The sequence below is a fragment of the Lacerta agilis genome, chromosome 2, assembly GCF_009819535.1.
Source record: "Lacerta agilis isolate rLacAgi1 chromosome 2, rLacAgi1.pri, whole genome shotgun sequence".
NCBI classification, from domain to species: domain Eukaryota; kingdom Metazoa; phylum Chordata; class Lepidosauria; order Squamata; family Lacertidae; genus Lacerta; species Lacerta agilis.
The window spans coordinates 31,088,448-31,154,041 of NC_046313.1; the positions used below are offsets into that span (position 1 = coordinate 31,088,448).

Here is a 65,594-nt window from a genome sequence, read left to right on the forward strand (position 1 = left end):
GATACTGAGGGGGCCAAAGACCCCTCAGCCCCCTGCAGTTGGTGCGTCTGGTGTGTACGGTATGAGAATACCACTGGAAAAGGCAAAGAAGCAGCTTGCAAATTCCATGTAATTGAACAGGATGTGACCATACAAAGGAACTTCTCTGATTCCTTCAAATTGAGGCCATTGCTTTGAAGCAATTAACATTAAGTAACCCATCACAGACATCTGTCCAGTACAGCATTTTGGCAATGTTCCTTCTTCTCCATTATCTGCCACCCAGAAAGCCCCAGGGATCCATTTTCAATATGCATATGAAATGTGCAGTTGTGTTTCAATAACCGCAGCGTCAGAAGAGATCTTCAACTTTCCATTAAGGAGATGGGTCCTTGCCACTGCCTTCAGTTGTCAACTTTTTCCTAATCATCCCCCACCCCCAAGTTTAGTTTTATTGGAAAGTGAACCAATAAAAATAGGTGGAGCAGAAAGGGCGGAAGCTGCCCGCCTTACAGATCACTCTTCTTTCCCTGAAATGAAACTGTTGGTTGAGAATGAGGACAAAGAACTTAGGGTGCTTCCAGACTGTCGCTCTTTTTCTAATGGGGGTCAATCACATATGGGGAAATTCAGGTTGTGCACTTAAGAACACAGTAAGATCCTGAAAGATCAGGCCAATTGCCCATCTGATAGCATTCTGTTCTCACAGGGGCCAACCAGGCACCTGTAGAAAACCTGCAAGTACAATCTGAGCACAAGAGCACTCTCCCCTCCTGTGGTTTCAAACAACCTGGTATTCAGAAACATTAAAGCCTCCGGGGTGTATAGGGTGTTAGGGGAGGGGTAGTACCTCTGCTGGGGGACATGTTGTGCACCTTCTGGGGTAGTTTGGCCACCTTTGGTCCCCACCCCGAACTCAGCTCTCACCTGTGGCTCCTAGAAGCTGTCAGCATGTGACACCCCAAAAATGGCTTCAACTGGTTGGTTAAACCACGTGAGGGTAGCCAATGGGTCTCAAACCCATTGGTGAGTTAGGGACTTCCCCTGCATGTGAAGACAGACTCCGGTGAGCAGACAAGACCAAGAAGAAGAAGAAGAAGAAGAAGAAGAAGAAGAAGAAGAAGAAGAAGAAGAAGAAGAAGAAGAAGGAGTTTGGATTTGATATCCCGCTTTTCACTACCCGAAGGAGTCTCAAAGTGGCTAACATTCTCCTTTCCCTTCCTCCCCCACAACAAACACTCTGTGAGGTGAGTGGGGCTGAGAGACTTCAGAGAAGTGTGACTAGCCCAAGGTCACCCAGCAGCTGCATGTGGGGGAGTGGAGACGCGAACCCGGTTCCCCAGATTACGAGTCTACTGCCCTTAACCACTACACCACACTGGCTCTCAAGAGTGGTTCCATTGGTCAAGAAGGCGGTTTCTGCATGCGTTGTAGGGGGAAGTGGGGGGGGGCAGATGAGGCTCATCAACTTGGGAAGGCAGCCCATCCAGGAGTAGGAAAACTGATCCCAAACCTCCACTGCTTTGCTCATTAAAGAGAAAGGCTTCTAAAGTAAACCTTGAGGAAAAATCCATACCCACTGCCTTGAGGGACTATCTTTGGGAGAAGAGAAGGCTAAAGTGTAAACCCTACACAAATCTGGAGTGGAGTCCCTGAGGCGGTTGGATGGCACCTTGTAAACCCCCTTTCAGCAACTCCTGCAGCCAAGCTGGTGCCAAACATATTGCTCTGCTTTCCTTTGAACCACATCAGCGAGGCTGAGAGGGGGGTCTTGTCATCTGGGCATCCCAGGACTCCCATACACACTGCCCAGGTTTGTGCCCAGGGAGGCCACTTCCGTGCTGCTAATGCAGTAAAAACAACACAGGAGGCAGCAGTTATGAGTTACCAGTCTCTGCGGCCACAGCAGGCACTGTGGTTCTCAGGTGGTTTTACTTTACCCACAAATGTGCACTCCATTGCCTCTTGAGATAGACGGAGGCCAACAACCGTGGAGGCAGAGCTTTAGATTGGATTAGATGGCCTTGTACAACAGACCACACACCCCCTCTCCAAAAGGCCAGACTTGTTGCAATAAGGATAGGGAACAGGGAAACACACTGGGAAGTATGGGATAGCGGTCGCTTTGACACAACGTCATCTAACCTCCATGCCAACAGATCATAATGAACGCTCCTTAAACAGCCAGCGTTGTCTAACCTCCCAGAAAATAGATCAGGGTGAATGCTCAAAAAATAGTATGTTGAGGACCGCCCCCAATAATGGAAAACAAGTGGGACCAACAGCCTACTGTGAAATACTGCTCTTCAGAACTGGAGATACTCTGTTCCCCCATTATTACATCCAGTGTTCTCTGCTCACTGAACACACTCAGTCCTCCTTGGGCTCTTTTCTGTACTGCTGCAAAACTTGTGGTTTCCCTCCAAGTGTGCTGGTGCCTTCCTCTCGGGCATGGGGGGCACAGTTTTGGTTCCCTAAGCAATGGCCCTCATAAAAACTTTAGGGAAGTTTTTAATGTTTGATGTTTTATTGTGTTTTTAATATTCTGTTGGGAGCCGCCCAGAGTGGCTACCTTGGTGTGAGAAAAGTGCTCTTCCTGTTTACAGGAAATAAAGTATTAATAATTTCAAAGAAGCTCGCTCCCAAGAGGGCTTTCGTGAGAGACTTTGACCAAAGTTTATAGTGTGCGCTTCATCCCTGCAAGGTTTAAAATTCATTGATGCCTCCTCAGTCGGCTCCTTGCACAGCCTCCTCAGTCTGTTGCCATCTCTCAGGTGCAGAAGAAGAATGTGGAAGTTGTTTGTTTGTTGTGCCCTTTTTGCTGTGTTCCCAGGTAAGACTCGCTTTCCTATGATGATGGTCCAAGGGATGGGTTAGTGTCTGAATTAGGAACAGTGGTTTTGCTCTCATATGTTGCCATCCGTAATAGGCAGTTAGTGAGAAAGGCTGTTCCTGGCTTAAGTGGTGGTTAGGAATAAGAAAACTTTTCATTCCATTTCCTGTAGGAATAGCCTTCACATGGAACTGTTCACATCACAGTGTGGTTGAATATCTGAATATTTCTAACGACAACAAGCTCCTCCTGTATACCAGACCCAAGAAGGACTGGAGAAAACCTTTGACTGTCAAGTTGGATTTTACTCTCGTCTCTATCCTGACAGTGGTAAGACGCCAAAATCTCCGGAGAGCGTCATACTTCAAACAAGCAAGGAGAAGGGAATTTTATAATTGGGGGGTGATCCAGACAAAGTGAAGCATTTTTATGTCCCACTGATTTCAAGTTAAAGAGTTAAGCCCGTCAGTTTCGGAATGTGCATCACTGTGGATGGGTTGTGCCCCTTCTGTTTTTGTTTTTTTTACAGGTAGAGAAGTTGCAAGTGATTACAACTTACTTCTGGCTGTTTGTGGTAAGGCTCTCCTTTTTTATCATATTGTACTAGCCCTTGGTTTGTCCAGCTGAGCTTGAATCTTGGTAAGGAAAAGGAACTGGGGCTGAGTGCTTCCCATTTCCAAGAAATGGACCAGTTGCCTGACCTGGAAAGGGTCACACTCCTTCTGGAGGAGCAATCTTAGGGTGCTCCTGGATCCAATTTTGTTGTTGTGACTAGGATAACCTTTTGCCAACTTCAGGTGGTACAGCAGCTGTGGCCATTCCTGGACCAGGATAGCTTGACCCATAGCAGTCCAGACAATGACAACTTCACAACTGAATGACTGCAATGCACTCTTTGTGGGGCTCCCCTTATGGTTGGTTTGGAAACTGCAGTTAGTGCAGAATGGTGCAGCACGATTGCTAACAGGAGTTCTGCTTCAAGATCTGCAGCAGCAGCTGAATTGCTGAGTGGGCCAAATTCAGTATTTTACTACTAGTATATAAAGCCATTAAGGATTTGGAAACTGTTTACTTGAGAGAGCACCTTGACTCATACATACCTATTTGACCACTTTGATCTGCAGAACTTGCGCAGTTACAAATGCTATATCATGTTTGTTCCACATTTGTGAGAAGTCAGTATTTCAATGTGACAGCAAGCACCTTCATTATACTGATTTAGATGCCTGCTAAAACATTTTTATTTCTACAAGCCTATTTGCACATATCATTTACTTGGTTGTTGGGGTTTTTTTAATGCCGATCTTCTCTGGCTGCTATTAATAGTCATTGCTTTATACCCACTGCTCAGAGATTTTATCAATTCTCCTAAATAAGCAAACTGAGATGTTGTAGCTACACTAATCTTTTTGCTCACTCAACTCTGCAACATAGAAATGGAGAAATGACTTTGTGTCGTGGAATCCCTCTGACTTCTGTGGCATTACCCATCTCACTCTCCCAGCGGATAAATTCTGGATGCCGGAAATCTCTATAGAAGAACAGTAAGGATCATTTATTCCATTGGCAACTTCTTTGAAGCAATGCTTATGTTGATTTCTCCCCTTCCCTCCCAAAAAAAGCTATGGCAGCTCCAACCTTCTGAATACTAAATAAGTGTTGTTTGCAGATGAAATGATGGTTTAAGCTTTGCGAAACACCCACAAATAGTTAGATGAAGTTAGAAAATTGAAAATTCATGCTAGAGAGTAAACAAATGGCTATATTGGTGGTAGCAATGATGATAGATAATTAGACTTGTTAGTTACTAGTTACCCAAAGGTCTCCAAGTGACTTGCAACACATTTGAAAACTTTTAAATAAATACATTATATCAGAGGTTTTCAACCTTTTTGAGTCCACGGCTCCCTTAACCAACTACGTTCTTTCTGAAGCACCCCTGTGGGGCTCAGGAGCCCAGTTTCATCACCCCTTGCCTGCAGAGCCGGCAGCCTCTCACCCTTTTTCGAACACCCTCCCTTGTGAAGTGTTCCTTCAGCCTCTTCTCCCCTCTCCTTGGGAGTCCTCCAGCAGCTGGTCTCTGAGCTGCCCCCACCCCAAAGAGAGGTGCCTCCCAGAGGCACCATTCACCTGGGGAGCTTGTAGCTAGGGCTGCTGCAACAAACAGCCGTGCAAGCCTTTGGGAGGCAGGGATGCAAGAGAGCATCAGAGGAGGGAGGGAAGGAAAGAGGGACAGAGGCCAGTGTTGCCCGTGGCACCCCTGACCATCATTCAAGGCACCCCAGGGCGCCACGACACGCTGGTTAAGAATCACTGCATTATACCATAAAAGCAAAACAACCCCCACAGGAAAACTATAGCAACACACTTGTAATGGTGATGTCTTCCCTCTCCCAACTATTTGGGGCATTTGTGGTCTTCAGTCATTTTTGATCCCTGGAGTGTTTGCCTGCTTTGATACTTCACATGAGTTTGGTTTAGACAAAGGTAAACACAATTGATTTCAGCTGGACAGAGGTAAGGTTATTTTAATTCTCCTGCTGAAATCATCGATGGGGTATAAATGTATTTAATTCTGCCTGGTCAACTGCTTCCAGATCTTGAAAAGCTCAGATACTTTTAAGAGCTGTGGAGAATGGAAGATTCTGTGTGGCTTATCCCATCCACTAAAAATAATACCAGTCGTTTGGGTCGGATCTGTAGCTCTGTTGCATTAATTTGTGAGGCGGCATGCATTGTATTCTCTTGCTCTCTGTGCTTCTCCCACCCACCCACCGCCGCTGACCTGCTTGTGCTTTTATTGATGAAGAGAAAGGGAGTACATCGCAAATGAGAGCCTCCGCTGTCATCCTGCACAGTACAAGCGCTGCTCCCTGCACTGAGCCACCTTCATGGGTGACTTGAGCTTTTCAATTCTCGAGGGAGTAGCAGTGTTAAATCTGTTGCCCTTGGACTAATCCATAAGGAAACGGCAGGAGAGAGAGGGAGAGACAGTCAGGCTGTGATTGGCAGGGATGGAACTTAACCCATTCCCCTTGCGCAGTGTATTTTCAACATAAAAATAACCTCTCTTCAGATTTCAGCCTCAATGCATGACTGTTAGGGGTGCTGCTGACAGGGGGGGAAGATGTTGTAGGCAAGAGTTACATGTCCTAAATTTACTATAGAAGTATTTAACTGGAGGTTACTACAAAGACTAGCAGATAGGATGAGATGGGGTGAATAAGCCATATATATATATATATATATATATATATATATATATATACACACACACACACACACACACACACACACACACTGTATATATATAGTTCCAGAACTGCCTGCCTTAATTTCACATTTTCAGTTCCTTGTTAATACTGTTTATATTACAAGCATCTTATAAATTACTGTGCCACCTACTTGTAATATGCTTTAAATATTCCAGTCTGTAGGACTGAGGGCTCCACCAGACTGGTGTTTTTTTGCAGGTGTATTCTGTAACGTGTTATTAACATAATAATAGTGCCTCAGCGGTGGATTTCTACTCAACCATCCACACATCCCTCAGCGTTATTGGTTGTTCTGTGATTTGCCCCCAATGTTATTGCCATCTGGAGGGCTACTCTTTTGCTGTAGCGCAACAAAAACAAGGTGAAAGATACTCGGAGTCGAGTGTGAATTTCATGCTCTTTATTCAGCTCATAGTAGTGAGGAATGTAGTTCCCCCAAAACGTTTGCTTTATATACACTATTTACACAATGGGCCCCACGTGATTGGCTAATTCAGGGATACTCCTGTATGCCAATCAGAGTGCAGATTCACTTCCACCTGGAGCTGGATTGGGTGGCTCCTGCGGACCAATCAGACTGCTGCAATCTCAATCCTATTGTTCTGGGACCAATCAGACTGCTGCAATCTCAATCCTATTGTTCTGGGACCAGTCAGACTGCTGCAATCTCAATCCTATTGTTCTAGGACCAATTTTGGATCCTATTCAACTCAGTACATAACACAAGACGAAACAAAAATGGAAATCTAACGGTGCAAAAAGTCGCAGGATTTCAGCGGGCAGCCACAGGACATGCACTGATTAGAAATAAAAGCAGCCCAGGAACTTTTGCATGTGCAAATAGTATTAAAAACACTATCACATATAACCAACCCGACACCAAATAATCAAAAATGCACAGAGAGAGGAAAAGACATTGGGATGGCAGTGGGCAGGGAAAGCAAACTTCAGCTGCGAAAGGGTTACCTGAACTAAAACAAGTGATTCCAAGCCTGTTGCTTAATCTCTTGGGCCTTAATGGCAATGTTTCAGGGCCAATGAAGAGAAGTCCAGAACCAGCCCATTCCTTCACGTTTCTTCCAATGGAGACATGATGCAGCACCAGGCTTTTCACCTGACATCGTCTTGCAGTCTGCACATCTTCACATTTCCTTTCGATAAGCAGGCTTGCAACATAACCGTGCTCTCCCCCATGCATTCAGGTAAGCCGTAAACAGCACATTTCCTCTCGAGTACACTTGCTGTTTGACACTGGCGCCAACTTGAACAAAATATTGGGGGGGGGGGCTCGCACCACCACCAGCAAAGCCTCCCAAACAAATGTTGCTCCCCCTCGACTCCACCTGTTTTGACGACAGGTACAAAAGAAAAGGGGTTGGGGAAGTAAGACACCACACCGTGGTTGAGAGCAGGGGTTTTGTTGCACAGTAGCACCTAATCTGCTTTAACTGCACAACCAGAATTTGCTGGTATGCAATTGGCCCCACCCACAAAATGGCAGCAGTCTGGAAGTGGCCATAGTAGGAGGGCGTTTTAGCCTGTAAGGGCATAAGAGGAGTCCTGATGGGTTAGGCCAAAGGCCTAACTGGCCCAGAATCCCGTTTCCCACAGCATCCAATCAGATGCTGAAGGGAAGCCTGTGAGCGGGACATGAGGCAACAGCACTAAGCAACCAGCATGGCTTTTCCTGTCCTCATTGCAGTTCCATTATACAACACACACACACACACACACACACACACACACACTGCTGTTAGCAACCAAGGAAAGCATGTAAGTCATTGGGGTTTTTTAGGCACCTGCAGCAACTCCTGCCAAAAAAGAGGGAAATGTAATTCACCACATATAATACCAGAAAATAGGAACTGTCCCTGATAAATATGAAGAGTTGGCGAATATGAGTTAGCGTTGCCCAATTATTACTATATCGCACAAAGCATTTTAAGAGTTTAGGTCTCCTTTGTTTGGATGGTGGAGCGGGGAGGTTATGTGGAGGCTACAAGGAAAAGAGAATCCCATCTTAAGCTCCTGTCCCTTTGTGTGTTTTTTTCCTCGCTCCAGATAAGGAAGTGAAAATGTTGGACAAAACGTTTTCCACTAAATTGGATGCCAAAGATCGCAACCTGTACTTAACCAATGGGGAGTGGAAGTTCAACAACATCAGTGTTTTCCGTGATACCATGACTGGTCTTGAGATGAACTATAGTACGGTGACTTACCAGGTATGTTAAGACTGATGAGTTGCTGTTTAATAGGAAACATTCTGCAGATTGCATTGTTTCAATGAAATTTCGTTGTCGCTACGGAGATTCTTCTTCAAGAAATACCGTTAAGTCACTGGTGGTCACAACATGTGGCATAAGAGCCCAGCAACAGAATACTGATTGCCCCTGGGACTCGCTATCCCCAATTATGTATTACCCATTTCATTTTAGATCCTATGGAAGAGGCAGATTGCTAAGTAAAATAATACCCTCCAATTTTCCAAAGGCGGTCCCAGAATTACGAAAGCCATCCCAACTTCTGATTTGATTCCGGAATGTCTATATTCCCTTGCCAGTACTGTCACCACCGAGCTTGGGGGGGGGGGACAGAATGAGCCGGCGTTGTTCTGAGTGATAATGGTGGATGGTGGCAGTGGCGGCTGTGAGGGAGCCACCCATTGCCTCTCTATGGCCGCTGCTGGCCTCCTCCTTTGGGCAGCTCATAGCAGCTGCTGGAGAGCAGGTGAGGAGTAGAGGCTGCCACCACCGAGGCTCAGCCCCACATGGCATGTCGGCTGTGAGGGGCAGGCAGAGGACAGGGCTGCCGTGGGTGAGAAGAAAGGCAGGGCAGAACACAAAGAATCTTGATTTTTCTGTCTATGCCCCTTTCTAAAATTTATTTATTGCTGTGTTTTTCGTTTTGTAAATCTACCAAGGAATAAAATAAAATAGGGGTTGAAAGATTTTCTCAGCATGGTGGAGGATGTGTGTGCTGTGTCCCTTTTGTGTAGTGGTGGTGGCACTCGCCCTTCTTCTGACAGGAAATGCTGTGCGGGGGGACACCATAAAATGGGGGGTTGAGAAATGACCCTATTTTCATCTGAGGAATGTTGGAGGGTATGAGTAAAATGCCGATCAGATTCCTGGACCACAGTCTGGGGAAGGGAATGGTCTTCATTCCAAGAAAGCATGAGATTTCTTGGGTGTTCCTTAATAAGAAGAGGGAGTTGTTATGCAGAGGTGTTCTTTGTTCAGGAAGTGGGGAGGTTGGCTGAGCACACAACCTGAAACATGACTTGGCATATTCTGCAATGCACAGTGGATCCTTGACAGGAAAGTAAATGCAGAAAGGATTGTCTGAAGGAGAAAGTTCAAGAGCCTCAATGACCTATTGTCACATCTGTTTCAGTTCAATGAAAAAACAACAACAACAACTATAGCTGTCAAGTTTCGAAAATTAGGGGATGACTCCTTGCTGCAATCAAATCCCACTTGTGTTTGTTGTTTGTCTTCAAGCAGTTTGATGTGCTTTTAATCTCTCCACAGATTTTTATGCAGAGGCGTCCTATTCTATATGTGCTGAATCTGATCATTCCAACTGCTGTTCTCTTCTTCCTGGATATGGCTGTTTCCTTCACTTCTGCCAGTGATTCTGAAAAGATCAACGTCAAGATCACATTGATCCTAGAAGTCTCTTTTTTGTCGCTGATTCTAAATAGTATCCTGCCAGCATCCTCAGATGACCCCCCTATAATAGGTAAGCAATAGTAATTTCAAGTGGACGTATAATAAACTCGCACTGTCAGGAAACGATGCATATTATATATGAGCTATATTAAAGAATACTCTCTTGTCCTGAGGAACCTTCACAGCGCAATCCTATGCGTGTCTACTCAAAAGCAACTACTAAGTTCAGTGGGCTTACTCCCAGATAAATAGGTATAGGATTACAACCTCAGATATCCTTCTGACAAAACTTTGCACGAGCCAAATCTAGCTAGAAGACATGGGCTGATTTTAGGCAATCAGTACTGTGGCTGTGTACACACCAGGGGCACCAGATCCTGGGAGCCGAGCCCTTTTGGGGCCCCTGAATATTTTTGTGGAGGGTGGACTCTCCCCCCCCCCCAATGTTCAAAAAGTGTGGAGGCAAAGCATGGAGCAAAATGCAGCATGGCACCAGTTGCTGGCTCCTTCTCCTCCTACTGATGCTTTGGAGGAGAAGGAGGGTCAAAGCAGCCTTCCATTGGTGGTGGCACCAGTGGAAGGCAGAGGAGGAGCCACCGGCCATTGAAGCTGTTCGGCCACCATATTTGGCTCTACCCCAGCTCCTCCCAACATCCCATGCGTGAAACATTGGCTCCCCAATTGCCCTCGCAAGCTGGCACCTCTGGTATACACCATGCTTTTAAAGCACGTTCAAAACACATGCTTTTCCTCAAAGAATTTTAGGCACTGTAGTTTAGCCCTCACCAAGTTACCATTCCCAGCAGCCTTTAGCAAACTACAATACCCAGAATTTTTTGAAGGAAAGTATGTGCTTTAAATATATAGTATTTGTGTAAATTAAACAACAGCTTTTCTTTGCCTAGGTTAGGGTTGCCATATTTCAAGAAGTGAAAATCTGGTTTTTAAGCTTTTTGGGGGGGTATTATTTTTCAGAAATTCACCAAAAAAAACCAACACTTCTGACACTTGGGTTATCCCAGACATTTTAACTGGCTTGCAAAAAATTCCGCCCGGACGCCATTTTTGACAGACAAATTCTGGACGTATGGCAGCCCTAACCTAAGTGTATTCTTGATTTAAAAGCGTCCTAATAAGAAGGTTCCAACATAAATTAACTTCCTGCTTCTTATTGCTTCTTTGGGTTGTACCCAGCTAAATCACTCTGTGCAATGGAGCAGCTTCCGTGAGCGCAATGGAACTTGTGCTCCCTCTCCTCTGCCCCAAATCTGCTAATGGGGTTCCCCCTACCCTTGTGCCTTGTAGAAATTTCAAATAACCAGATGAAATCATTTTGAGACTGAGACATAAAGGTCTTATTGGAGTGGATCTAGTTACTGGCATGTCTCGGCTGGGAATGCAAGGTTACAGAATGCTACTGCTAAGCCACCATGTATTTTTGGGCGCTTCCACACTAGGCATTTAGTCTGTGTTCATTCGCTTTTTACAGGGCCTGCACATGATGCCATTGTCCAATCACAGTCGCCCTGTATTTCCCCATCTATTCCCCAGCAGCTACATCATGCCCAGTGTGATGTGAACAGAACTTAGGAGGTACAAACAGAAAAAGCGAAATGCTCCTAACACTGTTGGGAAAAGTCAAGAGTCGTTCTACTTGCAGCTTATCATGGAAAAGTGATTATTTGATAGCGCTAGGAAAGATCCATCTAACATCCTTTCGTTTTGCAGCAAAATTTTTCATGGGAGTTTTCCTGCTGATGGTTGTCAGCCTCCTTGAGAATTATGTGACAAGGTCTCTGAAGGAGATGAAACCTCCCCGTTGGTTCCTCAAATGCGAGAGACTCATTTCCTCTAGGAGAAAGAAGAAAACATCTGAAAAATACGTTCCTTATCCTGGTCAGTATTCGTAAGAAATGAATACTTTTATTGAACAGCCCCAAACCCATAAATTGCTGCACAGCAGGTCAGTGTTTCATGGCATCAAAGATCAGATCAACCTGTGAATGGTCTGTTTCCTTTGCATTTGTGAGCACAAAAGGCTTACAACATTTTACACACACACACACACACACTTAAAATTGTACAAGTTGAGAGAGAATAATAGTGAACAGCAACCAGCACAGAGAGAGGGAGGGAGGGAAGGTGCAGATCATATATGCCAAAATATGCAGAAGGGGCTCCTGTGTTAGGTCTCAAAGATTTACAAAGATCACTGTGAAGACTGAAGACCCCTGCGACAGACAGCCCATAATTTATTTTTCAAAAAATAAATGCAAAAGGAGGAGGGGAAGGGAGGACACATTATGGAAAATGGTTTACTATGGGTTTTGAATGTGAGCCCACTATACCCCAGTATCGTTTGCATGTGAAAGTGCTTGGTGTGTTTCCTGACAGCGTGTGCTGTTTGTCTAAAGCTATCTGTTGGACCTCAGGCTCGGGTGTCAGCCTAGCATTTATAAATTTGTGATTTACCTGTATTTATTTAGGTGCACCTCTAAATAAAAACCCAGGCATATGACACCTGGGATGTGTGTTTCCAAGGCCCGCCCTATCACTGTGCTTGTAATCTGTTTCGGCTGTTTTTAATTTGGATTTTTAAACTGTTGTAACGTGCACTGGGACCTGCAGGTGAAGGGTAATACAGGTGATGCTGATGATAGGTTTATGTAAGATTTGGTTGAATGATCCTCAAGGCACCTTACAACAGATTACTGCAAAACACACACTGGACAAATGTCCACAGTGTGCTGCCCTCCAGCTCCACTGTCTGAAATAAAATGTTATTACTTTTAATATTATAATTAATTAATTAAATTTATATACTGCCCTTCATTGCAAGATCTCAGGGCGCTTCACAGAATAAAATACAAGATAAAAACACAAGTAAATAATTAAAACAACAAAACAACAAAACAATAACCCACAGACACATTTAAAAGGCTAAAATTAATAGGGGGTGCTTTTGGCCCCTTTCTGATACAAACTGCCCTCTCCTGGGGGTACTTTGCAAGGGGCAGGGAACTTATTAGAATTATATTCTGTGCAGGTTCAGTGCAGTGTGTGCTCTTTGTCCCAGCCCAGCCCAAGCTCAATGAGCTCAGAGAGAGGAGGAGTTTATAGTGTGCAAAAAAAACCTTTCAAAAACTCACTTTAGAACTTCTAAAAATGACTGATGGAAGGCCAGGGCAACCCTCATTATTACAAGTGATACACAAACCAGGTTTGAGTGGTGGGGAAGTGCCAGAGGTCCCCAGAGCAGTTTATTATTATTATTATTATTATTATTATTATTATTATTATTATCATCATCATCATCATCATTATCAACAACAACAAAAACAACATATGTCTGCTACGCAGAGTTTAAGAAATGACTGGAATAAAGAATTGGAATGTTCACTATTACCTAGACAGTGGGGAAATGTCGTGGCTTCGGTATTAGACGTATCAGTGGAACTTAGACTTATACAACAGAAAATACTATTTAGAATCAGTATTGGGCTCCCTTACATTTGTATAAGAAAGGACTATCTAATACGGGCAATATGTCTTTGAAACATATGCTTTTACTGTAGAATCCATTTTCGCTGTCCTGTTGTCAATTTTGATACAACGGGTATATAGTTTAACAGCATATTCATCTTGACTTTTTCCCCCTTAGTGTCTTAGTCCAGCACTTTCTCCCAAAACTTAGTAAGTTCGGTGCACAGTAAAATATTCCACAGCTGATTCTATACGACACTGGATGTCACCTGTGCAGTGTTTAGTCCTCAAATAGCATGGAAAGCCTAAGCTGCCATCTGTTGCTGAGCCATAATGTCATCATCGCCTCTGGCCCAGGACTTCCAGTGATAGAGCTCCAACTTAGCTAAGGATTTGCTATGTGTGCTTCTTTAAATTTCAGATGAGCAGAAAGAGCCCTGTGATCACGCCCTGGCAGGCAAAGAAGATGCAGAAGCAGAGGCTTACATCTTCCTCAGAAGCATCTATTCAGAGGTGAAACAGATGAGGGAACAGCTATTTCCCGAGAAGAGCCAAGTGGCTACCAACGCAGAATGGAACAGGATCATGGCCATTACTGAGAGCCTGTTTTTCTATGCTCGGCTGATTTTCTCAACATTGTTCCTAGCATACATTATTCTGAAATGGAGGGGTGAAATGTGACCGCGTGGTTAGCTGCTACATAATACTGTAATTAAAGGAAATGTTATGCATTTATCCCATCTTCTATTCCAGAAAGTTCAATGTTGGCCTGTAGAGATCTTTCCCTCTCCTATTTCAGGCCCAAAGGAGGTACCATATATGCATCATACATTTAAAGCACATTCCTTATCCACAAGGAATGATGGAACTGTAACTTACCTCTCACAAGGTCCACCCTAAAAGCCCAGATATGAAATGATGCTCGAAGCACCTAATCGGCAACATCCTGCTTTCCAGAAGGCTTGTCCAATTATTCCCTTTATATATTCAGTCATTCTATCATTTATTAAAATATAAATATTGCACGTCTCCGGTTGCTTAAAACTTTTGAGGATGAGGATGATATGACACCTGACAAACCAAACATAAAGAAATCCCCAAAACCAAAACAGGCACAGAAGTCTAACCAAAAGCAAACTGTTAAAAATAAGTTCAGTTACAGGTAGGTAGCCGTGTTGGTCTGCCATAGTCAAAACAAAATAAAAAATAAAAAAAATCCTTCCAGAGTCTCAGGCCTTACAAGGCTTTAGAGAAAACAAAATAAAAAATCCTTCCAGTAGCACCTTAGAGACCACCTAAGTTTGTTCTTGGTATGAGCTTTCCTGTGCATGCACACTTCTTCAGATACCTTTAGAGGTTATTTATATTAACACAGTTTAAGAACTGCAGAAATCACCAGGCTTCTCTTGATATTCTCTGTATGTAATACACGCACAAACACTCAGACACGGTCTGCACTTTCCTTCTGTACTCCCCGCTGAGAAAGGGAAAAAAATCAGCAACTTTCTTCACAGATAACAAACGCCAACCACGAAGGGACTCGAACCCTCAATCTTCTGATCCGAAGTCAGACGCCTTATCCATTAGGCCACGTGGTCATCCATGAGGATGTCTTGCAAGAAATCGTCCTTAGCTGCTCATTTCCTGATTCGGGCATATGTATGAATGGCCCTGCTGAAAACTGCGGACAAAGTCCGCGGCTTATTTCTACCTAGTGATTAAACTCTCGAAGGCGCTTTTTAAAAAGCAGCAGCAACAAACATCCCATAGACGAAAGGCATACATGCATCGGAACATCAGCTTCCAAAATAAAATATAAAATAAAATAAAAGAGGAGCAGGGTGACAAGAGCCTGGCAAGAAACAAGAAAACCAACCGAAGTGAGTGGGCATGTTTGCATGATGCTCTTATTGAGCATTTGAGCTCCCCTCTTGGGTCATGCCCACTGGACACTCCCCTGGGGTGCTCAGTGCGCACCTTTACGCTGCAAAGCTTTCCCGCGTCTCCGTTACATCCTGCCCGCATCTCCCCATGCCTCCCAGAATTCAGACGCGCAGCAGCATCAGGAGCACGCATGCACACGACCAGGCAGCCTGGAAGCGGAGCTGGACTCGGCAGAATGAATATTCGCACGCGTGCGATTTTTATTCCAGGAACAGCAAACGGACATCTCGCTTGTTGTTTACCCACATATTTAGAGGCCCACTATTATGCGGATCGTGACGTATTAAGCCAGGGATGGACAAAAACTTCTCTCTTGGCCAAACACAGGGAGGGCAGCACGTGGCGGTGGGCGCGGCCAAGGCAGAAACTGGGTGGGCCCACCTTTCGTTCTCCCCTTTTTTGATCCATCCTCTCTTCACCCTCACTCATACAGACATCCATTTATACGCGTACTTACACTCTTTCCCTTTCGGTTTCCCCCCCCAAAATCATTTTTATTAACCAACAAACAAAACAAAAAACAAAAAACCCATCCCAATAAACACACACAAAACATTCACCCCCCCTCTTCCATTTATTTACCTGCCCCACCCCCCATTTTTCCATCTGGGGCAGGGTGGGTCAGTGCCTGAGCACAAGTTGCTCACTTGCACATTAAGTCGTGGGTAGATAAACTGATGGTGCAAAGAGGAATGTGTTAGCAGTGCCCTTTCGCTGCTGCTGCTGCTGCTGCTTACTACTACATCATTGTCATTGCTTAAAGCATGGGTAGGCAAACTAAGGCCCAGGAACAGGATCCTGCCCAATTGTCTTCTAAATCTGGCCCACGGACGGTCTGGGAATCAGCATGTTTTTACATTAGTAGAATGTGTCCTTTTATTTAAAATGCATCTCTGGGTTATTTATTTGTGGGGCATAGGAATTCGTTCACTCCCCCCCCCCCAAATAGTCGGACTCCGGCCTCCTACAAGATCTGAGGGACAGTGGACCAGTCCCCTGCTGAACAGGTGTGCTGACCCCTGGCTTAAACCATTTTGGAGTATCAATTTACATCCATGCATATGACTTGTGAAGCAAGTTCCCTTGAATTGTAATGTGTTTTCTGGCCATTATAGTCTTAGGTTATTTTTCCTGGTTTTAGCTTTAGAGCTACTATGTAATTCATATATCTTCCAAGCTCAGGCCATTTGTGGTTATTATATTAGAATATGCAGATTAGAGTGCAATCCTCTGTACAATTACCTGGGACTAAACTCAACTGTACTTGGTGGTAATTACTTCCAGGTAGATTACTTCCATGTATGTGATGGTACTGTCAATGGGATTTTTTCACATTGCTTGCCGGTGTATGTTCCACTGAGTATGGTAAGGAATATGGTGTTGAATCGTTTCCTCTGTGCCTTATTCGTGGCATTTAGCTTGTTTAATATTTTTAAACATGATTTCAGTCATTACAAGGCAATGCTTCCATTCCCCCTTGATGTAGAATTTGTTCTGAAAATGGTATCTTTGTGCCTCAAGCCAGACCATGACTGAAATGAATGTCATATATATGTGATATTAACAAGAAAAAATATAAATGGAGTATTAAATTATAAAACCAAATCTCTGGTATTTTAGGTTAGTATCTTCTTTTATCACTGATAACGTTTCTATGCCTTTCATAGATTCATGGGAATCAGTAATTCAACGATTGCTATCCTCCTTATCACCACCTCTCCATGCTGGGGGGAAACCTGGCATTGCTACCACTAGTGCATAAACACAGAACTGGAAGGGGGGGTTGCCAAGTCATTTCAGAACTTCCACTGAGAAGATGGCTTACGGTATTATTTCCTGTCTTTTATCAGGCAAATCCTATTCTCCACAATTTGTAATCCATCAAACTGAACCCCTGCCCACCATCTATGGACTATGCCCTGCTAAGTGCTCTTGAAGACCAGTAACATGGCCACCCAGCCTGTTTTTTGTAGGCAGCAAAATCAGGATTATCACGGGAATTGATCTGACTAGTATTTGGCTCCGTGACTCATGAGTTGCGTAGTCCTGGTCTGATCGCAGTTGCACTGATCAAAGCCACAATATCGCTCTATGGCATTGTTAAGGCTTACAAGACTTTTATAGTGGTAATTTCGCTTATAGGCCAATTTAAATATTTATACTTTTATAGCAAAAAGTTTTCAAACAGTTCTTATTGGCAAAGGCCACGAATCTCTCAAAGCTACTGCAGTGGTGGCTTGCCAGGTGAACAGTGTATGCAGAATGCCACTCCTGGAAAACTCTTGATACTTCCGTGTTTTAGCACTATGGTCAAAAATACACTCAAAGACAGGCTCAGATATATTAGTCTTTGCTACGATAATTAAAAAAAAAGCACCCCAGATAAACATTTTGAAGAACCATTCATAGAGTTTATCGAGACTACAGCATATATATTTTTTCAATAGCTCACTTTGTGCCTGGCTCAAGGAATGTGTGGCGGAGCCTCCTCTCCTTTGTGTTCTTTTAATGTACCAAGTTTGGAAAGCACCATGATGCAAAGTACTGGATGCAGGCTAGTGAAAATGAAATTAAGTCACAACAAAAGTTGTTCAAGGCTGATGATCCAGCACATCCTGGTGTTTGTGTTCAGACTCTTCTAGGTGGGGTTATGCTCACTTTTAAGGATCAAGTTATTAGTTCCAGTTCTGCTCCTGAATACTTAGGCAGGGCCTTTTTTTTTAGTATTAGCTGTGTGCTAGCTGCACCCTCTTGTGGGGGAAGGACGCTCATGCCAATGTACTGCAGGTGACAATGAACTTAATGTGGAACTGCCTTTCAAACACATTCAGAAACTGCAGCAGGTCCAGAACATTAAAGCCACATTATTAATCTGGACCAGCCACAAGAATTTGCTACAATGGTGCTTGAAGAGCTTCATTGGCTTCCTAGCACAATTAAAAAATGTTGGTGTTTACCTTTAAAACCATCCGTGGTCAGTGACCAGGGCACCTAAACAATTGCCCACTCTGGGGTGGGGAGGCCCAGGACTGGGGACCAAATGGGGGTCCCCAAAAAATTAAGTTGAAGTTAGAATCTGGGGCCAAGATTAGCAATTTTAGCTGAACCACTCAGGCTTTCAATCCTCCAAGAAGAAGAAGAAGAAGAAGAAGAAGAAGAAGAAGAAGAAGAAGAAGAAGAAGGAGAAGAAGGAGAAGAAGGAGAAGTTGTTTAAGGCAACAATTCTACATAGCCTTATTTGGGATCCATACTGAACTCTATGGCTCTTATTTCCAAGCAAATGTGCACAAATCAATAACAAAAGACAAGACAAAACAGGACTACTAAGATTCCTGTAGAATTACTTTATTTAACATACTCCCAGGGATTCTAGAGTTGATGGATATAGCAAAGTTCTTTTGGACAGACAGCTCTTACAATTCGGCAATAGGCTTGTGTGGCCAATATGGGTATTTTTCTTTGTCCAGCCTACTTTCAGGAAATGCATCTTGGAAATCATCCACTGTCATCTGTTCAAAAGGAATCATGCTTCTAATCTTCTGAAGCTTGAAAAGAAAAGACAATAGCCCATCATTAGTACATTATGAAGAAGACTACTTAAAATAAAAAGAACAAATCTTTATTAGGAGAGCACAACGTGGTGGAGCAGACTACTTTACACCATGAAAATCACCAACTTACCTCTTTCTCATGCTCAACAATACGTTGCTTAGAGGCTTGTATGAAAGCAGCAGCACTCTTGTCCTGCAACACAGCAAATTATTTGCTTTGCATATTAGTGACATTGGAGAAGGCTGGGGTTTTAGCCAAACTCTATGGGTTGTACCCAATACTGCTGTTCTATTCACACAACTGCACACTTGCACAATGGGACTTTTTGTTCTTTTCCTCACACACCCCTGCACCCTCTAAAAATCTGCTCCAGGGGATTTGGGGACCCTCCAGAGCAGAGTTTGGGGGTGTGCAGGGGGCAGGAGAGGAAGGAAAAGTCTCATTGCATGAGCATAACTGCTCGCCCAGCACTGGATCCAACCCTATAGTTGTGCAGTATCCCAATTCTGCTGTGAATTTTCACCAACAGTGAAAAATGTCCTAATAAAACTCCCCATTAAAGAACATACGTTTCCATATTTATTTAAAATCTGCATGCATTTATACATAGCTGTTTAAACAAACATATGGGGGAATATTCACGGATTGCGTTAAAACAAATGTATTTCCAAGGAAATCAGTGGCTTCTAAATTTATGGATATTTGTCCTCCTGTGCCTGGTACACGACAAGAGTGTGTTCCATATTCTCCTGTGTAAGAGCTATGTAGTCTTAACAGCATTTCACATAGCCAGAAATCCTGCTTGTGCAGTGAAGCATGAGCTTGCACACACATCTCACTGAAAGTAGACACAATCTGTACACAAAGCATACATGGGATATGTCCAACTGCTGTAATGCTTCCCCGTTTGGGGAGAGGTAGAAGGATCAGAGGGACCAAGCATATCATACGTATGTTGCTTGTTGCTTGCCACCCTGGGCTTCTTTGGAAGGAAGAGTGGGATACAAATTTAACAAATAAATAAATAAATACACTCTGCCTACATTTACTGTACCTCTCATGTGTGCATTGGCCCATTCCAGAGTCAAGTTGTTGACACTTGTGGCAAATGATTACCAGTATAATCACCTGTCATATGGCATGTAGAATCCACTACAACTTTATATATAAAGGAAAATGGCAACTCTGTCTGATTTTGCATCCATGTTCTAATATTCTATTCTGGTCCTCTCTCCCACCAAACTGCATTTTCTCTTGCCTATAATAATGCAATCACATTGAGGCTTGCAGCCTTTGCATTAGTCATGCCCCTACATTCCAGTTATCTTACCCCTTTCCAGTTTGGGTTCAGGCCTGACTTTGGGACAGAATTTAGTCTTAGGCGCTCCGATAGATGACCTCCTTGAGGTCAGAGACAGGGGGAGTACAACCCTATTAATTCTTCTGGGTCTCTCAGCTGCTTTTGAAATCTTTGGCTACAGTATCCTTCTGGACCATCTGTGAGTAGGGAGGTATTGCTTTATGGAGATTTCACTCCTACTTACAGGGTGAGTTCCAGAGAAAAGTATTGGGTGACTGTGTCTTAACACCCTGCCAGTTAATCTGTAGGATGCCCCAAATCACAATTTTGTCCCTAGTGCTATCTGCAGGAAGCCACTGTGGATGCTTATTAGGAGATCTGGGGCAAGGTGTCACCGGTATGTTGATGATATCCGGGTTTATCTCTCAGTAATATCTGAACCAGGAGTAGTGGACAAGCCCTAGACCACTACCAGGATGCAGCCATAGGCTAATAAACTGCAAATGAATCTTAGCAAGGCAGAGACCCTATGAGTAGGCAGTTCCCAAGTCTGGGAATTGGGTTGTTTGCCAGCTCTGGGTGTGGTTGCCCTCCCTCTGAAGGAGGTACAGTGGTACCTCGGGTTACATACGCTTTTGTACTGTATATAGCACGGGAGTGTTCTAGATCCACTGCTAGCAGTGGTAGCCCAAGTGACCTCGTTGGCTCGGAGTAACCATTAACAACTTTGGTTGGGGCATCAACTACAATAGTTTGCGGACAAGGATTGCCTTGCAAGTATTCCATGCATTGGTAGCCTCATGTTTAGACTGCTGTAGGCAACCCTCGCACCTGGTTCAGAAGCTTCTACTAGTGCAAATTGCAGCTGCTAGGGTGCTTAGTTGGACACCCAGCTTTGCATATATCACGCCTCTGTTGAAAGATCTGCACTGACTTCCCAATAGCTACTGAGCCAAATTCAAGGTTTTGTTGTTGGCATTTAAAGCCATAAATAATTGGGGACTAGGACACTCTGCAAACCACTTCCCAAGCACAGACCAGGCCAATCTTCAAGGTCTTCCGAAGAAACCCTGGTGGCCATTCCACCTGCTGGCTGTTATTTGGCAACAATATGGAAACTGGCCTTTTCAGTGATAGTACCCACTCTCTGAATCAATACCATTCCTTGGGTAATTTGTAATTTGGGGAGAAAAAATGGTCTGTAAATACTTCTTTAAAAACTACGTTTTACCCAAGCTTGACTGGACTCTGACCCTTAAAAAAAACTTACTTTTCATGTTATACACTGCCCAGTTCTATTTGTGATATAGTGCTGCATTTTTATCTTGTAGTTTAGATAATTTTATTGAATGTTTGCATGTTTATTGTTGTTATTGCATTTTTCATGTAAATTGCTTAGAGATTATTGCATTAAGCAATATAAAAACTGTATAAATAAATACCAGCAGAGGAAAATCAGAAGTATTGCTGATCACAAGCAGAATATGGTAAGTGGTGAGCAGGGAATGATGTCTAACACAATTTACCGAAATGGGATGCACAAAAGTGCCATATAACTGAACAAAGGCACACAAAAACCACACTTACAGCCTCTTTTTCTTGAGCATCTATCTTAGCTGACTGGGTATCCACAGGCTCAGGAATCTTGAGTGCTTTAAACTGTGAAATTTGAGGAAAAAGAATTTTAAATGTGTTGCGTCCAATTCTGTCAGTGACATATATACAATCAGAGATAACTTTTCCAAGTCCTGTCTGTTTCCCTTTAGTTGTTAGAGGTCCTTAACTCAGTGGCAGTGTATGATTTGCACTTTCTAGCCTTTTAGTTCAACCCTCTCCATCCGAGTGTGGTTCAAGACCAAGTGTCCGGTCTAAAGTAGTGGGCTACACTGGGAACAAGCCACCTGAAAGCCTAGCAAATTACTAACAGAAATTAGCTGATTTTACAGAGTTTGCTTGCCAGCACCCAAGCCATTTCACAGTGAATGACAATTCTCATACAGCTACTGCAAATGCACACAAACCAGGTTGATTCTTAAAGAGTCAACATGTTTCAATGTCCTCTAACTTCTCTGGATTGCATTTTCATACATTTATCACTGTCCCACATGAAGAAAGCCAGACATTCATTCATTCATTCATTTTATTGGATTTATATACCAAAGATCTCTGGAGCCATCTATATTGATACACATACTTGCCTAGTTCATATCCAACAATAAATAAAAATCAGCATGATTATTGCTTCAAGTTTAGGTTTTCTAGCCTATCCACAAGGCAGAAGTTAGTGGGAAATGTACTACAGTAATTGTCTAAAGACAAGAAAATGCTGCTGTTGTTGTTGTTTTATGAGCACAGCACCATGCAGCTGCAGCATTGGTGCCAAATTACCCAGAAGGAAATAATTACTATACCCAGGGTGATTTCTATAATAATAATAATAATAATAATAATAATAATAATAATAATAATAGAAATCAGCCTGGGTATAGTAATTATTTCCTTCTGGGTTTTATTATTATTATAATTATTATAATTATTATTAATTACCTGCCCTTCACTCTAAGGTCCCAGGGCAGGTTACAACACTAAAACACAGTATTAAAAGCAATTTAAAACAACTTGCAATCACAAAAGTAAGGTGGATCCTAAAAACACACACTAGACTGTGTGACATGCAGTGCCTCATTTAGATTCAGAAACATTTGAAGTAGCATAACACAACCTCACCTTTTTCTCAAATTCATCTACCATGCCCTTTTCAGCAATTGCAGTCTTGTAAAAAGCCCAATCTATAGTTGGGGGATTCTCTGGCAAAGAAGCAAGCCTGTTTAGATGAAGGAAAAGTACATTTAGTACAACCTCAACAAGTATTCATGCAATTCTTAGTTCTGTAGCCATCTCCCATTATTGTCACCCTCCTTAAGGATAGCTAACCATAGCTGCCAATGTTTTCAGCTATTCAACAGCAATAATGAACCTTGCAAGATTTATCATACACACTAACAATGACTGATGAGTTAAGTCCAAAATAGTAGACTGATACACTTTTGCTAGAAGCTGATAAAAGGGTTTTGCCAAGAACTAAACTTCAGTCGAGACACAGAAACAGCACGTGACAATTGTGACATCTCAAATCTTACTAATGTCAATCAGATAGATTTTAACCATATCAGTTACAGTGGGGGACGAGGGACCAGAGGCCTTGGGACTTTCTCCAGTCTGTGCCCTTCAGCAGGCCATACACCCCTCATTAGTCCAGCTCCGCATCTGAGTCCTTTTGCCTGGCTGGAATGCATCCTTGAACAACAATACTCTATGTCTCTTACTTACCTGGATGAAAGATAGTGAGACATATGTATAGAAACCCCTGGCTTTTTGCATGCCTGGAATGAAGCCTATTGTACAAAGATTAGAAATAAACCCAATATTCCACTTACTTTTGCATCTTACTCCACCCACCACTGGAATGGAGCCCCCAGGAGATGATGCCTAATATATTGCAGCCCTCCGGGGGGAGGAAGAGATTCCCCACCCCTGGACACATCTTCCTTTAACACTCTGCTTATCACAGATGTATACAGAATATAATCTGCAGCAGAAAGGACTGCCATAAAGTTGCCAAAATTTGTGTATCACTTTAATAGGCTGATCTCAGCAACAATGAATGGAGCAGAGAGCTGTGGAGCATATGGCAGGGGTGAAGAACCCTTTTGGCCTGATGGGCCAGGGATTAATCTTCCCACCCACACACCTGGGAGCCAACTTTGATAGGTGGGTCGGACTATCATGACACCAGGGAATTGGCACCTATCAAAGAGCCTGCTCAGCCCTACACACTGCACTTCTCAAATGCCCAACAAACAGGTGATTGACAAGTGATTGAGAAGTACTGTGTCCAGGCCTAAGCAAGCTTCACAAGCCCTGTGCTTGGCACTTAGAAAGTGCTGGGCAAAAGGTCTACAAAGTTCTTTGCACCCTGCTTCCCAAACACTTGACAATCAGCTGGGTGCCAGGTGCTTAAAAAGTGCTGCACATAGGGTATTGCAGGTGCTGGTAAATGTGGCCTGCCCAAAATGGCATCACAGATCAAATGGGAACTGCAGGCTGGAGGTTCCCCACACCTGGTATATAGCATAAAAATCCAGTGACTGGTTCAAAGTAATCTGTAAAGATATAACCAAACAAGGCATTCTATTAATTTATTACTGCTAGCACATAGCCAGAATGCATCAACCTTGCACAAATACCAATGCATTTGACACAAGAAAAAGTGAAATTAGCAAACAAAGCTCCACAGTGCCCTTTGCACACTGGGATGGGACATACTCACTTGGCTGCCAGAGTATCACTGCGTGTTTTCAGGGCATTAAACATGGGCTTCTGATTTGGAGGCACTCGCTCAGCAAATGCCATCCAGTCTACTGCTTTCAGAGTAAATCTGCGGGCAGCCATTGTTACTTTCTAGAAAATAATAAAGCAGGAAGAAGACTTAATAGGGAGAAAATAATCAGAACACTAACTGAGCAGCAAAGCTATATGGCTAGTGAAGGGTCAGATGAGAGACAAACAGAAGAATGGTTCAGTTTCATCAAAACAATAATCCAATTAGGAGTTCACACCAGCACACACTTACCTGGGAGTAAACCCTATGAATTCACTACTTTATTTTCAAGTAAGCATAATAGCGTTAGACTGTGGAACTCAAACTGACGCCATTCTTTTCATTCAATGGGGGGGGGGGGAGAGAAATAAAATTAACGCGGGTTCTCCTTTTATAAAGATGGCAGCGATGTAGCTTGTACAATTATATAGGCTTCTGCTTGCATGTTAAAGGCGCAGCCAGAGGCAAACCAACTTAAAGGAACATTAAAAGAACCCCTGCTAGGACACCAAGGAATCCCAGCGCCGGCACAAAAGGGCTGGCCATGGACAAAAGGTGGGGGGAGAAAGAACAGAAAGCACCGTTAACACCACAATATTAGAAAACAGCCAACAGGGTCCCCCAAAGGCCGGCCGTACTCCACTCACCTTCAGCAACCCTTCACCCCCACGATACAGAAGTCGCCGGAAACGTCCTCCCGGAAGGAGAGCCTGACCGTCATCGCCGTGACCAATCAGGACCAGCAATCCCGGAAATAGTCTGCGGCACACTCAGCACCATAGATAGCGGAAAAGTATAGACTAGTCGCACACGCCTACATTTTTGCGCAGTTAAGGGAGGCAAAAGCACAGCGTGCAAAGCAATGGAGGGCAAGGCGCGGTTATGTTTAACTGAACGCGGGCTTTGGAGCTGAAGGGGCGATGGAGGCCTGACCTTTGCCGTAATCTGAAGTGTATGCCTTCTGTTGCATTGTGTTATCCACATGTCAAAGTGGAGATCTTCTATCGCTATTAGCGAAGCGAGTCAGCTTGAAATATCTGCATACCCCATTGGCTGCATTCTTGCAACATAACTGCTTAAAATGACGGTGCGTGTGTGAACTTGTAGTATTTCAGGGGAAACCTGAATCAGCAGTTTTGAGATTCGCCAATAAAATCAAGTAGGTAACTATGTTCTTGAAGTCTTTATTAGAAATGTCTTATAAACCATCTCGGCTCCCACCTAAAATATGCAGATTATAATGCAAGGTGGTTGCAACGCTCACGTCTACATCTTATATAGCTATAACAATTGACTTATGATGCGACGTTGTAGTAAACCACTAAGCACCAATTGCCTTTCCACTCACAACACAAGGGTCATAACAGGCTCGGTTTTTTCAGTCGGGCAACTTTTAAATATATGTAAAGGGGAAGTCATTTTGACGGGAATCACTGGCTGGTGGACCCCCCCCCCCCCCATATTAACATTCACATTATTTACTCCACAGAGAGGATTAATTCTTTGCTTCTTTGGGCGGGTAAGGAAGTGGGAGAAGCACTCACAGCTGCCAAATCACAGTTTCAATTAAATCCTGTATCTTCTCCTCTCAGCAGCTGTCACTTTCATCACGTTGACAGAGCGGAGAAAGGGGATTCGAAAATAACTAGGAAGTCTCCTCTGCAAACAAACAAAGTGCCGTTCTGCAACTTTTATGTATCTATGGTATAGGTAATCTAGGAACGAAGTTTCTGTTTCCTCCATGGAATCCTGTTTCCTGTATCTCGGAATCCTGTTTCTACTAATGCCTTGTTCTATTGGAGACTTTTCCCTTATAATAATAATAATAATAATAATAATAATAATAATAATAATAATAATAATTCTCCGCTTCTGCTGGCTACCTCCAGCATTACTGTGTAATGGTAAACGAGGATCATGTAAGGCCGAAGCGGCCCTTAAAGTGGCCTCTGCGGCTGTTGCACCCAAAGAACGGTTGGTGACCCGGAAGTGACCTTTCCTCCCGGAAGTCCGGCTCTCCCTGTCAGCAGGTACTGGGGTGATGGCTTCCGAGCCCCGCCGAGCGCAGCTCCAGTTTCTCCGACCTGGCCGTTGAGCTGGAGTGACCGTTGCCCGTCTGCCTGCCGTAGGCCCAGGGAAGAAACCATAGCCTAGAATGGCGGAGCTGGTGGCCGGAGAAGGGCCGCCGCGGGGCCGCACTCCCAGCCCGCTCCCGGGGCCGCCCAGCCCCCGTCCAGCCGCGGCGCCCACTTGCCCGCCGCGAAGTCCGGAGCCGCCGGCGCCTGAGAGAGCCGGGTCGGGGGACGGCGGGAGTAGCAGCAGCAGCGGGGGCTCCAAGTGGGTCCGGCTCAACGTGGGCGGCACCTACTTCGTGAGCACCCGCCAGACACTCTGCCGAGAGCCCAAGTCCTTCCTCTGCCGCCTCTGCTGCCAGGAGGGGCCCGAACTGGGCTCCGACAAGGTGAGTCCGGTGGGTCGATGTGGAGTGGCAGCGCTGACCTCTTTCTTCCTTAACCGCCCGGCCCCTCCTGGGACGCTTTCCTAGAACGACGGCATGTCCGCACCCCGGTAGCCCTCATGCCTTCCGTCTCGTCTCTTTCCCGCTGCGATCACTGGAATAATAGGCTTGTTTCCACGCATTTAAGCCTCGTTCACCCAATGCATTTAAAGCAGTCCCCCACCCCAATCCTGGGAACTAGAGGTTACCCCTCACAGAGCTGCAGTTCTCAGCACCCTTAGCAAGCCACGGTTCCCAGGATACTTTGCAGGGTGTGTTTTTGCAGACATCAAAGCTAACCAAAGCCTTGATCGGAACTCTTCAGCAAAAAAGGAAAGGGATCTACACAAAAGGGGCATTGCTCCCTTGCATGTGTAAGTGGGGTGCCTGCCCACTTCAGTGACAGTTTATAGCCCCTCTAGTGGTTTCTGTGTTGCCCAACACTTCACTGTAAGTAGTACCGGTAATTTCAATATATTAACTATGCGGTCATTACACAGGTGCTGTAGTCTTATTCATCAATAGTATGTCCTCTGCTTTTGTTTTAGGGAAATAAGAAAACTGAAAAGCTTTAATCTTGTGTGCAAAGTGAAAATACTTCTGAATAGGGTGGTTTCTTTCAGCAGATAATTGCTGAGTGTTTAAATACTGTGGAAGATTCTGAGTGCTTTGTAAAAGACATAATTTTAGAATAGAACAAAAGCCATTTCCCAGAATAATTAAATCATAGTGAGAATGGGTAAGCTCTGTTTCTTATTTATAGCTTCCTTGGTGATCTTAAACAAACAAACAAAACATCTGAGCACGTAGTGAAAGGAATTGATTGCACTGCACCACTTGTGTTCAGCAATCTTTTTTTCCTTTTCTTTTTTTACCATTAAGAGTGATCTGAGTTCATGTTTGCTTGACACATAATAGAACTCAGTTTGGATTAGACTGACAGTTTAGATTGGCAAAAGTATTTCTTAAGAATTCAGTTGCAAAAGTTAGGGTTGTGCTCATTTTTGTTTTTGCTGCTTGTCATTGTCATATCATGACAATTCAGGAGCCGATCTCACTGATTTTTAGGAGAATGCCACTGATAGATGCAAGAACAGCTTATTTCAAGTAAATAAACATATGATTAAGTAATTAGGTGGAATCACCTTATGTAGGTGGTACCCTATCTTTTAAAATTATATCATGGTGCCATCTTACAGTAAAGGTAGGCATAAAAAGCTTTTGACACCAGAGCTTAGAAACCTGCCAGCACTGTTTTCCCATCCACCTCCACTACTTCAGTAGAAGATACCCATAGCCTCCACCATAACCATGACAACATGTCAAATCTAACTTCTGTCTTTTGTGGATGATTCAACTAGTTTAAAAGAGCCCACTGGTTTTCCTGAGAAGAACAGTATTTCTTTGCAGAGGACCAAATTCTCAACCTTTGTAGGACTAGTCCCCGCCCCCCAGCCAAATGTCTTCATTCCATTGAATTGTCCTTTTTAGCATCAGAATCTGACACTGGTGTATCTCTAACAGGATGAAACGGGGGCATATCTCATTGATAGGGATCCCACATATTTTGGTCCAATCCTGAACTACCTCCGGCATGGAAAACTCATAATAAACAAGGAATTGGCAGAAGAAGGTAAGAAATGGAGATTGCGGTGCTTTGTCTGACTTGGGCAAGGTAAAAATCAATCTATATCCTTGAAAACCAGAGGGAAGCTTAATGGATGTTGGCCACATTTCAGCCCAGAGTTAGTGCACTTAAGCCCATTGAAATCCATGGTCTTGAGTGCATTGACTCCTGTGACTGAGCGAGGCCTTGGTCAGCATCTTTCTGTGTCATAAGATTGTGGTTTATTTTCAATTGACCTATGGAGGAGGAGTACAAAACCAGCTTTATTCATGGAGGCACATTATTCTGATGCAACTATCTCATACAAGACATTCTGTTAATAAACTTTAGTGGCATTTTGTATTAACTTGTTGTTTTCCATTGAAGTGTGGTTTTCAAAAGCAAGCTTCTTTTTGTGAAGAGCTTCAAAAAGAGGGAACACATCTTCATGAATCCCCAAGTTCTAGTTTTCTGCTCTTCATGAAATAGACGTGTTTGCAGCTGTTTGTGGTCACATTTTTGCCTTTGTTTTTGCTCTTAGAAATTGAGATTCTGGTAGTATAGCTTTTGTTGATCTGCAGATTAATTATTTAGGTTAAAATATATACAGTAAGCAAAAAATAATTCTGCAGTGTCATAGGCTTCAGTAATCTGTGCAGAATACTTTGGGGTTAGCACAGTATTGCTTCTAGCATTCTTCCATTTTTAAGGCTAACAATCTTCCTAACTGCACCCCCCTTCTCATTCCTAGGTGTGCTGGAAGAAGCTGAGTTTTACAACATTGCATCTCTAGTGCGGTTGGTGAAGGAGCGAATACGGGACAATGAAAGCAGAACTTCTCAAGTAATGCATGTTAAAGAAAATAGAAGAGGGAATTTTTGTAACTGGAATCAAGGGCAAATTTGTGCTAAGCCTTCCTTCATTTGTGGTTGTGGTCAACTGCTACTCTCTCCCTGTGACATACACTTTGGAGAAGGGGGCTGGGTTTCTTTGCTGCTATGATGGGCTTTTGCAGAAAACCCAAGCAGGGTTTCAGTGCTGTTTCAGTCTGCAAAAGCCCAGCAAGAAGGGAAGGAAGCCACACATCCTTTCTTGTCCCAAATTCTTGATGGAGGAAAGGAGAGGTGTGTTCTCTTCCTTGCTCTGGGCTTTTGCCAAAAGTGCCAACAAGGACCTCACTGCTCCTGCTGAACCTTTGCAGGAGCTGACATAAAGGGAGACAAAGCAGCTCTTCGCTCACTCAAATCCTTCATGAACTGCTGGGAAATGAGGGGGAAGGGACAGCAAAGAATGCTCCCTCTTCTGTCGCAATATTTATTCATTTATTTATATTTAATGGATTTGTATCCTGCTTTTTGGGGGAACCTCCTCACAAAGTGGCAAGCATCATGTAGAGCAATACAAGCACAGTTTAAAACTTTTTATTTTACAACAACTCAAACAATCCAGTCAGCACAGCTGTAAAACACAATATGAACATTAATAGCCTGCATACAAATCACTTCATAAAAGCAGCAGAGAACAGGTGTGAATTCAAAGCCTGTTTGAAAATTTGTAGGAGTGTGGTTTACACACTGAGTGGGATACATGCTGACTATTACAGGCCCTGCCAGGTTAAAAATGCTGAAGAGAATGGCAGTCTGGGCAGGGGCGTAGTGAGCCGCTCTGCCGGCCGGGGTGGCAAACTTCAAAGCACCCCTCCCCGGGGGGCGGTGCGCTGCTCCCCCCTGCACGCGCCCTGACGTCACGACACGTGCGCAGCCTCCTGGGTGGACTGTGCATGTGTGGACATGCGCAGCCCACCCAAGATGGCGGGCGCGATCGACCGGCGCCGCGCTGCGTTTTAAGGCTGCAGCGGGCGAACATGCACAGTCCACCCAAGATGGCAGGCGCGATCGGCCGGCACCCCTTCCGTGCGGTGCGGCAACCTTTAAGGCTGCAGCGCGTGAACAGCAGCACAGACGCTGTGCTGCTGTTCACGCATTGCAGCCTTTTAAAAGTTGCCGCGCCGACGGTGTCGATCGCGGGGGTGGGGCCTGCCCCCAGAGTGTCACCCTCCCCAGGGCGGTACCCGGGGCGGACTGCCCCCCACCCCCCCTTGTTCCGCCCCTGAGTCTGGGTCACTTTTGTATCATTCACAGAGGCACTATATTACTGTACTTTCACTTGAGCCCTTTGTAGCAGTCTGTTGCCATGATGCCTTTATCCTTCCCAATATGCATCAGTGTTTGATGCAATGTATCCCGGCTATCTCCATACCTACACCTCTATACAAATACCTCCCCGGGGTTATTTCTGGCTCCCAGATTTTCAGCAAAACTTGCCACATTTCTTTTTCGATGGTTGGGAAAAGCATGAAATGTCCTTTTGAAGCATTTCTAGTGGTGTGTGTTCTCAGGAATCAGCAGGACCTATGACACACTAATTTCCTTGAAGCTAAGCCTCTTTAAACAAGCTGCCACTACTTGGCAAAGCCACAATGTTAATTTCTAACTTATTGTTTGGTTCCCCTTTGTGTCCCAGGGACCTGTCAAGCATGTTTACAGAGTCCTGCAGTGCCAAGAGGAAGAGCTCACCCAGATGGTGTCCACTATGTCTGATGGTTGGAAATTTGAACAGGTATCCAGTGCTAAATAATACTTCCCTATCCAGAAGAAGAGGCCCAATTCACAAGGCTTATATAATGGCTAATCTTCCTCCTCTATCATTTGTTATTGATAGGAAGGGGCTGTCAACAGCTTAGTGAATAATGAATCTAGAGAATATGGGAATTCTCATGGAACATAAATTGTGCCTAGTCTGCTGGTGCCTGGAGAGAAGTCTGATCACTGAGCCTCTAACAGATATTGCTGATTATCTTCTAGGGAAGTCTGATTACAAGCCTCTGCCCATTACCCTTCCTCGCTCTTCACTTTAGTTGATAAATGCTGTCAGCTTTGAAACTGTTGACTGATGCTAATCTTGCACTCATAAATAAGTGCACAACTTGCTGGGCCCAGTCTTTTGCTATGAGAGACTGTGGCAGAATGTACTTTGACTAATGCTTCCAATCTTATTAGGTTATTGGTTTTTTATTTACTTCTGGTTTTATGCATTCTGGTCAGTTCAATTTCCTCTTAATAAGGAGGAATTCTTTTTTATTATATTGAACCATCATTAGGGGGCTCTGTAGGACTTCAGTTCTTTTGCCTAAGAAAATGCATTGTTTGGGGTATTTATGGATGGCAGCTTCCCACAATCCTGCTTTGGGGTACTGTAGAGCAGTGTTTTTCAACCACTGTTCCGCGGCACACTAGTGTGCCGCGAGATGTTGCCTGGTGTGCCATGGGAAAAAATTGTTTATTTGATTCCTATTCAAGAGAATTACTTTATATATAGTCAATATAGGCACAGAGTTAATTTTTTTTAACATTTTCTAATGGTGGTGTGCCTCGTGATTTTTTTCATGAAACAAGTGTGCCTTTGCCCAAAAAAGGTTGAAAAACACTGCTGTAGAGCTTCACTTGCAAGTATGAAAGTCATCGTACTGATGAGCTGGTGGCTATCATTTTTCCCCATCTTGGACGCTCGTTTGTTCAACTCAAGTAATCCTTATAGGCTAAACAACCAGCATTAGTCCCTGTCTTCTCTATCTGTTTTCATAATATTGTTTTTTGCTACTTTTCCATAATGCTAAAGGTTTTAAAAAATATTAAGCTGCCTAGAAATGCTTTTAAATAAACCAGTAAAAGTCCAGTTCTATCGCACTAGCAGAAGTCATTCTGCAAACACAGGTAATTTAGTTGGATACAACTCAGTCCTAAATTCTTTGTTTCCTTGTTTGGTGTTTCCTAGATGCATCTGTGGCCTTTTTCTTTTTTGGGGAAAAAATATTAGCGTGTATATTTTAAAATGGCCCTGGTGGAATTTTAAGTAAGAAGAAGAAGGAGCACAATAGCTTGAAAGAAAATACACATGGATTGCTTGTTGATTTTGTGAATCAAAGCATTTCGTGGGCTCAGACTAAAGCATCAATGTGTTCTTAAACCTTCTAAAAGTTAAGAAAGAATATAAAGGTGCAGAGTGCTCTGTCTTGTACTCTTTAATGCTTTCTCCTGTAGATCTGTATCTGATCACTGTGAGAGACTAGATACAGACCAAGATCATATTTTAGTTCAGTGATGAAAATACTGTATCTTTCCACATGTTGCTGAACTACATTTTTCATCACAACTGGCCATTTGTTATACTGTCTGTGAATGATAAGAACAGGAGTGCAACAACATCTGGAGAACCCCAACCCATTTTAGCCTAGTATTTTATGGCTAATTCCATACTATTCCTTGTTTATTGCGGCTTTAACTTTTACATTCTCTTGTTTTTATTTCATTAGCTAATCAGTATTGGATCTTCTTATAACTATGGAAATGAAGACCAAGCAGAATTTCTATGTGTTGTGTCCAGAGAGCTCAATAACTCTACCAATGGCATAGTGATAGAGCCTAGTGAGAAAGCAAAGGTGAGGAACCTGCATGCGATTGAATTCCTTGAGGATCACATTAATGTTTCTTAATACAGAATGGAATAAATACAAAAGGCAGCTTGCTTTTGATGTTGCAAGGTGTATAGTTTCTGTTAGTCAGAGTTTTGTCAATAATAATAATAATCATAATTTGTATAATGCCCTGTACCCGTAGATCTCAGGGTGACTCACAACATAAAAGTCTTAAGATAAATGCAATACCCTACAATTAGAAATTGTGGAAGTATAACAATAAGCCACTGAAATGAGAGAGGCATAAATGTACAAGGGTGGTGGTAGATATTTCCTAGTGTATTGGTCATTTAATTCTGAAAATATCTGGTAAAGAAGTTGTTGAGCTTTCAGTATGTTCTCTTAATGGGAATTTTAGAAACAGTTCCTCTCCCTGCTTCCATCTTCCGTAAAGTTTCTGAAAAAGTCTCTGGGAGCTTTTAATCTTTCAGTGCAATGTCTGCTAAGAAGTAAATCTTGTTGGTATCAGTGGGGTTACTCCAGATAAGTATGTATAGGATTGCAGGTTCAGAGAGTCTGGTCTTCTCTTTAGCACTGTCACCACTGCAAATTTGCACAGAACATGTCTCCCATGTGTAATGTAGTGCTTCATAAAGGGGTTGGCAAGGACCATGTTAACATTTCTGAATATATTTGTGCTATAGGGTTGTATCTAACAGTGCCTATTTGACAATAAAACTTCCATTCATGAAACAGGGAGGGGAGTAATTTTCAGTAGTTCCTCCTTCTACCCACAGCCCTCTAAGCACATATTCTACATCTGCTCAAGAGGGTTGGAGGACCTCTAGAATATTGTGGGGGTTGGGTTTGGGGGGGGGGGGCAATAAGGAGACTGCAGAGGTATTGCTGAAAATGGCTTCCATTGACGGAACCTTTGCTGTCAGCTGACAGACACTATTGGATTCAACCTGTAGCCTCTGTCACTAAATCTTACATTGATCTGAAAAATGAAGGGCGATCGAGAGAAACTGTGGGTTAAGATAAGGGATGGGTTATAGCTCAGTCCCAGATTCAATCCCCATCCCTTCCAGGTAGGGCTGGGAAAGAATCGTGCCTGAAACTGGTGAGTTGCTGCCAGTCAGTGTAGGCAGCACATAGCTAATGGACCCCCTGTTGTTATATGGCAGCTTTCTATGTGACTGCATCCACAAATATTCACAAGCTACACAATGCTGTAGTGTTAGAACAACTTAAAAACTGATATAGTCCAACTGTTCCCAGCAGTTTAATCCATGAAACAGAAGTTTAAAACTGATGATGAAATCTAGTTAACGTGTAGCACAAGTAGTGAGCTGGAAGGGCCAATATATAACACCAAAGGTGCCTACAAAACAAAACAAAACAAAACTATACATGTATTATTAGATAGAACCAGCTGCCAAAGCACAGCCCAAGTATACCTCAAATGTCAAATATTTTAGCATGGAGCTAAATAATCCCATGGACTGCAAGAAGATCAAACCTATCCATTCTCAAATAAATCAGCCCTGAGTGCTCACTAGAAGGACAGATCCTGAAGTTGAGGCTCCAGTACTTTGGCCACCTCATGAGAAGAGAAGACTCCCTGGAAAAGACCCTGATGTTGGGAAAGATGGAGGGCACAAGGAGAAGGGGACGACAGAGGATGAGATGGTTGGACAGTGTTCTCGAAGCTACTAACATGAGTTTGGCCAAACTGCGAGAGGCAGTGAAGGATAGGCGTGCCTGGCGTGCTCTGGTCCATGGGGTCACGAAGAGTCGGACACGACTGAACAACAACAACAACAACAACAAATAATTCAGCTTAGCAATAACAACCAGCTAAGGGTTTATTTTGTCCAGTATTTAGTTCCCTGTAGTTAATAACTTTTTCCTATAGTACCCTGGGTGAGAAGTCAGGTGCTAAGTACTATGGTACAAAGTTCAGATTTTTCTTTCTGTTTCTTTTCCCCTCTGTTGCAATAAGTAATAATCATGTAAATTCTAGCTAACTGCTGTTGTCTTGGTGCTTCTCTCTCCACAGATTCTTCAGGAACGAGGATCACGGATGTAATCTGAGCATCTAATACTTTAAAACTCCCAGATGTCAAAAGGGCAATCTAGCTGGGCAGAGCATTTCTCCTGCAGTCCAACCTTGCTTTTGTACAGTAATCAAACTAACACAAAGCAAAGCTGAGCCTGTCCTGCCAGTAGAAAATTAATGCTGGTGAAAACCAAAGGCTCATCCCACTCCAGTTACAGAAGATGAAGAAAGAAGAGAATCTTCCAGCCAGATAGCCCCCTTTACTCCACTAACTCTGTTTCTTTTTATTTCTGTCTTGGCACTGATGCAATTTATTTTATTTTTATTTAATTGTGTTTTTGGCTCTCTTTAGAGAGGGCTAAAAGTGAGGGCTGCCCAGATTCCTGGGCTCTTTTAAGATATCCCAAGCATCAATGGTCTGGACTAATGACTGAGGAGTTTGGTTTAATGGTATCATTTTTAAAGAAATTTGTAACACTTATGCTTTCCCAGATCTGATGAAAATACATTTGAAAGTAAATGTCTAAACCAAGAACATTCCTGCCCCCCCCCACAAAACAATCTTTTTAATTTTTGTTTTGGATTCGTTACTGACTCAGATACCTGTTAGATGGGCAATTTTTAATTTGGGAGTGGGTGGGGTTATGTTTACGATGGGGCCTTGGCTGAAGGGTTTTTCTTCAGATAACACTAAAATATAAGCTCTGAGCATTTCTCGCAGTGTGGTTTGGTCATCGCCATTCACACATCTTTAGAAATATGCTATTTCTGTAAATTTCAAATCCATTTCTCCTATCTCTTATTCTCTTAAATGTCAGAGGAGCGTGGCAATGGGACTTATGTCCCATTTTTTCCTGCCAGAGCCTGGAGTATAGTCCCTTGACTAACATTAAAGTTGCTCTTTGATCTGGAGGATTTGTCCCTGCCAAGTTCAGCTTTGCCTTGTCTTGTATTCAGCAGCATGAAAATACCCCCTTGTTCATCCTGCATTAAAAGCAGGTTTTCTTTGTACTCTTAGTTACTTTGGTAGGCTTTAACAACTCTTTATCCAATACATTCAGGGACAGAGGGTCCCTTATTTACACATGGTGATTCTGCACTTTCAATCCTCCACCTCCTTTTATTGTGTTATCTTACCCAAAATAACTTAACTAAGTGGTATTGCGGGGGGTGGGGAGGGGTGTTGATGAAAGTTGCCAAACTGTTGTGATTTTTTTTTCTTGTCCAAAGTGGTGTGTGAACTGTAATGTTTTTTTTTCCTTTGGAATGCCTTGAATGGACGTGAAAATGTCGTGCCTCTCTTCTGATCTTAGCCAAATGGGACTCACTGATCTTGTTGGTGAACTTGTGCCATCCCTAATCAGTGAAATGTCCCCTCCTAGTTGTTGGTAAATGGGAATCCCTTAAGCATTTGCTGCATGGTACCTCCCCTCCGTATCCTGGCTTTGTTCCTCGTGAGTCATCTTGACTTCTGGGCCTTTGAGATAAGCCCCAAAACATACCGAACCAAAGTTTCAGAAAAATTGAAATGCTTTGGTGTCCCTTGGCAATAATCAAAGCTCTCAGCTTACAATCCGAAGACCCCTTATATACAAATTGGTGTGTTTGGCATTTTCCACCAGGGAATTGCATTCACTGTGTCTTCTTTATGTTTTATAGTGTGAGTTGATGAGGCTTCTCGTTCTATTTCTTCCTTAAAAATGAAAAGGGTGGGGTAGAAGGACAGTGCGTGAAGTTTTGATGAGGACATTAAAGGCCTCATTGTGGATAAAATGCATGGAGTTTAAATCTAGTTTGGCACTTAATTCCCCCCTGCTCCACATCCTCCATCGTTCTTCAGTTTGTATGTGCATATATCACTGAGCTTCCCACAACGCACCTCCAGAGAAGTTTTGGTAGGTTAAGGGTTTGAATAACATGTCCTAGTTCAGTCTCTATTACAACAAGACTGTACCAAAGGTCTTGAGGTCAGTCAGTGGCTGCCGAGACTCAACTGGCTCCATATTGTGTTGAATTAAACCAACATTCCGGTCCTGCCCTGCCCTTCCTGTTTATAATGTGTTGGTATTGGCATGATTAGACTGTACGTCTTGGCTGGATCTAACTAACACTGTGATGTGTACATAAACCCCTATCTTGTACCTTCAGCTGTTGTCAGTGTATGTCCACAACAGAGAAATAATCAGGTGTGTGTATGTGCTGCGAGGAAGTATAAGAACTGCAGATATATATATATATATATATATATATATATATATATATATATATATCATTCACATATACCCTCATAATCTCTCGTCCTCAGGGAGGAGGCGAGAGTGGGCAGTGGTGCTATGAACTAGTTGAAAGAAAAACAGGCTGACAATGCCAAGAGTAGCTGCCATTTCCAACATGGCCTAACCCAACTCATTCCCCACCTTGCTGGGCACGTAGCAGTGTTAGGTTTGCTTGGAAGGAGACCTTACTGTGTAGCTTTAGTTAATCAAAATGAATACCTCATTGCTTTATTTTATAGTCACCAAAAAACACCATGCATGGGGAAGCCCCATTAGAGGAGTGCCTGATGTCAGGATAACAGACTGGATAAATAGACTCATTCTGTTGCCCATATTGTGCCATTGGGAATGGCTCCATTGGAATCTGGAGGAAAACCAGATTGTGAGATGAGCCGTAACTGGCTTGATGCAGTGCATTAGAGTGGGACTGCAGTTAAACTTCTCTGAGAAGCAGTGTTTCTGCCTAATAAATGGGGTAGTCCTATCCTATATACTCCACTTGCTGCTGACAACTAGTGAGAGTTTTTCAGTGGATTAAGTTCTTCACTGGAACACAATTGCCTTCTCCCTACCTTACCTTGTTAAGTATTCTCAACTAAAGTAATCAAATTCGTTGGGACCCTCCCTGGAGTGGTAAGCTGTTTAGCTGGAGATAGAAACAGTATTAGGGATTGGAAAAGCTGTTGGCTTTCCTAGTATAAGGGCTTGAAATCCAGCTACGGCAAGACACCATTCTAGCTCATCCATTTGTGATATTCTTTCCCCACAATGACAGGTCACCTCCACGCCCTGTTAATCTCAAGAACTGGCTTCCGTGTTCTGCACCAGTTTTATATCTGCCTTTATTAGAAACAGGGCTTTTTCCTTCCATTTGCCTTTCTCTCTGTCCAAACATTATCTCCTAAACTAAAAGCTGGAAAATAAGTAAGAACCATGTTTCCCCTGCAGAAGGCAGTAAATGAAAAGAGAGGAGCAAATGTTAGGATGGGTATTTATCTGGGTGATTTGCATCTCTTGAGGAGGTTTTCTTTAAAACATTAGCTAGCCCCTGGGGACCAGTAGCAGGTCCAGTTTCCCAGTGGCCAATTGTTCTGTTAACAGCAAGGTTGGAGCTAACCTCTTAAAGTGTCTTTGTTTCTGCACATTTTTAATCAATTTTTCTCAGGGGTGACTGAGTGGTCCGAGGGGAGGGGGGTTTTCCACAAGGGGGTGGGGGTTGGCTCCTCGGACCTCTGCAGCTGGGCCGTGGGCTCCTCACCCTCAGGTTTTGCCTGCAAACCTTGAGGTTTTGTACAGTTCGTCACATGTCAGTGCCCTTTGCTACTGTTTCTCTTTGTTTATTAAATGTGTTTGAATAATAATGGAGATGCTGTGATTTTTTTTTTCCAATAAAGATTCTGACATGACTTGAGCATCTGAGCTATTTTCTTACGCCCTACAAACTCTACCTGTAGTAAAGAGAGCTTGGGAGTGTCTTTCACGTGTGTTTTCTCTGTCACAAAGACTGCAACAACTTCTAACCTGGAAGCCATAGCTTTTGGTGGTCAAGGTTCTGTTGCTGAAAGCTTACCTCTTACACTGTACCCAAACTCCTGCAGCAGAACAGAAAATGCTGTCATCAAAGAGAAGACACCTAATGTCTGTTCACATGTCATGAGTTAAGCCTTGTAGATAAAAAAAAGTTGGGGTCCTCATTTTTAATACTGGAAGGTGCAATTTTGTATCATTTTTTATGTTTTCATTGTTATCCAAAGGAGCCTTGCATCTCAGGCCATTGGGAATTAAGGGTCAAGACACATGGAAGCATGTGGAATGATATTTCACAGAATCATAGAATCATAGAGTTGGAAGAGACCACAAGGGCCATCCAGTCCAACCCGCTGCCAAGCAGGAAGCACCATCAAAGCATTCCTGACAGATGGCTGTCAAGCCTCCGCTTAAAGACCTCCAAAGAAGGAGACTCCACCACACTCCTTGGCAGCAAATTCCACTGTCAAACAGCTCTTACTGTCAGGAAGTTCTTCCTAATGTTTAGGTGAAATCTTCTTTCTTGTAGTTTGAATCCATTGCTCCGTGTCCGCTTCTCTGGAGCAGCAGGAAAACAACCTTTCTCCCTCCTCTATATGACATCCTTTTATATATTTGAATATGGCTATCATATCACCCCTTAACCTTCGCTTCTCCAGGCTAAACATACCCAGCTCCCTAAGCCGTTCCTCATAAGGCATCGTTTCCAGGCCTTTGACCATTTTGGTTGCCCTACTCTTGACATGTTCCAGCTTGTCGGTATCCTTCTTGAACTGTGGTGCCCAGAACTAGACACAGTATTCCAGGTGAGGTCTGACCAGAGCAGAATACAGTGGTACTATTACTTCCCTTGATCTAGATGCTATACTCCTATTGATATTTTTAAAACCAGCAACTAAAAATAATTTTTTTTGATTATATTACTAATGTAGTTGGGGCTGTTTGGGGGGGGGGGTGTTAGGGGAAAACTGTATTTGATTATATGTTGCTCTTATATTCAACTAATAAAATATTCCCAAAAAAGAATTAAGGGTCCATTAAAATCAAAGGTGCTAAAATACTAAGAATGAGGTGAGGTGACTTCTCTGATCATTCAAAAAATATGGAGATTGAAAATTACAAGGCCACTGCTCTCTTATTTTTCTTCTGAATTTTCCAACATTCAACTTCATTGGATGTCCGTGTGTTCCTCCATGTTGTGCATAATTTCTAACACTACATTTCTACGATTCTTCTATGTCACTGCTTATTTTCCTTTTCTCTGAAAAGCCCCAAATGCTATAACTTTTTCTCACGGGAATTTATCCATTCCCTTGATAACACTGGCTGCCCTTTTCTGTACATTTGGAGGATAAAGCCATGCAGTTAATATTAACCTATACCCTGCTGTCTCAGAAGTTCTATGTTTCAGTGTAATTTGTAGTTCTCTGAAGCCTTAAAAGTAGCATGTCTGTGCTCTATGGGATGCAGATGTATCTGTCTGCTACTTGGCTCCATGATTCCCTGGGACAAGCTTCTGTATGTTCATAGAGATCATATTTTACTTCTTTACTAGTATAACAAATTCATGATGCTAAGAATGTAGGCCTGTGGGGTACTTACACCTGAGCAGTTGTTCTCACAGGAAAGTTGGCGACCTGTGGGGCGTACAATAACTAAACAGATCTGATCAGCAGGGCCAAGAGGCTCAGTGGTTTAGACCACAGCGCCACCCACATCCCAAATCAAATCCCCATGATGCGGTGAGCTCCTGTTGCTCTGTCCCAGTTCCTGCCAACCTAGCAGTTTGAAAGTACACCAGTCCAAGTAGATAAATAGGTACCACCGTGGCAAGAAGGTAAATGGCGTTTCCGTCACAGTGTTCCATTGCACCAGAAGTGGCCACATGACCTGGAAAGCTGTCTGTGAACAAACGCCGGCCCCCTTGGTCTGAAAGTGAAATGAGCACCACAACCCTATACTGTAGTTGCCTTTGACCAGACGTAACCGTCCGGGGTCCTTACCTTTTTTTAATTAAACAGATAATATACTTGAGGACAAGATGCTGAACGAAATTGTGCTGGTGACGCAATGCGAAATGTTGAAATTGTTATGCAGTCTTCCTGAGAGAGAGCTAAGTGTATCTAGAGTCTGTTTTATTTCATTTTTTAAAAAAATACATTTTTCTGTTTCTGGGAAATATGACCAGTACTTAGACCAAATTAAGAGGACAGAGGGAAAAATTGCTTCAAAGTGTCTGGTTTCCATTCCATGTGGTCTTCCTTCTTCATATCAGTTCTCTGAGATGCCTATAGCCTACCTCCCCTTTGCAAGAGCTTTCAAGAGTGGTCTTTTTAACATTTGACTTGGACCTGCTTGTGCAATGACATCATAACCAGAGTGCTTAGCTCCCCCCTCCCTTGTAGTTTGAACTGTGATGTCACTTGGCAAATTCAGACCCCATGAAAGACTGTAAACTGACCGGAACTCAATAGGAGTTGCTGTTTTGGACCAAGAAAAGAACAACATAAAACCTTTAGCCACTGGAGCTGGCTGAGGGATCTGATTGTAGGTAGAACAGTTTCTACTAGCACCTACGGGTTGCTAATTTTTGCCAGATGGTACTTAATGTTACAGGGTGCCACAATTGACTTTGTATCACAGCTGAACGGGTGAGTGTGGGAAATTAGTTTCACTCATAAAAATTCATCTGTTTGTAGAATTATAGGGTCACAAAGGTAGGGGCGGATGGAACAGAAATAATCTAGCCAAAACTCCTGTACTGAGTGTGTTCTTTCCACATAGTTTTAACCCAGATTATCCCAGATCTTCTGGGTTTTTTTGTGCTACAACACAAAATCCAAAAGTTGTGTCTACTGTTCCCGCAGGATTCACTGTGCCATGCCAGTCTTACCTCTTTGCAATCAGCTTCTTAGACTAGCTCTCTCCTGAGTGTGACTGAATGATGCAGTCTCACCCATTGAAGAGTGGTAACAGGTTAACCATCTGCAAAGACACTACCTATTACGGTACATCTCCACATGAGGAAGTCATTGTCTTTTAACTGGGATTACAACCGTCAATTAATTGGTTGTAGTACCTAAGTAAACAAAAGTTTGAGCAACTAAACCTTGCCACCGTCCATTAGGCAAGACATTTAAACATTTTGTTTACTTTTAGTGCACTCTGCAATATCTTCAAAGACCCCTTCTTTTTCTTCTAAAATGTAATTTTCTTAAAGGTAAAGGTAAAGGGACCCCTAACTGTTAGGTCCAGTCATAGACAACTCTGGGGTTGCAGCGCTCATCTCGCTTTACTGGCCGGGGGAGCCGGCGTACAGCTTCCGGGTCATGTGGCCAGCATGACTAAGCTGCTTCTGGCAAAACCAGAGCAGCGCACGGGAAACGCCGTTTACCTTCCTGGCCGAGTGGTACCTATTTATCTACTTGCACTTTGACGTGCTTTTCGGACCTGCTAGGTGGGCAGGACTAGGACCGAACAACGGGAGCTCACCCCGTTGTAGTGATTCGAACCCCCAGCCTTCTGATCGTAAGCCCTAGGCTCAGTGGGGTATTTTCTTAGCCCTATGCAAATAGGCATGTTTAACCAGTCAATTAAAAACCATTTGTTTCAACTAATGTTTTTTTTTTCTTTATTAAAAAAAACAGGAGGCAGCCCAACTTTTCCCAGGGTTTTGTGCAACTACAAGCACTGTCTGAGTCTCCAGCCAAAAAGAAGTGTTATTATGAAGAAAGCTAGCTTGCTTTCCTTGGGGACAACGTTGTGTGTCCGATATGCCTCGATGTGTTCAGAGACCCCGTCACCACAGCCTGCGGACACAACTTCTGCATGGACTGTTTGCAGGATTACTGGGACCACCAAGCCGTGATCGGGGATTGCCCCTACTGCCCTCAGTGCCGTGAGCCTTTCAGTTCGAGGCCTCAACTGCGCAAAAACATAACCCTGGGAGAAATCGCCACGAGGGTCGCACGGGAAGAGGCCCAAGGGTCAAGGAAGCTGGTAGGTCAGAGGGATGTTCTGTGTGACTTCTGCTCCCCCAGGAAGATGAAGGCTGTCAAGTCCTGCCTGCAATGCATGGCTGCCTTGTGCGAAAACCACATCCGTTCCCACTATGAAGACAAGGCCTTCAAGAACCATCAGCTGATAAAACCTCTCAATGACCTGAAGGCTAATATGTGCTTGAAACATCACAAACTGCTAGAGCTGTTCTGCAGAATCGAAGGCAAATTCATCTGCCACAATCTGTGTTCGGGAAGACACAAGAATCATGACGCCTCATCTCTTGAAGGACGACAGGGCCAAGAAAGAAGTGAGTATCATGCCATCCTTTAAGGGTCAGCAGTTAGTTTTCCTGGAATGCAACTTTCAGGAAGAGTACACTAGTGCGAGGTCAGTACTATAGCCACCTCTCCGAACGATTCCTATCAACATCTTTTGGAGATCATGAGTGTGGCTTCCTTCACCCCTCTGGGGGAGGGGAGGCAGCATCATTTCCCACTGGGTCAGACTGGGATTTCAGTAGCCCAGACCCTCTCCCATTTCCCCCTATTTCTCTTATTTCTATTCTTCATCACTGCTCTTTCCATTGGCAGGCACTAGAGATGGGATGGCCTGGGGTGTGTGTGGAAACTCTTAACAATTCAGAGGGAGAACTTGCTTTCCTCCCAAAGCCTTTTGTTTTGTTTCCCTCCCCCCAAGGGCAAAAATTGGAATATGACATGTGAAAAGATATAGAAGCTTGTTTAAACTGGGATAAATCATCAGTTTTTAGAACTCTAGGATAAATAGGACAAATATACAGAAGCAGAAACTGATAGTATTAGCTAAAAATGAGATTGATAAAAATGTATATAGTATCCATTTAGTTTTAGTTCCCACCTATCTCTCTCTCTCTCTCTCTCTCTCTCTCTCTCTCTCTCTCTCTCTCTCTCTCTCGGGTTTTTTTTTGGGGGGGGGGTTGGAAAATGAGTGATTTATATCTGTTTGACACTGTTGAGGACTAGAGGAGATATAATAATTTTCAGAATACATACTTTTTTCTATAACAATGATGGTTTATCCTGTTTTTATTGTTTTTTGCCTATTCTTCATAACTTGGCAAAATGAAAGAGATGATGTGCTTTAATGTTACTGACATGTCATATGTTGCTTGCTATAATGTGCCCTATGACATAGGGCGGGATATAACTTTTAAATATAAATAAATAATAAAATGATGAGCCCAAGTGTTTATTATTTATAAACTGCTGTTTGAAGTAGAGTGTCAACAACAGTGTGTGTGTGTGTGTGTGTGTGTGTATAGCTATGTAGACCTGGTGAACTATACATTAGACATATTAGCTATGCGGTTAAAATGCTGTCTGTATTTGTGATATATGGCTTGTACATGTATGTACCAGTACTTTTCTTTCACATCCTTTATTTCTTCTAAAAGGAGAAATAGTCACATTAGGAGTGATGTTTCTTTAAGCAAGCTATTAGCGGAAGACGAGTGAGCCCATCAACTTGCCATTGCAACAAAAGCAGTGAACCAGTTAATACTGACACCAAGATTGTTATGCCTTATTTTATTGTGAGTTTGCTTGCCCTTGAGATTGTGCAATTTGGACAAAGTTGGTTAGAAGCTGAACAAAATGGTTCAGCTGAAGACAGCACCCTATCTGGCTACACCCAGTTTCATTTTTAAAAAAATGAAAACTGATATAAGAACCTCCCCACCTATCAGCATAGCTGTCAACTTTTCCCTTTTCTTGTGAGGAATCCTATTCGGAATAAGGGAATTTCCCTTAAAAAAAGGGAAAAGTTAACAGCTATGACTATCACATGAGGCTTTTATACATGCCCCACATGACTAAGCCCCATTCTTGGGCAGAGTGAGGTGACTAGCAGATGCTGGGGGCTGTGGATCCTTCTCCTGAGCCTCCTAGCCATTCCCTTCTGTGTGCCATGTAGTTTGTCCCGGACCCCTGCTGCCCTCAGGTGTGTGTGTGTGGGGGGTCATGCTATCCCATCCGTACTACTGAAATAAAATTTGACTGCCATCCAGTCAGCTTCTCTGGGGAAAGGGGACATCATCTTATTCTTTGCCTCAGGCAGTCCTAAGTCTTAAACCAGCCCTGTTGTCCCAAAATCATTGGAGGTACAGTTTGCAATGGAAACTCCCTCACCTTGGAGATTTCATTAGAGTGGTACCTCAGGTTACAGACACTTCAGGTTACAGACACTTCAGGTTACAGACTCCACTAACCCAGAAGTAGTACCTTGAGTTAAGAACTTTACCTCAGGATGAGAACAGAAACCGTGCAGCAGCAGCAGAAGGCCCCATTAGCTAATGTGGTACCTCAGGTTAAGAACAGTTTCAGATTAAGAACGGACCTCCAGAACGAATTAAGTTCTTAACCCGAGGTACTACTGTATTTCCCATACTCAAGGTGTTTTGTTCAATGGTTGCTTTTTTATTTTATTTTACAAGACAACTAGCATGGAATTGTCAAGGCTTCTTGGCACTGCTTTAATGGTGTATTGTTCTGCTGCTCTGTATTGTTAGGTTTCGTATGAGGTATTAATATCAGAATTTTAAATTCTTTTTTTTTATTGTAAGCTGCATTGAAGACATTTTGCGTCAAAAAACAGTTTGTAAATAAGAAATGAGCTTCCTGATTAATTCCAGTGGCAGTTCATCTAGTCCAGTCCTTTGTAATGTGAGTCCAAACAGGATCTCTTCTGTAAAACTGGAATACGCATTCCACACATCTGATTTATTTAATTTTATTTGAGCACTGATTATTTATGCTCCACTTTTAAAAGAGGTGTGTGTGAAGCTGTCATCCCCAGGCTGCTGCTTCCATGTTCTAATTCTTTCTTTCCCAGGTCGAAGTCAGGAGAGTACAGGCCAATGTGGAAAACCAAGTCTTGATGTTGGCAGCAGACAGTCAGCAACACAGGGGCAGAGTGAACTACCTTGCGGTGAGAAAAGCTTCTGAGGGAAGAGACCGAATCCATGGCACATCATACAGATCCAGGGGCACATACTGCCACTCAGTATTGTACCGTTCCTCATGTGGGCATGTATTTGCATGATCAGAAGTCAAGCAGTTGACACTTCTTTAGATCTGGAGGTCAAGGTTTTTGCCTAGCTAAATGCTAACTTTCTCTGCTATTCCATGGAACATCCCATGTCCTGTTTGGCTCCCATTCTGTTCTCCTGGCTGGCTAAGAGTCATACCCTATATACTAATAGCAAACTCATCACCTTAGTATGAATTCTTATGTAGCCAAAGTGGTAACATTCATGCATAGGAATGAGTTATCAGCAGGCTCAGGGCTCGCAGACATGCAAAACAAGTATTTTGGGGGACACACCTGCCTTAGATCACAAACTGCATCATTTGAAGACCTAATAACATTGTTGCTTCAAGGAACTGCTGTGCGGTTGAGGCTGTTGGTCCCACAAGTGACATGTTGCTGCTTCTTTTCTTTTTTAGAAGATGTGTTCAGCTTTTATTGTGAAGGACTATTTGATAAATGAAGCCGCTAAACAGCACTGAAAGCGAACACAATACAATACATGCAGAAACCCCAGCACAAACAGGAATAGGGTTTCCCCTGGTTGGTGAGCTCTGCTTTCTTCTGACTACCTCTCCTCAAATTACACACGTAGGCCCTCCAGACTGAAAGCTGATTCCCTTTGTTTCCTCTCCCTCTTCACCACCACATTTCAGGTGGACAATCCTCTTCCAAAAAAGAAAAGAAAAGAAAGCACAACAAGCAAGTTAGCCTGCTTCTTTGGTGCCTTATTTTCTTTTATCAAAAGCAGGACTCTCTTAAAAGGGTGCTCTCAGGAGGATCATGAAGCCAATTAGCAGTGTGCGCTCAGTACTTTTGCTAGAAACCAGCAGAACCAATTGCTCCTTATTTATGCATGGTTCCATAGCAGCTTTGCCACTTAAAAAATGTATGTCTGTGCCTACCCTGAGAATTTCACAAACGAACACATAAGAACATAAGGAGAGCCCTAGTGAATCAAGCCAAAGGCCCACCGAATCCAACAGTAAACAGTGGCCAAACAGACGCCTAGGGGGAGTCCACAAGCAGGACATGAGCACAATAGGACTCTCCCACACGCAATCCCCAGTCACTAGGATTCACAGGCATCACAGCAATACATAGCCATCATGACTAGCAGCCATCAGTAGCTTTATCTTCCATGGATTTCTCTGATCTACTTTTAAAGCTGTCCAAGTCAATGCTATATCGTGTGGTAGCAACCTTCATACTTTAAACAATGGTAGGTGAAAATGTGATGTGCTTGGCATTGTCTTTCCCTTTCAGAAAGTAGTGAAGACGGCCCGAGATGAAGTGAATAGGGCCTTTGCCGAGGCAATGAAAGAGCTCAAGCGACTGCAGAACAAGGTGATGGACTTTATAGATGAAGAAGAAAGATCGGCCTTAGTTGGAATGGGGAATTCCATTCAGCACAGTCAAGAGCAGCTGACTGATCTCCAGAAGCAGAATTGCTGGCTGAAAGCTCTCATGGAGGACCCAAGTGACCATCAGTTTCTGCAGGTAGAGTCCACACTGTAATTGGAGCACAGTCAAGACCAGGGAATCATAGAATCATAGAACTGTAGAGGTGGGACCCCGAGGGCCATCTAGTCCAACCCCCTGTAATGCAGGAATCTCATCTAAAGCATCAATGACAGGTGGCCATTCAACCTTCAGTGAAGGAGAGTCTACCACCTCCCAAAGGAGTTTGAAAGCTCTTACTGTCAGAAAGTTCTTCCTGATGTTTAGTGGACTTGAATCCATTGGTTTGAGTCCTACCTTCTGGAGCAGGATAAAAAAGCTCGCTCTGTCTTCCATGTGACAGCCCTTTAGATATTTGAGGATAGCTTTCATATCTCCTCTCAGTCTTCTCATTTCCAGGCTAAACATCCAGCTCCCTCAACTGTTCCTCATAAGGTTTGGTTTCCAGACCCTTGATCATCTTGGTTGTTCTCCTCTGCACGTATTCTAGCTTGTCAATATTCTTTTTAAATTGTGGTGCCCAGAATTTGACACAGTATCCCAGGTGTGGTCTGACCAAGGCAGAATAGAGTAGGCAATCTTCCCCAACCATGTGTCCACCAGATATTTTAGACTACACCTCCCACCAGCCCCAGACAACATGCTGAGCAATCTGATTCTTCTCAGGCATCTCATAACCCTTTCTGACCTCTTTTGTCCTTGAATGGTCTGTGCTTCCTACTGTTGCTACTGCCCCACCCATTATTAGCATGAAAGAAAGAGGGTGAATTGGTTAAGGATTGTACTATGCTGCAGGGGCGGAGCGAGGGGGCGTAGGGGGCAGGCCACCCCGGGTACTGCCCTGGGGGGTGACACTTAGGGCGGGACCCTGCCCCCGCGATCGGTGCCTCCAAAAGCCAACCCGAAAACATTGCTCGGTGCGCGGCGGCTGCTGGCTTGCTTGCTTGCTTGCTTGGCCGGCTGCCGGCGCCTGCTTTCCTTTCCTTTCCTTTTTTAGTGGCTTTTTTTGGCCCCGGGCAGAGGTGAGGGGCGGGCCAGCGAGGCATCATGCTTGTGGCTGGTGTGATGCCCCTCCTCGCTGGCTCACCCCTCCCCTCTGTGGCTCCGCCCAGGCCCCAGCAGCAGAAAGGGAGAGCGCAAGCCGGCCGAGCCCCACCACACCGAGTGAGGTTTTTGCCGGCGGCAGGGCTCGGCTTGCTCGCTCTGCCAGCTCGCACTCTCCCTTCCTGCTGCTGGGCCCTGGGCAGAGCTGTGGAGGGGAGGGGTGGACCAGCGAGGGGCGTCACGCCAGCCACAAGCGTGACACCGCCTCGCTGGCCCACCCCTCGCCTCCACAGCACATGCGCCGTTTGTCCTAATGTGTGCGTCGTGATGTCACGACGCATGATGCACATATCAGGATGCACACACACACGCTGCGGAGCAACACCCTGCCCCTGGGGGGTGCCTCCATGTTTGCTGCCCCGGGCAGCCGAGCGGCACGGTTCGCCACTGCTGTGCTGGTTGAAATTCCTCTACCACATATTCCTCTTTACTCTGCTGGGAGGTGTGCCAGGACCAAGTGCAAGAGAGGAAGCAAAAGGCATTTATTTTCACAAGGCAAGAGCTGGTGCCAGCTTCCATTACCTGCTTATTATTAGATTGTACTTGTTATGTGTTTACTAAATCTTACTCTCCCCTGGTGCCAGCAGCAGGTCATGTAGCCCCTAGTGGAGTGGGCAGAAGCTGCCCATCTGAGGCAAGAGACTCCCAACTCCTTATACACTGCTGCTCATAAATGTTTTCACAGGATCACCTGCCTTGATTCAAAAATCTCCAGTGCAACAAAAACTTCTCTTTTTGCTAAAAACATGCCCAAAAGAGTGCGACTTTATTTTTCGTATGATCAAGTGTTTCTCTAAGCCACTAGAGAAATGCAAATAATAAAACAGAGTCTTAAACTGAACACCATGTTATATGAGCAAATGACCTCTGTACCATTTAAGCCACACTACAAAGACACAAATGGAATGTAGCGGGAAGAATGGGCCTGTTTGCATAGAGGTGGCATTTAGCCTACTGGTATAAGGCTGTATTTGGCCCATAGCAAAAGAGCAATAAAGCATTCAGTGATATTATTATATCCTTATCATGTGCGAGTGTTTGTGTAATCCTTTGAACTGAAGGCAAAGATCTTGGCACTACACACCCCTTCCCATTTTATCCTCTCAACAACCCTGCGAGGTAGGTCAGGTCTTGAGGGACAGCGACTTGGCCCAAAGTCACTCAGTGAGCTTCATGACTGAGTGGGGCTTTGAGAACTAGTCCTCTTAGGTCCAACTCTCTACCATGAAGCCACACTAGCTCTTATAATCATTATCTAACTTTCCTTCTTCTGTTGTGAAACTTTTAAGGCATAAATCAGTTCGGTCTCCCATGCATGCCTGCTCAGACTTGCAGCTGCTTCGTTTGAACACAGTTGCTGTACCATGTGCCTTCAGGCCATCATGCCCTGATAGGTAAAGTTACAGGGAACCCTGACCGTTAGGTCCAGTTGCGGATGACTCGGGGGTTTGCGGCACTCATCCTCGCTTTACTGGCCGAGGGAGCCGGTGTAGAGCTTCTGGATATCATGTGGCCAGCATGACTAAGCCACTCTGGCGAACCTTCCTTGGATAATTAAAAAAAGTGAAAGGTTGTTAACTGGTTTGGGTTTTTTTAAATAACATTTTCTCAAACAACTCTGGTATTTTCACCACGAAATACAAAAACATTATACTTTCAAAGGATTAAATAGCAGTCTCCTGGCATGCCTTGCTGTGACAAGTGGTAGATTCTCCTTCACTGGAGGCAGCAACTTAAACAGATTTGTATTTTGCACTGTACATATCCAGCATTGAGCAGAGGACTGGAGTGGATGATTTCTGAGGTCCCTTCCAACTCTATGATTGCATGGCCATTCTGAGAAATTTTGGCACCTGAGGCAAACCATAAAATGGCACACACACACCCTGCCAGGGAAGTAAGGGGTGAGTGAAAGATCTACATCAGGAACAAGAGGAGTGAATGAAGATCTACATTGGGATCTTCATCTAACCTCATGGGTGGGCCGGCCCTGTATTCTATACACATAGTCAGAAAGCCTGCAGGCAAACCAAGATGGTTCCATTTCTGTGATGAGGACATCGAAATTCTCTCTTCCAAAAATGTTTCAGTGAGTTTCAATCTCTTGTTAAAATCTATTTGTTCCCACAGGGACTTCCCAAAAATAAGAGGTAATGTCGGGTTGCACAGAAGCTTTGATTGGACTGAAGTGTGAGGAGCCCACCAGTTTCGTAGCACTTAAACAGACACTGAGTGACTTGAAATCCCAAGTATCCATGTTCGGACTCTGCTTCATCAACAAAGTCCTTCAAAAAGGTGAGCTGGCTCCACGTAGATACTATAGCTAGAAAGACGCATTCATAGGCTCAAATAACTTCTGTTACAACGTATGGTGCTGTAGATTTTGTTTAATTTTACAATATTTTTGTTTCATTTAAGCAAGAACATATGCTTCAGTGGCATGCAATAATAAAGAAAGACAATACAATTGAACGAAAATTAAAATTAATCATATGCTCACAAACAAAATACAAATTTGGGTCATTTCATTCACAATCCTTGGAAAAAGTTGGGTCTGTGTACACATTAACGTACACATTAACAATCTGGTGTATACAGCATAGCCTCTCAGTCCCTTTGTTTCACATTAAGACTCAGAAACCCTTCAGAATGATGCAGCCACATATAAAACACTTGAAATCATATGCATTGCTCCTTTAACATACCTACAAATCAAATGAGTTTGTGTTGTGGTGTGACCAGGAGAGGGCTTGGGGTCATGATGGATAGCTTTCTGAAAATGTTGATCCAATGTGCCAAAGTTATGCAAAAAGCAAATTCTAAACTAGGGATTGCAATGAAAGGGATTGAAATCGCTTCCTCTCCATGTAGATCCAGATGTATATATTTGTAAAATAAACTATATAGCTTAATGAGCCCTTAAAAATAGATAATTAAAGACCTTTAAAAATAAACAAATTACATTTTCCTGTTAAATCTAACAAAGCTAAGAAGCATATTTACCCAGATAGAACCAAACACAAATTAAACAGTGTCTTCTGCATCTGCTTTGGCCAAAATTAGGATTAGACAAATTCATGGAAGATAAGGCTTTGAGTGGCTATTTGTCACTGACGGCAAGTTACCAACAGCAAGAGAGAGCTGTTTTGCTCATGTCATGCTTGCGGGCTTTCCATTAGCATCTGGTTAGTCACTGTAGAAACAGAATGCTAGAACAGATAGCTTAGCAAGGCTCTTCTTCTTTCACATCATGGGGTATTTTTGGGGGGAGGGGCGACCAGGCTTTGGGCTATTTAAGAGTGTCTAAGTTGAACACTGGGTGAGCAGAACCCAGTGTTTTGGTTACCTTTTAATGGACAGTATGTGGTGGGGAGAGACCCCAAAGAAGACTCATTTTATTTTGCTGTGGTGCAGCACCTCCAGTTCTCACAAGCCCATGGTGATCTCCTGGTCTTCCACAAGGCAGACATGGGGGAATTATTAGTTCTGCCTTTTGGGGGTATAGTTTGTGGCCAGAAGCAGCTCATTGGGTGGGGCACAGCCATTAAGCTAGCTTCACAGCAGGTGGGTCACTGCTGCCAACTTAGAAGGCGGCTGGGAGTGGGGCTGGCGTAGTGTGAACAATGATCCACCTGCCAGGGAAGTTAGCACAGAGGTTCTGCCCCACCCAGCAAGCCGCTTCTCCTTGATACCCTGCGAGTTTTGCAACAAAACACCACACTAACTTTGAATGTAAGAAGCTCCTATAAGACTCTATCCCTTTGGCCTGGATCAAGTTATTCAGGTCTTTAATTTCCCAGCCAATTATACTTGTGTCTAGGATGATTCCCGTAAATGCTGCTGGATTAATAAGGATCAGCAACCGCTGGTTGGAACAATATTTTTGTTAGTGTCTGGTGTGCCAAAGAACTGTTGTTGCTTTGCTAAAGTAGATTAAAAAGGTTGTGTTTCTGGAAGGATGAAAACAGGGAACTTTGCAAGATAATGCAGATCAATAAGTCTCCTACACAAGGGTTAAAAACAAGCTCAAAAATCTGTGTAGTCCACAGCCCTGAGGGCAAGATCTCAAATTTCTGTTTACGTGGCACCTTGCATATGCTATGCACACACACACACACACAAATAATTCCAGGACCTTTCATCTTGCAGGGATCACAATGGTGCCTTATGAAGTGATACCAGCTCCCACGGATCGGAAGAGTCTCAGAAAGTGTAGGTGTTGCAATTCCATTTGTCTTCTCATTGTTTTCCTCTGGAGTGCTTTAAAATTTAGCCTGTGCTCACAGTACCATTTTATCTGGTGCCAATGTACTCCTAACACTGGTATGTGAAGCAGAGTCCTTGTGACGTTTGCCGCAACCTATCTGTATCCTGAGGTTTCTTGAGAAATACTGTTGCTTGAGTTGTTTTCCTTCAAGCCAGCTTCCATCACATTTGAGAAAACAAGCCGTGATTAAGCTCAGGGGTCTACACCTGGGACAGCCACCGCCAGGGCTCCCCCCCCCCAGTCAGAACTCACCAGAACTCAGTTCCAGCACCCCTCAGGTGGGCACCACTGCCATTCTAAGAGAACGATGGAGGTGTTCATCATGAGTTCAGTCAACTGGCCTAACTTGTTCATTCTGACTGACCCGGTACTAGCACCAGTAGCTTAAACTGGATTTCGCACTTCACATATTTGTAAGGTAAATATAATAGCCACATTAGCAATGTAAGACAGAGGCCAAAGTCTTCTTATTTATTCAGTTCATTTATTTATAAACCACATATCATTTCGCAAAGCGGTATGCAAGGTCAAAACCACACCATACAACAAGACAGAGATAAAAGTCGGTGAACAAATAAAACACATCATGGCTGGAGTCACGCATCTGAACAGAAGGACCTCCTTTGTGGAGATTCGTCACTGGCACAATCCTGGCCCTTGGATTTGCAAAACACTTCAAGTTGGGGAACTTAAAACAAAAACCAGGCATTTCACTTCAAGAACTGATTTTTTTCCCCCAAAGCAATTGTAGAAGATATCCAAAGAGCACTATTTCACAGGGTTGCTGCAAGATTTTCTGTTTCATGTCTTTAACATCCAAAGCATAACAGGTTTGACTTTTCCTATCACTTCATCTCTATTCTGGGAAGTTGCAGAAGTCTTGGATTTCTTGTCCTTCCAGAGGAAGGACACTTGGAGTAAGTGGTTGCTTACGGGTGTGCCCAGATGCTTACTCACTGTTTGCTTTATCACGATCTTCCTCTTTTGTCCAAGCAGTTAATCCACATCTCATTCGGCACCCCAGTCTATCGAATACCAATTTATAACCCTGACATTTATTGTTGTTCAGCATTCTAGAAGGAATAAATTAGCAGAATACGGCAAGGTTAAAAGACACTCTGGAAACAGTAAATACCAATTCTTGAAGTGACCAGCTTTCTCCATTAACTAACATCACCCCTTCTTTCTTGCTACTTAATGCTAGGGCTGCATCTCCTCAACTCAACTAACACAACACAAACTCTCCCTCAAACACTCTCACATTGGGTAATATTCCATGTTAGCCATACTTACAGCAGACCCGTAGCAAAAGCCCATTAATGTCAGGGCTCATCTGCTTGTCTCATGCCCACCTCCCATATAGAGGCACAAACACAGAATTGGGGGTGGGGGGGGGAGAGAGAGAGATGAGGAGAAGATGGGTGGAGAGAACTCTTCCTTTTTTTGCCCTCCACCTTCACTCACACAGAGAAAGACACAGGTATCATTGCCTCGGCATCCTTTACCAAATACTGACCATGTGTTGTATGCTGTGGTCACTTAGATTCCAGGAAAAGTCTGGAGGGGAGTTTGAGGGGTCAGTTTGGTTCCAAGTATGTTTTCTACAAGGTTAGAAAGTCTCAGAGGAGACCCCTACCTGCCCTAACTGACCTCCCATCCTGTTTCTGTCTCTGGTCATCTGCACTAGGACTGACCAAATCTGGAAACAAGATGAGAGATTCTTAGAATTCAGCACTGTTCATAAAACTGTATTATTGTAGAGTTGCAAGGGACCCTGAGGTCATCTAGTAGTCCAACCCCCCCAGTGATGCTAAGTTCTCTAAGCATTTCATACAAGAGACTATCTCAGTTAGGCCATTATTATTATTATTATTATTATTATTATTATTATTATTATTATTATTATTATTCCCATATGGCAGATGGGAGGCGGAAATCCTCCCTACAAATTCCCACTTCTTACATAAAATATTAGAACACTGCTTTGAGCAGCCATGCAAAAAGTGCTGGACCCAGAATCTCCTGGCACCGTCTCTGAAAAAGCCCAGTCCTAGCTGAAGAGGAAAGGTCAATGTCAACATCAATCTGTTAAGACCTGCATTAAACCAAATACCAGTCTGTGCTTGCTAGCTGGACGCTGGCCAGTAAAAATAATCACCCATCATAAAGTTTTGTGTGTTTTGGTTGCCCTAGTTAGCAAGGGGAGCAGAACCGCAGTTATCTTCCTTTAACTGAGAGCTAGCAAGAAAGCAACAGCATTAGGTGACTGCCGCAAACAGGTGAAAGGCACAGTGTCCTTTACTGAGGCTGGAGGTGCTTGTGGCTTCCGGTCACTGAGTATGAATAGCAAACCTCAGCCATTTGTAATCTTCATTGAACCTAGTAATGTTGCAGGCAGTAAAGTGGTACCTCGGGTTACAGACACTCCAGGTTACAGACGCTTCAGGTTACGGACTCCGCTAACCCAGAAATAGTACCTCAGGTTAAGAACTTTGCTTCAGGATGAGAACAGAAATCGTGCGGCGGTGGCATGGCGGCAGCGGGAGGCCCCATTAGCTAAAGTGGTACCTCAGGTTAAGAACTGTTTCAGGTTAAGAACACACCTCCAGAACGAATTAAGTTCTTAACCCGAGGTACCACTGTATATGGGAGTCTAGCCATAGGGGGGGCCCTAGTGTCTTCCTGTTGGTATGCTAACAGTGCACCCATGCTTGGTGCCAAACTTTGTGAGGCCTTGATTCAGCCCTGGCAATGGGCCCACCCACCCCAACACCTTCTACCACAACCAGGGCAGGACCCAGATTTGGTTGTGGCAGGGCTGCCTGCCATATGCTTTCTCTGCTGCCACATTGGTGATGGCACCATTTGTCACCCTCTGCTGGGGGGCCTCAAAACATGTTTTAGCAGTGGGTGAGTGGTGGCACTTTTGAATAGGAACTTAGCTTGTCTCCCATCCAAGATGGTCACCCCCATCTTAAGCTACCCAAACTTCAATGTCCCAGCCCAAAGTTCTACCCCTAGACGTATCCAGACCACAGATCTATGAAATCAATACATTTCATATATCTATGGGCAGAATATTACAGTTTGGATAACTTAAAGTGTGATGCAAATGGCAATGTGCCTGGGTTGAGCCAGTGTGGGCCATTCCAAGTCCCTGGGACCCTTAGCTAGGGCTCAACTCAGTCGGCCACTGGTGCTGAGCCTAAATGCACACAACCCAACAGCTTCCAAGGCCCAGGACATTTTGTTGTCTGAGGTAAAGGACAAAATGGTTCTCCTCCCCGGGGTGCTGCTGCTACTGCTCCCACACCCATCCAAGCCCTCACTGCCTGAAGGGGATGTCCCACACTAGCTAATGCTAAGGCCTGCTCTGACTGAAGGTGAAGCTCTAGCGGCTTGTGCCAGCTTAGCAGTACTATGAGGGGAGAAACTGCACAGCCAAATTTCTCCCTCTCGTAAAGAGGAGCACTATCCCAGGTGAAATCTGACAGTTCTACCAACCCTGTAAGAATTATTTAGTCTTTTTTTTTTTTAAGGCTGGGGATGCAAGAAGCAGCAGCTTTAAACTGTCCCCTAAGCAAATTTCAAACGAAAGAATTCCCGAAGGCTGCCAGCAAACACTGTTTGTTCTTCCACACAAAAAAGCTGTGGGAGGGCTGGCTGCCAAGCAGTTCTCAGACCATGTTCAAGGTCTTGTTACTAACATATAAAGCCCTGAACAACTTGGGATCAGGTTATCTGAAAGACCTATAAGAACAGTTACATAATCTGAGGGAATTTTACTCTCAAAACCACGCCCTACAGAATACCACAGAATGGTTACCCAGAAACAGGCATTTTCCACCATTGTCCCTACACACTCAGGAATGTCCTCATCTCTACCAAATGTGAAGGGCCATCCATTAGTTGTGTCAGATGTCATTTAGGGACATTAACTTTTTGCCCAGGCTATTCTTGACCTATTAGACTGGAGCCAGTGTGGTGTAGTGGTTAAGAGCAGTGGATGTGTAATCTGGTGAACCGGGTTCGTGTCTCCACTCCTCCACATGCAGCTGCTGGGTGACCTTGGGCTAGTCACACTTCTCTGAAGTCTCTCAGCCCCACTCACCTCACAGAGTGTTTGTTGTGGGGGAGGAAGGGAAAGGAGAATGTTAGCCACTTTGAGACTCCTTAGAGTAGTGATAAAGCGGGATATCAAATCCAAACTCTTCTTCTTCTTCATACCTTTTTAGTGGTTTTAATGTTTTATCTCTGTTTTTATGATACAGTACTGTTTTATTGTTTCTACGGTGTATTCCAAAGTGTCAAAAGTTTTAAAAGCCTCCTCTGTGGGCAATTGGTTCCATTTCAGACCCCCACACAAGACTTTGACTTTTCTACAAAGCAATTCCACCTTCAAGGCGGTGAGTCTCTGTTCATCCGTTAATCCAGAGTTCAATACCAGTTCAAGGACGAAACCCAGCATACTGGCAGAGGAGGAGGAAGTGGGTGTCATATTTCTACTCCCCTCTTTGTTCGTCGCCATTTTCCTGAGCTGGAGCGCAAATACCGCAACTTTAAATGGAGATATTTTCCTCTAATTAGCTTCCCGAAAGAAAAGTTTGCCAGTCTCATGTGTCAATTTTAAATACATTATAGCCAGTTCTGTAGCAGCAATCACTCAGATTGGTTAGATTCTTGAGCTCGAAGGGAGGGAGGCAGGCTGCCCTTCTCCTTCCCCCCGGATCGTCCCAAAAGCACGATTTCACTCAAATTCTTTACTCACGACCACCGGGTTCCTTTAGCTCCATTCTTCACAGGTAGGACTTAGACGCTCACCGCGGGCTCTGTCGCCGCATTTGCATCCCGGTTGGGGCATGTCCCCGAAGCCCGGCTCCGGTTGTCCCTTCACCCCCACTCCCCCTTTACAGGGGGGCAGGGGAAGGGTTCGGAGCCTCCGCGGGCGCAGCCGGGGAGCCCAGGGTGCGGGACGCTCTTCCCGCACCCCAACCGGAGCCGCGCGCTGCGGTAGCGCGGCTCCTAACCCCCGGGATGGACAAGGCGCTTCGGACCCGAAGCAGCCTTCGACCACCCGGCGATGGCGTCGCCGCCGGAAGTGTTTTATCTCTGTTTTTATGATACAGTACTGTTTTATTGTTTCTACGGTGTATTTTTGTAAACAGCTTAAGATTTCAAAATATTAAGTGGTTCAGAAATGCTTTAAATGTTTTATGTGTGTGTGTGTGTGTGTGTGTGTGTGTGTGTGTGTGTGTGTAGAGAGAGAGAGAGAGAGCTGCAGAATAAATTGGGCATTATTACAGTCCATCAGGGTCAAACAATTTCTTCCTACCATATTGTCTGTTTGCTTTCTCCTTTCTTCAAAAATTGCTGTGGCTGGACATGGGGTGTTGGCAGGACAAGTATGTCCTGAAGCAAAGGCTGCTTCATCCTCAGGATTTAATTAATACTGAAATTTGGGAATGGGAGGGAATTTCCATACATAAACTGTGACGCTTCACTTTTCCATACTTTGGTGGACTGGCTTGTTTTCTTATTTTTACCTGGATAGCTTTACTAACATCTTCCATTAGTCAGATACAGGTACCTTTGACACAGATCACTTTCCTTGCTGCTGTTTTTCTGTTTGTCATGCATATAAATATTGTAAAGAGCTGGTGGGATGTAGTGGACAGAGCATTAGACATGAACTAGGGGCAAACCTGGTTTCAAATTCCCTCACTGTCATGGAAGTTTCTCAATGAGTTTATTACAATTTGAAGCAAAGCTCTACCGCTACTATGCTGAGCTCCTTGGAGAAAGACTGATAACATATGTGATAAACAAAATTTTCTAGATTGTTTCGTAGGGTGGTTGATGGGTGGGACAACATGTGGGAGAATTCATGGAGGTCCTTGCCTCAGGCAAGAAGCTGGAGTAAGTTTATATACTGATCACCTCTAGCCTCATTGACTCTATGATTGTGGAAGATGTTTAGTCTTGGTCTGCCCACCCTTGCCCACCTTCCTGGAGTGGCTTCTTTTGACATTTCACCCCTTGTTTTGCCTCCCACAAAACAGATTACTGTCTGCTGAATTTTGATGCTAGCACTGCCAACGAAGAACTCTTCCTGTTTAAGGAGACCCACTCGGTGCTGAACATGGGAATCTTGTTGGAGAACTACTCAAAACCCAGCCAAGGATTCAACCACTGGCCACAGCTTTTGTGCACCCGCAGCCTATGTGAGGGCTGCCATTACTGGGAAGCTGAGATTTCAAACGCATGGCTGTGTTTGGGAGTCACCTACAGTTACAAGCATAGAACTGAGAAAGCTTGCATGTTGTACCTGCTTGGCAGGAATAGCAATTCATGGTGCTTGGAGTGGGACTCACTGAAGTACTCTGTGTGGCACAACAATACTCAGACCGTGGTGCATGGCAGCTACTATAAGACAATTGGAGTCTTACTAAACTATGCTGCTGGCTCCCTGACTTTCTACGGCATCACCAACACCATGAACCTCATTTACCGTTTCCTCACCATATTCACCGAACCTCTTTACCCAGCTGCTATGGTAAGCAGCGGGGCCTCTATTACTTTGAAACAGCACCCAGACTAGAGAGGCCACACACAAAAAATCCCTCTTTAAAGGCCAAGGTGGGTTTTGCTGTAGCTGATAAATAAACTTCTATCTCATTACTGCTAAGGTGGGATTCGTTTTTCTTTTTTCAGTCACGTGGCTATAAACAGAAAGCATATGATATACCAAAATGTGTTTTTCTGTAAGAGAAAAAGATTGCTGCAGAGGATCATTTGGAGCATGGAGGGAATCCAGCTGTGTTACTGGTTCCTTCTTACTTTTTCTTTCTCTTCTTTCTGCCTCTTTTTAATTTTTAACCCATGATGTTTCTATCGCTGGCGCTTGCTGTGTTTGTTTGCATACCTGCTCAGTCTGAAATGAAACAGAATGCCTCTCCTACTATTCCTTTCCCTAAATACGCTGTCCCCAAAGCCTCTTTACATGGCACTTGCTGTGGAGTTGCTTCATAGCCAAGGAAGAGCAATTCTGCACATCTCCAGAAGCATCTTCCCCTTTCAGCCAAGCAGCATGTTTACAGAGGGGAAATCCCAGTTAATGTGCAACGGCATAGGAAATTTCACTGGGAGGGGGTAGCATCTGAAAGGTATCCGTTGGACCCAACTCAAAGGCAGCACTGTTGGCACTTTCATGAGCCACAGACATTCCAGGATCCTCTGTGTGAATGCTATGCATTCAGGAGGAAGCCATCATAGGCAGAGCAGAAAGCAAAACAATTTGCCTTGAGAGTTGATCCCCACCATGTCTTAGATTCAACCTCCGTTTTGAAAAATAAAATAAAATCAGGGTGCAGTGTCACAACTGAGACACTATTGAAATGCTCACAAGTTCAATCCAACGATTCCAACATGTCAAAAATCACTGGGAAAGGATCATTTGTGATCACTGCACCAAAGCCAGACAATATCGCTTTCTTCCTTTCCAGCTTCCTTCTTACCCACTGCAGCTTAAAAACAAACAAACCCGAGTTAATTGTTTTACAGCTACATTCACACATGAGCTCATTCTCATGAACTGCAGTATGATTATTTGCAGACACACAATCCGTGCCCCCCCCCCTCCAGTCTGTGGCTCTCTTGAAAGGCCTGCCTGTGCCTTTGCAGAATAATCTTCTGCAAAGCATTGTTCTGAAGAGGCACAGGTGTCTTTCGAACTCTTGGGGACTGCGTGTCCAGCCAGTCCCTTGAGTAGCTGGATTAACTTAACAAGTCATTACAACCACCTGACAGGCTCTTTCAAGTTACAGTTTAAGATCTTTTGATTGTTAATTATCCCTTGCTGGCAGCAGTTGCCAGCAATTTGCCTCGGATGACAGCCCTGGCTGCATCCCAGTGTCTCCATGGCTTCATCTAAAGACACTCACTCCCAAGGCACTCACAGTGCTACAAAGCAACCCTCAAGTCTACAGCCTTGTTTTCAAGGGTGTAGTCTTCTGGTGCTCAGAAAAAAAAAAACATTTGTTCCCTTCATTCTGCATTCACATTTGATGGGTGCGCACTCTTTCTCCGGCTGTTTTCCAAGCAGCAATGCAGAATGAGGTTTTGGAGTTCCCTCTTGCCCTGGGCTCCTGAGTGCTTCACAGCAGAAAACTCTACTATTAGTATTTTACCCCTGAGAGAGACCCCTGAGATCAGTATGTATGCAGCACACAATGTACACAATGAGACATTAGAATGGCTGCACATAACCTAAACAGGCCTTCCTCGTATTATTTCTAGATTCATGTTTGGGGATGTGGAAATCTCAATTTTCATCTTCCAGAAAACTTGAATCCTGCACAGCTCCAGCTGATAAGCAAAAGCTGATGCTCATAATGAAGTTTTGTTTTGTTTTAAAGTAAGGCTTGGCATGCGATTTATGTCCTCCCTAACCAATATGGGAAATTTTGTTTCAGCTGACTTTCCTGATATCATCTTAACTCTGTCTGAAAAGCATGGGCTCTCCTGCTCAACAAGAGACACTTTCCAAAATATTTGGCCTGTGGCCATGTAAAGTCTCAGCTGGTACTGTAGAACTGAGACTACCCTTACTCTGTCAACATAATTTACCATATCCCTTGGTGATTTTTTTTAAAACTAAAACACACACCTTTTCTGAATCCAAAACACTGTACATATTGAAAGTTAGGAGTAGCTTTGCAGCAATAAAATTTGACACTCCCCCAAGTGTCAATCTTTTCCAGTGTTCTTTTTTTCTAGAGAAAAAAGTTGTTGGTACTGCTCAGCTGCAAGCAGGGGGCACAGGGCGCGGAGGGTGGGCACTCTGCACATGCTCACAGGCATGCTGTTCTTTCCCAACGCTGGCATCGTCATTTGTAAGTGACCTGCAGGTTTGGGGAATGGCTTTGCAAGGTGACCAGAAGAATGCCGTTTACAAGTGGACTGGAGGCTCTTATTCCTAAGAGTGCCTGCCATTTTTGGCCTCATCCAGCCCACAGTTGACCTCTGATCACAGAGCAGCATTTCCTGCTGGCCACCACCCGCTGCTTCCATGAGTGACATTAGCCCGCTGTCTTCTATGGTCACCCTTCTTTAGCTCTGTGATCAGCAGCAATGGCTTATCCCTCACTTGCTCTGGTGCATGTACAGTATTTGCCTCCGATCCACCCGAGACGACTCTGGGTGTCCCTTCCAACTCTACTGAGTCTATGATTCAGTACGGCAGATCTGAATATAACTGACATGAGTAGCAGCCTCTTCAGGCCTTTTATTAAGGGTTCCAAAGGTTCAGAGGGTGACATTTAAACCTAGGCAGCTGAGACACAGTCACACATGAGTCATTTCCAGTTACTTCATATGCCCCAAGAAACTCACATTTTCAGTGCATGTAAATATTTCTGCAATTTATCCACTCAACTCCCTATCCCTGAGGCCTGTGCAAGGGAACCTAAATATTTACTAGTAAGGAAAACATAAAGGTACAACTTCCTCCCCTTGTAAAGTTGCCAGTTTTCCAGATGTTCCTTTCTGGGAAAGCAAGGAGCTGGAAAGAAGGGGTCTACAATGTCTGTTAGAATGGAATAGAGGTTGTTTAAACAACAACAACAACATTGTGTTTTATTGGTCTTTGTTTAGAATACTACACTCTGTGAAGTGTAGTAACCAACATCCTTGAGCTTTCAAAAGAGTCACAATAAAATATACCCCAACGAGTCCTGTAGGAGGACCAGCCTACATCTGAGTATTTGTCAAGGACAGGCAACATACTTTATACCCACAAATAAGAGGTCATATATTCCTTTATTCCAAAATACCTGATTATTGGGGGGGGGTGAATTTCCTGATACTAACATACCTCTTAGCTCTGATAATTGGCAAATTAGAACAAACAGGAGAGCCAGTGGGCCATCTGGTCCAGGAACCTGTTCTCACAGTAGCAAACCAGATGCCTGTAGGAAACTCACAAGTAAGATTTGAGCACAAGAGCACTCTTCCCCCTCCTCTGGTTTCCAGCAACTGGTATTCAGAAACATTGCCGCCTCCAACTGTGGAGACAGAACATAGCCATCACGCAGAGGTGCCAACTTGAATAAAATATTGTGGGTAAGTCCCAGGTAAGTCTTGCCCCCCTCATATCACATGACACAGTCTCACACACCCCATTTGAATGGGAATGCCCATCAACTTTGTGAGGGCCTGGCACCCTCAAATATTTCATTGTGGGGGCCAAAGGCTAGCAGCCACTGATAGCCTTACTCTCCCCCAGGGCAGGCAGGCTTTATAGAGCTGCCCCAGAAACTGGTGCACACCTTGCGGTTATTTGAAGCAGCCCTAAGCAAACTTGGGTTTAATTCTGGATCATAATTTATTACCTTCTTTTACATATGATATGAGGTAGTTTTGTGTGTGTCTATTCCAAGCCTGGGGGGGGGGAATACATTAACCAGTGTGGTAGCTAAGGGGGGGGGCTAGCCAAGGTTGGGTTTTTTTTGCCCTGGGGTACCACTGAGATTCCCAGTCTCTCTGTGTGTGTACGCAACTGCATGCGGTTTTTTTCTTTTTCTGCCAAACTGGGTCATTGACCCGGGTGAAATAAAGCCTGGTTTCGCCCCTGCATTAATTTCCTTATTAACTACTTATTTCTTCCTGAGCTGGGAAATGTGTGTCTGGGCTGCAAAGCGAGGGTTGTTTCCCTGCAACAATAGAAAACGTGTGATGCCGGGAGGGGGTGGGAGGCAAGGTCAGAATCCTGACATGCTAGTTTTCTATGTGCAGGGACATTTTGTTTGGTGCGGAGTACCCGATCAAAAGGTCGGCGGTTCGTATCCCCGCGACGGGGTGAGCTCCTGTTGCTCAGTCCCTGCTCCTGCCAACCTAGCAGTTCGAAAGCACGTCAGAGTGCAAGTAGATAAATAGGTACCGCTCCGGCAGGAAGGTAAACGGCATTTCCGTGCGCTGCTCTGGTTCGCCAGAAGCGGCTTAGTCATGCTGGCCACATGACCCGGAAGCTGTATGCCAGCCCCCTCAGCCAATAAAGCGACATGAGCGCCACAACGCCAGAGTCGTCCGCGACTGGACCTAATGGTCAGGGGTCCCTTTACCTTTACCAGTTCCATCAGACAGTGTGCTATACAAGGGTTCGGACTTGAATAAAATATTGAGGCGGGGTGGGGGAGAGAGAGAAAAAGGTAAGCCCCGCCCCACATAATCGATCACATGACATATCACACACCCACACCCCCCATTTGAGTGGGAATTCCCCTTAACTTTAGGGGCGCCCTAAAATATTTTATTGGGGGGAAGGGGTGCCGAAGGGACCCCTAAGATTTGGCTCTTATGGTGCTATAGAAGCACTGGGATTCCACCTGCTCAGTTACGCAGTTCAGTGGGTGACCTTGGGCCAGTTTCTCTCTCTCTCTCTCTCTCTCCCTCCCTCACCTACATTGCAGGACTGTAGGTGAAACGAGGGTAAAACAATGGAGACGAGAACCGCCTTTACGAGTAGGAAGGGTGCGATAAGCACGTACAAGTCCCCCACCTGCAGCCTGAAGCGACACACACAAACACACACACATGTTTTCCACCTCCATGAGATCTAGGACCTTGAAAACAACTCTTGGAAACAGATCTGTAAGGCATGCGCGGGGTGTGTGCATGAACCAAGGCAGCCCGCTCAGATCCCACGATCCCAACCAAATTAAGCAAAAACAACAATAGGCTCCTCTCCTCCTCGCCCCCCTATTGAACAGGAGGCGCCCTCGGGGCTCCTCGCTTGACCTCGGCTCGGCCCCCTTTGACCTCAGCCCGCCCCGGGCTCCTCCAGCAACGCGCGACGCTCTCGGCTCTCCGGCTTCCAAGTCTCCTCCTCCTCTTCCATAAGCAACCGAAAGCGAACCGGAGTCGAGAGCTCGGGCGGCCCTTGGAGGAAGTGGAGCGGGGTGGAGAGCGAAGAGGAAGGGGCCACGGGGGTCGCCCCTCGGAAGGGAGGAAGCAGCAGCCCCGCCTGGGCGGCGTGAGCAGGTGAGCAGGCGGCGATCGGCTGGGGAACCCGATCAAGATCACTACGAGACCGCGGGGGGGGGGCGGGGGGGGTAGAGAGAGAGTTCTTAAGATCCCAGCCATTCCCCTGCACTTCCTTATGGGGATTCTTCACTCACCCTAGCTGAGGCCAGAGCCCAGGGGGGGATCTCGGGGGGGGGGGGGCAAGGATGGGGGGTATCCCCGCGCGTAAAGCGCAGAAAGGATCCCCGTCGTGATTGAAGGGCACTGGATCGAAGGGTGCCTGGTCTTGATTTCCTGTTTTCGGGAGAGAAAGGAACGGCGGCGCCCCCTCCCCTCCGACCCCGTTGACACCTGGTCCGAAACAGCAACAATCCCTTTCTCGGTCGACACCAAAGCTGAGAGTTGCCATAAGCCTTCTCAGGAGGATCCCCGAGGCGTGCAGGGTTCTGTCTCGGGTGATCCCTTGGAAGGAAGCTCCGTTTCGAAATTGCCGCTGCTTAAAACAGTGCGGGGGTCGAAGCAAACCCACCCCTTTCTAATATACCGCTTTGCAGAAATCTAAACTGAAAATCGGACCCTTGTCTGGATGGCCATTTTTCTGATTCCCTATAGAGAGGAAGGGAGGAAGCCCTGAAACTGGCTCCAAAGAACCACATGGATTGGTTTGAGCAACAAGTTCTGGAGTTCCCGTTTTGTATAGCTGTTGATGTTTTTTAAAGAGGCAGCTGTTGAAGCTCATGACTCCAGAGATGCTGTGTTGTGTACCAGCGGAGAGCCGGAGCAGTGAACTTGGGCTCAAATTTTGTCTCTTCAGCCTCG

General features: G+C 44.3%; 4 protein-coding genes and 1 non-coding gene across 6 annotated transcripts; 3 read left to right on the forward strand and 2 right to left on the reverse strand.

Annotated features, from left to right (window-relative positions):
* The first annotated feature begins 7,125 nt into the window (after positions 1–7,125).
* Positions 7,126–13,922, forward strand: LOC117039109 (5-hydroxytryptamine receptor 3A-like). The gene is made up of 5 exons (XM_033136146.1): positions 7,126–7,289; positions 8,149–8,309; positions 9,618–9,828; positions 11,487–11,654; positions 13,663–13,922. Exons 1-5 carry the CDS (start codon positions 7,178–7,180, stop codon positions 13,920–13,922), a joined length of 912 nt encoding a protein of 303 aa, XP_032992037.1. The 5' UTR covers positions 7,126–7,177.
* Positions 13,923–14,766: 844 nt separating this feature from the next.
* TRNAR-UCG lies at positions 14,767–14,839 on the reverse strand. Its single transcript has one exon. It is a non-coding gene; the product is annotated as a tRNA-Arg (tRNA).
* A 3,664-nt stretch (positions 14,840–18,503) lies between these two features.
* ATP5PD (ATP synthase peripheral stalk subunit d) lies at positions 18,504–25,189 on the reverse strand. Of its 2 annotated transcripts, none has more exons than XM_033139271.1 (6): positions 25,066–25,189; positions 24,368–24,498; positions 22,765–22,861; positions 21,625–21,696; positions 18,867–18,929; positions 18,504–18,730 (listed from the first exon to the last, which is right to left on the reverse strand). In XM_033139271.1, exons 2-6 carry the CDS (start codon positions 24,487–24,489, stop codon positions 18,599–18,601), a joined length of 486 nt encoding a protein of 161 aa, XP_032995162.1. In that variant the 5' UTR covers positions 24,490–24,498; positions 25,066–25,189; the 3' UTR covers positions 18,504–18,598. The 2 variants fall into 2 exon arrangements, with proteins under 2 accessions (XP_032995162.1, XP_032995163.1); XM_033139272.1 differs by lacking the exon at positions 25,066–25,189 and adding an exon at positions 24,671–24,745.
* A 1,217-nt stretch (positions 25,190–26,406) lies between these two features.
* KCTD2 (potassium channel tetramerization domain containing 2) lies at positions 26,407–37,204 on the forward strand. Its single transcript, XM_033139273.1, has 6 exons — positions 26,407–26,879; positions 28,440–28,548; positions 29,273–29,364; positions 31,045–31,140; positions 32,894–33,019; positions 35,058–37,204. Exons 1-6 carry the CDS (start codon positions 26,574–26,576, stop codon positions 35,085–35,087), a joined length of 759 nt encoding a protein of 252 aa, XP_032995164.1. The 5' UTR covers positions 26,407–26,573; the 3' UTR covers positions 35,088–37,204.
* A 3,697-nt stretch (positions 37,205–40,901) lies between these two features.
* LOC117039120 (E3 ubiquitin/ISG15 ligase TRIM25-like) lies at positions 40,902–59,365 on the forward strand. Its single transcript, XM_033136156.1, is given in 8 exon segments — positions 40,902–40,922; positions 42,599–43,141; positions 43,143–43,169; positions 45,731–45,826; positions 47,192–47,425; positions 50,641–50,785; positions 52,640–52,702; positions 58,817–59,365. Coding segments are annotated over 8 exon segments (1,668 nt in total). The 3' UTR covers positions 59,356–59,365.
* Positions 59,366–65,594: the final 6,229 nt, after the last annotated feature.

Coding starts and splice junctions, on each gene's coding strand:
- KCTD2 (XM_033139273.1), top strand. CDS start 26,574: ATGGCGGAGCTGGTGGCCGGAGAAGGGCCGCCGCGGGGCCGCACTCCC. Junction 26,880..28,439: donor CCGAACTGGGCTCCGACAAG/GTGAGTCCGGTG, acceptor TATCTCTAACAG/GATGAAACGGGGGCATATCT. Junction 33,020..35,057: donor AGCCTAGTGAGAAAGCAAAG/GTGAGGAACCTG, acceptor CTCTCTCCACAG/ATTCTTCAGGAACGAGGATC.
- LOC117039109 (XM_033136146.1), top strand. CDS start 7,178: ATGATGCAGCACCAGGCTTTTCACCTGACATCGTCTTGCAGTCTGCAC. Junction 8,310..9,617: donor ATAGTACGGTGACTTACCAG/GTATGTTAAGAC, acceptor ATCTCTCCACAG/ATTTTTATGCAGAGGCGTCC. Junction 11,655..13,662: donor AAAATACGTTCCTTATCCTG/GTCAGTATTCGT, acceptor TTTAAATTTCAG/ATGAGCAGAAAGAGCCCTGT.
- ATP5PD (XM_033139271.1), bottom strand. CDS start 24,489: ATGGCTGCCCGCAGATTTACTCTGAAAGCAGTAGACTGGATGGCATTT. Junction 18,930..21,624: donor ATGCTCAAGAAAAAGAGGCT/GTAAGTGTGGTT, acceptor GCTGTGTTGCAG/GACAAGAGTGCTGCTGCTTT. Junction 18,731..18,866: donor TTGTTGAGCATGAGAAAGAG/GTAAGTTGGTGA, acceptor TTTCTTTTCAAG/CTTCAGAAGATTAGAAGCAT.